Genomic DNA, 72,089 nt, shown 5'->3' on the forward strand with positions numbered 1-72,089 from the left:
CTGCATTCACGTATTAAATGTGAAACAGTTTCGACTTTGTTGGCAAAAAGAACACAATTGCTTTTAAGTTGATCACATAAATCGTTGATATAGAGCAAAAAAAGATGATGAAATTTCTTATGTTGCAGTGAAAACAACTTCTACTACATTCTGCCCTTTTGGTTGGCTGTTCATGAAGTCAACCAGAATCCTTGGCTCTTACCCAATATCACCCTGGGCTACAACATCTATCAGAACTTTTTCAGTGCAAGAATGACATATGAGGCCATGCTTGATGTGCTGTCTACAGGACAAGAGAACGTCCCAAACTACAGATGTGGAAGACAAAAGAACCTTCTGGCAGTTCTTGAAGAGATGGATTCCGAACTCTTTGATCATATATCTAATGTCATGAGCATCTATAAAATTCCACAGGTATAAGGGCAAATGAAATTAATTCCAAGTTGTAAATTGTTCAGATTTGCCTTGAAGGCATCACTTGTACATATTTCTCCAAAATAAATTTCTCCAAATAATTTGAAAGTCAGAGAGTAAATATTAGAAGAGCTGAAAGATTATAAATTCACAAAGTGTGTGAATTGTTTGTGTGTGTCTGTGTGTGTCTATGTGTGTGTGTACATACATATGTAGTTATGTAGTTCCTGTGATCAGTTGTCCACCCCACCTTCCCCCATCCTATTCTGTCTTAAATTTCTGCATTTTTCAGCTCAGCTGATTCACGCAACACATAGGATTTCTGTGTCTTGGCTGTTTTCGTTACTGGTGCTGCCCACACGGTAAGCTGTAGAGCTTGAAATTGGTGCATATTGTACTAGTACTACAGACTCAGCAGAGGGCTAGTACTAGTAACACCAGAAAGTGTGAAGCGGCTGGGTCAAAGGTAAAAGGATGCTCAGCTGTGGATGTATCTGGTGGTGAAAGGAAAGTCTGATGCTGTAAAGATCTATAGTCCATAGGAAGTTGGAATGTAAGATCCATGAATCAAGGCAAACTGGATGTGGTCAGAGATGAGATGACAAGCAAGAGATAACAAGACTAAACATTGACATCTTAAGAATCAGCCAACTAAAATGGATATGAACAGCTGAATTTAATTCAGATGACCATCAGGTATACTACTGTGGGCAAGAATCCCTCAGAAGAAATGGAGTAGCCTTCATAGTCAATAAAAGAGTAGGAAAAGCACAATCCCCAAAATGACAGAATGTTCTCAGTTCGAATCCAAGGCAAACCATTCAATATCACAGCTGTCCAAGTCAATGCCCCAACCACTGGTGCTGAAGAGGATGAGGTTGACCAGTTCTATGAAGCACTACAGTACCTTATAAAATTAACACCAAAATGATCTCCTTATCATCATGGGGAATTGAAATGCTAAAGTAGGAAGTCAAAAGATAACTGGAATAACAAGTAAGTTTGGCCTTGGAGTACAAAATGAAGCAGGGCACAGGCTACAAACACTCTTTTCCAACAACCCAAGAGATAACTCTACACTTGGACATCACCAGATGGTCAACACAGAAATCAGATTGATTATGTGCTCTGCAGCCAAAGATGGAGAGGCACTATACAGTCAGTAAACATAAGACCGGGAGCCAACTGTGGCTCAGATCATGAGTTTCTTGTTGCAAAATTTAGGCTTAAAATGAAGAAGATAGGGAAAAACACTAAGCCACTCAGGTGTAAACTAAATCATGTCCCTGATGAATACACAGTAGAAGTGACAGATTTAAGGTATTAGATCTGATTCCTTAGATCTATAGATGGAGGTTCACAACATTGTACAAGGGGTAGCAACTAAAACCATCCCAAAGAAAAAGAAATTCCAGAAAGGAAAATGGCTGTCTGAGGAAGCTTTACAAATAGCTGAGGAATGATGGGAAGCAAAAGGCAAGGGAGAAAGAGGAAGATACACCCAACTGAATGCAGAATTCCAGAGAATAGCTAGAAGAGATAAGAATGCCTTCTTAAATGAAGAGTGGAAAGAAATAGAAGAAAACAATACAACATTGAGGACCAGGGAACCTTTCGAGAAAATTGGAGACATGAAAGGGATGTTTCATTCAAAGATGGGCATGATAAAGAACCAAAATGGCAGGGACTTAACAGAGGCAGAAGAGGTTAAGAAGTGGTGGCAAAATTACACAGCAGAACTATAAAAGAATGAGCTTAACATCTCTGATAACCACAGTGGGGTGATCACTGACCTCAAGCCGGACATTCTGGATTGTGCAGTCAAATAGGTCTTAAGAAGTCTGAGAAACAACAAAGCTAGTGGAGGTGAGATATTTATTTATTTATTTATTTATTAGACTTCTATACTGCTTAATACGGCTTTCAGCCCTCTCTAAGCGGTTTACAATTTTTTTAGCAAATTGAGTCAGCAACTGGCCCCCACAGTCTGGGTCCTCATTTCACCCACCTCGGAAGGATGGAAGGATGAGTCAACCTTGAGCCGGTGAGATTTGAACCGCTGAACTGCAGATCACAGTCAGCTGAAGTGGCCTGCAGTACTGCACCCTAACCACTGCGCCACCTCGGCTCTTATTCAAAATCCTAAAAGATGATGCAATAAAAGTGCTACACTCAATTTGCCAGCAAATTTGGAAAACTCAACAGTGGCCAAAAAATTTGAAAAAGTCAGTTTACATTCCAATTCCAAAGAACGGCAATGGCACATAATGTTCAAACTACTGTACCATTGCACTTATTTCACATGCTAGCAAAGTTATGCTCAAAATCCTACAAGCTAGGCTCCATCATTATGTGGACCGAGAACTACCAGAAGTGTAGGCAGGATTTCGAAGAGGCAGAGGAACTAGAGATCAAATTGCTAATATACGCTGGATCATAGAGAAAGCTAGCGAGTTCCAGAAAAAAATCTTCTATTGCTTCATTGATTATGCTAAAGTCTTTGAGCATGTGGATCACACCAAATTGTGGCAAGTTCTTAAACAGATGGGAGTACCAGACCATATTATTGGCCTCTTGAGAAACCAATATGTGGGTCAAGAAGCAACAGTGAGAACTGGACTCAGAACCACTGATTGGTTCAAAATTAAGAAAGGAATTAGACAAGGCTGTATACTGTTGCTCTGCCAATTTAACTTGTATGCAGAACACAGCACAGGTGAATTTTTGCCAGTTTGCCCCAAATCAGGTGAATTGGTAGTGGCATAGCCAGGAAGCCCTGCCTACCTGCCCAAACACTTCTTCACATGCTCAGAAGCCTCTCTTGCGAGCAAATGTGCACATGTACAAGTGAACCTGTAGTAAAATAAATTGAATCCCAAAACTGGAACACATCATGAGAAAGGTGGGGCTAGATGAATCACAAATTGGAATTAAGATTGCCGGGAGAAATATCAACACCCTCAGATATGCAGATGATACCACTCTAATGGCAAAAACTGAGGTGGAACTAAAGAGCCTCTTGATGCGGGTGAAGGAGGAGAGAGCAAAAGTAGGTTTGAAACCTAACATTAAGAAAACTAAAATCATGGCATCTGGCCTTCTCAATTCTTGGCAAATAGATGGGAAAGAAATGGAGGTAGTGACAGATTTCATTTTCCTGGGCTCTATGTGTTCTCTGGGTCAGCAGCTGCTTCTCTCCATTGCTGCTCTTGGTGGGAGATCATCTTGTACAATTTAGCAGCTGTGAGCTGCATCTTATCTCTAAGTCCCATCCAGAAAGCACTGCGGCACAGAGAAGCAGCAGCCATGTTGAATGCTATTTCTCTCAGCCACAGCTCTTTCCGGATGGGACTTAGAGAAACGAGTCGGCTCACAGCTGTTAAACAGTGTGGAGAGAATCATCTGTTGCCCCAGAGAGCAGAGGTGGAGGGGAGCAGGCTCCCAAAGGCTGCTCGGCCAAGCTTTGTGCATGGTGGAAGCACACACACTAACATTTTTGGTGAACTGGTGGTGGAATTATTTGAAACTCACCACTGCTGATACTTCATGCTCATTTACAATCCATTGGGGTCCACATAGTTCCTCCTCCCCCCCCCAAATCCCGCCTTGAGTCTCCACAGGCACTGGGTCTGCTTTAAAGCAAGGTTATTAAACCAATTTGCATTTCAAATGTCTGAAAGAAATTCAGCAAATTAAAGGGTTTGTAGAGAAATATTTGAAATAAATTATATAAATGAAGACAATGAAATAATATACCAATATTAAACAATTACTGTGGGGGAGAATATAACAAACAATATTTCAAGCCCAACATATGAATGAATCAAATAAACAATATCTAGGAGAAATTAATGTGTTTGTCAGTTTAAAAAAATATTCCATGAGTGCATAGTAGTATTCTAGTTAGAGTGGCTGCCACAAAGAGGAGGATGTTAATTTATTTTCCAAAGCACCAGATAGTGGAACAAGAAACAATGGATGGAAAGTAATCAAGGAGGGAAGAAACCTGGAAATAAGGCTTTGAGGGCAATTAACCATTGGAACAGCTTCCCTCCCGAAGTTGTGGTTGCTTCATCACTGGGTTTTTTTTAAAGAAAACACTGGACAGTCACTTGTCTAAAATGGTATTGGGTCTCCTGCTTGAGCAGGGGGTTGGAACGGGCAGGGGTGTCACTCGATTTCATTGAGGGCTGCATCAGGGTTGTGTTTGACCTTGGGGGGAGGTGTGGTCAAGGTGGGTGTGGTCAGAATATCATCACCTGTGTCAGGGACACCCATGGTATCCCAAATGTTCTGCCAACAAAACCAGGCTCTGGAGGTCTGTTTTCAGCTGGGATGGCCTCCTGCAACCCTTTGTCAGCCAAAATGGAGCTTGAGGGGGCATGATCTAGCTCCCTTTTCGCTGGCAGAGGGACCATTGGCCGGTCTTTTTCTATTTCCAGGAGGGCCGTGCGGGCCAGATCTAAGCAAACTTTAGGCCGGATCCAGCCCCCGGGCCTTGAGGTTGATAACCTTAGATTAGGGTCTTCTGCTTGACTAGAAGACTTCCCAGCTCTATACTGATTGACTAATGGACTGAGTGGATGGGTGAATTATAATGTGACCAGGAGGGTGTGCTCTATGAGGACCACCCATGACCCTTACCCAAAGATAATTCAGAGCTCCCTGGTTTCAAAGGGAGCATAAAAAACCAACAGGACAGAACATCAAGGAAACTAACAAAATTCATGCAGTTATTGTTTGAAACTTCTCTCAGCCGTGGGGAAAGGCCCTTAGATTTACCATCTGACTTTTATCATTAAAACTGGCACAAACTACCAATACCTTCTCTTTTATCTTTAGATCAACTACAGTGTCATCAACCAGCTGGCTGAGCAAAATCATCGTTTTCCTTTTTCATATCGGTTGACCCCAAATCAAGAACCTCCTTACTCAGCCATTGTCCAGCTGCTCCTGCATTTCCAATGGACGTGGATTGGCCTCCTTTCTCAGGACAATGAAAAAGGAGAAAAATTCAAAAGACGCTTGGAAATTCTTGCTCTAAAAAATGTCATTTGCATTGTCCTCTCAGGAACCGTCCCAGAAGCAAATATGAAGACAAGTGCTGGAGAAACTGTCATTCAAGAAAAGAGAAAAATGTTCTATTCGCTTATCAAGAGTCAAATAAAAATTATAGTATGCCAACTGGATTCTCAGGCCTCAGGAATGTTAGCAGTAATAATACAAATAATTGATAAGACGAATACATCCGTTGTAGGAAGGGTGTGGATTGCAACAACTTTGACAGCTTTAAGTGTAAATATTTTTGACGTCTCGGTTGATCTCCAAAATAAATATGCTTTGTTTTCGTTCCACATCCAGACAAAGAGAAGGGCTCAGTATTATGACTTTAATTTTTATTCCTCTATGGGCACATTGTATGAAAAGAAAGCATTCCAATGTTTCTATTCAAGCCCTCTTTTATCTAAGAAAGTTTGGAAGAAATGCAGAGAAAAAGAGAACTGGGAATTTCCACCCCATGATGTGATTGCAAGAATCATGTCTCAGGATTCCTCTAGTATTTCCCAAATAATTCAAATTGTGGCCTGGGTCCTCAGTGCTGCCTCTTCCTCCCAATGGAGTAACAGGAGAATGTGGGATGGATACCATCAATCACCCCAGATTGTACAGCCATGGCAGGTAAGTCTCCTCCTTTGAGGTTCCATTGATTCTCCATTTCCAATTGCTGAATATTAAATTACATGTAGAAAGAGGTGAGATATTCCAAAGACCAGTTGCTCAATTTGTGGTATTTGAGAGGGAGTGTCAACCCTGAAGCTGGCCTGACTGAGGCCATTTTGAAGGTTCAGTGTTGCCACACTTGAGTTGAGGGATAAGCGGGGGTGGTGGTGGTGGTGGATATAGGTGGGGGTTTGTAGCCAAAACAAAATATTTTCTCCTTGTAACCAAGGGCATTCCCACCGATGGCTGGAGGGAGGATGGGTCTTGTTACCAGGCAACTAAAAGATACCTTGATTGGACCATGTGACTGATTGTTTGGAAAGGGGAGGAAAACTTTTAATTTTAATTAGATGAAAACTGCAGGAGCTTTTAGAGTTCAGTTTTCACCAGCCTGTATGTTGATATGATATGTCCAATAAAACTGATATTTCAGGAACCTGCTTGCCTCAGAGTCCTGTAATATGGGATATTGGAATATTACTTGGAACACTGACATTAAACTTACTCTAATTTTCCCCCCATGTTTTTTTATGTTTAAATTTATTACAAACATATCAATGTGTGAACAGTGTGGCACCTGAGTGTCTTACATTTTGGTACAAATAAAATAATATTCATCATAGTTGCTACAGTTGGCAATCTTATATAGCTCCTGTAATAATACACATATTTTGTTGAATTATAATCTTTCATTATTTAGTTATTCGATATTTCAATATGTTATTTTTATGCCAATAATCATGTTCTGGGTATTGTTCCTTTTACCACCAATAGAATAGTGATAATCATATTTGTTATAATTTCAAAAACTTATATAGTTCTAATAATAATACACATATTTATGTTAAGTTATAATCTTCCATTATTTAATTATTCAATATTTCAATATGTTATATTATTCTTTTTGGATCTTGAGCTTGTCTTCTGGGGTGTTGTCTATTCCTGCCAGCTTAGTGTTGTATGCAAATTTGATGAGTTCACCTTCAATTCCCTTGCCTAGATCTTTTTTGAAGATATTGAAGAGTGCTGGGCCTAAAATGGAAGCTTGGGGTATCCCATTCCTTACTTCCTCCAAGTGGATGAGGTTCCCCAGAGGACTACATGTTGAATGTAATTTGTCAGCCAGTTACAAAGTCACTTGATGGTGGTGTTATCTATTCCATGTTTTCAAGAGTGTTTAATTTATTATTCATTTTTTATTTATTCATTCATTCTTTTTTATTGTCAAACCTGTACAAGATAGCAGATTTGGATATGAACATGGATATGAATGAAAGAAATGAATACAAATAAATGGGGACAGTAGGACAGGGATGGTAGGCACACTGGTGTGCTTATGCACCCAAACTTTATGGACAATTTTTGGAATGCGGTGAGATCCACATTAGACAGTTTAAGGTGGAAGCTGTGAAGGTTTGAGGATATAACAACAAAGACCACTCTGTTGCTGAAGTCGTAGTTTCTGCAATTGAGTTTGGAGCTGTTTACCTTGAGTTTGTATCGATTGCTTCTCTGTTTATTATTGAGGTTCAAGCTGAGGAAGTCGTTGACAGATAAGATGTTGTAGCCAACAATTTTTTGTAATATGCTTAGCTCAGAGGTTGAATTATTCAGAGAACCTCCATTCCAGAATAATAGCAAGAAAAACATTATATAAAGTCTCAAATTGTCAAATTGTCATGTTGTTTTCTATGTTTCTGCAGCTTCATAGGTTCCTGAGAAACTTCCAACATCACAATATTTCCAGAGATGGGATTTCTTTGGAAGAAAATGGAGTTCCTGTTGATGACTTTGATATTATGCAGTGGACATCACTTTTGAACAAATCAAATGCAGGAATGAAAATTGGGAATGTAGAAAGACAAGCCTCCTTGGAAGTGAAGATTTCTGTCAATCAAAGCACCATCCAATGGCCAACATTATTTAACAATGTAGTTGAGGCTGCTTGGATTTTGCTCTTCTATTCATCTTGCACACTATCTATTTATCTAAAGCACACACAGACAACTCGATTCAGCTGGATTCATTAACTTCTTTATAGACATAAGAATAGATGAATAAATGTACAAGACCAACAGGTGGTTCTTCCAAGTAAACACAAGGCAGAAGAGTTACAGGCAAACACAAGCAGTTAGTTTCATATCAGCAGAGAAGCCCAGACAGACTGATAGTTCACTTCAAAGAGCACCAGACTGCTTAACACTGCTAAGCCATACCTAGACTTCTTACTTAAGTTTCTGTTTCCAATTGTTTGCACCGACTCAGATCTATTTAAGCTCCCATTGGCTGACTTAGTTCCTATGCCTAGGTTTTACAGTAATCTATCACACACTGGAACCTGCTGCATTGTATTGAAGGATTTGTAATGTACATTATTAAACTGGAATATATTTCTATTATTTATAGCACATTAACTCAACTTGTTTTCAGTAAAAGAAAATCCAGAATGGCTATTCAGATTCTCAGTCATCCAGGTCATGGTTGTGCCAAATGTGCTTTTTCAAAAGGCACATGGACTTTGCTTTCCCTTGAAGATGTTTCACTTCTCTTCCAAGAAGCTTCTTCAGTTCTGACTGAATGGTGGAGGATGGAACGATTTGGAACTGCTGAAAAGATAGGGTTGTAAACAGGATATAGATTCAGAAATTGCAGGAAGATTCCACACCCATTTCTACTATTCAGGTGACCCTGATGGTGGAGACAAATTCCAAGTGGCCTCAACAACTTTCAGAAAGACTGCTAATGACCAGATGACTGCAAGGAATATAAATCCTTCCATACTCCACCATTCAGTCAGAACTGAAGAAGCTTCTGAAACTGAGAAGTGAAATGTCTTCAAGGGAAAACGAAGATAAGTTGTCTAGGAGACAATCCAGAATATGAAAGGTTTAGTCCACTAAATTGCCCGAGAGAAAGATATAATTAAGAATGTGATGAGGGAAATAAGGGCAGCTAAAAAAGTCATTTACATCAGTGGTAGGTTTCACATTTTGTTACTACCAATTTGCCATACACATATCTTACTTCTTGGGCGCCCCTTCGACGCATGCGCCTGGCCTTGCGTGCTAGCACTTTGTGTGAACGCCAGTGGTGGGATGGGACCGTTATGCTCCAGTACGGGTGTACCGGTGCTTGCTGGGAGCACCAGGTACCGTTCCAGGTACCGGTCTCAACCAGCTGAATACCACCTCTCATTTACATATAATGATAAAATGCTCTGTTGTACGAGAAAAAGATAGGGACTATAGAGAATGTTAGATGTTGGAGGTTTTCTGAGAAAGCAAAGATGGAGAATGAATATATATATTTTGTTATTGGGATTTTCTCCTGCGTAAAATTGAAAGAGTCTTGGCGATGTTTCGACGAAGTCACATTTGTCTTCTTCAGGCTTGTTTGCTCGGCTTCGTGCTTCCAGGAGCAATGTCAGATCTCAGCTGTTTCTTCCTTTTAACTGCCAGTGGGGTTTAAGCTGATTGGGTGGGAGCTTGGCTGTGTTCTGATTGGGTGGAGATGTGTTCTGATTGGTTGATGGTTTGTGCTTCATGTAAGGATTGGAGGGGTTTAAAGTGGCTAATGGTGCAGTTGTGATCAGGCCTCTTGTGGCTCTTGTGAGTGTGGGTCTGGTGTCATTCCTCGTGTTAGGGACTCATTTGTCAAGAAGGGTGGGTTTCCAAATGGCTGGTAAGCGGGAGGTATTGTCTCGTTTGTTCATGCTGTGTGGGCGTTTTTCTATCTCGATGGCTTCTCTGATTATTCTGTTGTTAAAATGTTCAGCTTTGGCAATAGTTCTGATCTTTTTAAAGTCAATATTATGTCCTGTGGCTTTAAGGTGTTAAACCAGGGAAGAAGTTGGTTCCTCTTTTCTGATTGCATTCTTGTGTTCTTCAATGCGTGCATTTATTCTTCTGTTGGTTTGTCCGATGTATGTCGTGGGGCAGGTGGGGCATGGGATTTCATATACTCCTTGATTTTCTAACTCAATGAACAACACCTAAAAACCGAACTACACACTCTCACTAATGTACTGACATCCAATGGATTCCAAAGAAATAGGATTACCAACCTAATCCAAAAAGAAATCCCCACTAAAATCCAGGACAGAGAACAAGAAAACGGAAAAGCCCTCCTCCCATACATAAAAGGCACCACAGACAGACTCAGCAAAATCCTCCACAAACACATCATGACAGCATTCTGCACAAACCGAAAAATATCCACCATCCTAAGAAACCCCAAAGACAAAATTGACTTAGAAAATATATACATACATACATGCATACATACATACATGCATGCATACATACATACATACATACATACATGTATGTATGTTAGATTTTTACAACCCCCGGTATGCCCAAATATGGGAGGAAGATCACTACTTCCATTCTCTGTCCTTCGGCTCGTCACAAGAGACCATCCAGGCAGAAACCCAATATTTTTACTGTTGCCTTTTTGTTACATTTTGTTGTAGTTGTGCTGATACACGTACACATACACATACATATAAATATACATATACATATACATATACATAAATCATTGATGAATTCTCATACATGCCCTAAGAAGAAACATTTTTTTCAATGGAGGTACATTCTTTTGGAAGAAAGAATAAGGCAGAAAGTCTCTTTTGGGATCTACAATGGAGATTGATAGAAAAAGAGAATGGCCTTTCATTTGCCTCTTTCAAGTAGAGTAATTAAAGTTCATGCCACTACTTCTTGACTGATTTTGCTAAATGTGCTCCTGGGCTTCTGGAAGCAGTGGATTTCAGTAAACCCTTCTAATTCATACATTGCCCTGAAATATTCTTTCTATTTATGTTTAGATGGTGCCTTATTCAAGATGTACAGAAAGTTGCTCCCCAGGTTATTGCAAGCTTGTGAGGGAAGGTGCACCAGTTTGCTGCTACGATTGTTCTCTGTGTATGGAAGGAACATACTCTGTGCAAGAAGGTACAGTAGGTGGCTCCCAAAATAACAAAAGAAATTAGGATTTAATCAAAATTCTCTATTGCTTTTTGGGTGCATTTGATCAAGATGCAAGATAAACATTACATTACTTAAAGGAATCCACAACCTTTTCAAAGATTGGGCGCTATCAGCAAATTTGGATGATGATGTGAGCATTAAAATAAATAATGAAATATTGCTGATATCTATTGCTTTGCTTGGTTTTAGGAACAAAGTTTGGAGAGCTGATAATAACATTCATCTTCAGTCCTTCAAAAGTGTTGATTCTATTAGTTAATGTTGCGTAATATGAATATCCCTGGGCAGAAATATTATTTTATTCCCTGAAAATGAAGTAATTTATTTCTGATGTGGTTTTCATGCTGTTACCGTTGCAGAAACAGATACATGGTAACTATTTTTTTCCAGATGCAGCCCATTGTGAAAAGTGTCCAGATGACAAGTATTCCAATAAGAAGCGAGATCAGTGTGTCCCCAAAAATATAAGCTTCTTATCCTTTGAAGAATTGTTGGGACTCATTCTGGCTTTCTTTGCCATTGCTTTGACCCTAACCACTGCCTTTATTCTGGGAATCTTCATTAAATACCGAGAAACTCCCATAGTTAAAGCTAACAATCGGGACCTCACCTACATTCTTCTGATCTCCCTCTTGCTTGCTTTCTTGACCCCACTTCTGTTTATTGGTCATCCCAAGAAAGTGACTTGCCTTCTTCGGCAAGTCACCTTCAGTTTTGTTTTCTCAGTTGCCATCTCTTCCTTGCTGGCAAAGACGATTATGGTGGTAGTTGCATTTTTGGCCACGAAACCAGGCAGTGTCATGAGGAAATGGCTGGGGAAGAGTCTGGCCAACTCTATTGTTTTATCCTGCTCTGGTATTCAAGTATGCATCTGTATCATGTGGCTGGGATTCTTTGCCCCATTCCCAGATTCTGACTTTCATTCCCAACCAGGACAGATCCTGCTGCAATGCAATGAAGGCTCTGTCACCATGTTCTACTCTGCTCTTGGCTACATGGGTTTCCTGGCTGCCATTTGCTTCTTTGTGGCATTTCTGGCTCGAAAGCTGCCAGGGACATTCAATGAAGCCAAACTGATCACCTTCAGCATGTTGGTTTTTTGCAGTGTTTGGATCTCCTTCGTCCCCACCTACCTGAGCACCAAAGGGAAATATATGGTGGCCGTGCAGATCTTCTCCATCCTGGCCTCCAGCTTGGGTTTACTGGGCTGCATCTTTATCCCCAAATGCTACATTATTATCCTGAGACCTGCCCTGAACACCAAAGAACATCTGATGATGAAAACTCACTAAGGCTCCTTACATTGGGTTTTATTTTTGTTCAGTTTACATCCAGCATTAAATCACATAGTTTGAAGAAATGTTTTCTGTGTTGGTGCTTATCTTTCTTCATTCCATATGAATTTTGAATTATAATAATTCAGTAAAAAATTGCTTAAATAACTCAAACTATTTGAAATAACCATATCCTTCAATGTGAATTCTGAATTCATATTAAATTATAATAATCGTCAATGAAATTAATAAAATTTCTAAAGCCAGGCGAGATAAACTCTTCAAAGAGCCAAGGTGGCGCACAAAGAGCCAAGGTGGCGCAGTGGTTAAATGCAGCACTGCAGGCTACTGCTAGATCAGCAGTTCAGTGGTTCAAATCTCACCGGCTCAGGGTTGACTCAGCCTTCCATCCTTCCGAGGTGGGTAAAATGAGGACCCAGATTGTTGGGGGCAATATGCTGACTCTCTGTAAACCGCTTAGAGAGGGCTGAAAGCCCTATGAAGCGGTATATAAGTCTACTGCTAAGTCTACTACTGCTATTATCAGAGATGTTCTGATAAGGCTTTATATTAAATCAAAGACTATTGCTAATCATGGTGCGTGGTTTTTGTTACTATGTATTGGTGTGCTGGTGTTGTATATTATTTTCTGGGATGATGTTCTGACTTTGTTTCCAAAAATATTTAATTTTAAATACTGTATATATTTGATTGATCTCTTCTGGCTGGATAATGTTAGATCACTCATAGTTAGATTAATGAGATACATAGATACATGGGAGAGACCAGGAAAGAGAAAAACAGAGAAACAGATAACATTATATATATTAAGAATAGATAAAATATCAACATGAACTTCAGAGCAACTTTAACCCCAGAGGGGTTAGCAAAGGTAGAGGGGAAGCCCCAAAGACTATATGGAGAAAAGCAATCTCCTGATAGAACATAGAGAAACACCTTAGAGCCAACTGGAGAGAAGATGGTCATCATGGCCAACCCAAAGCTCTGACAGCTTGGTGAGAGACAGAAAGATAAAAATCAAAGAGCAACATGGCTGCCCTGGGTGAGAAATGTCTAAACTTCTGCAAATGAATTTACCCTGTTATAGCACTAGAAAACTGTGAAAGTGGGAAACAAAAAAAGGGGGTGGAGCAGGATTTTCGCTCCACAACAGTAGCAGCAATTAAGCTTTCAGAGCTATTCAAATATCTGGAAAAGATTAACAGAGCAACTATAAAAAGAAATGGAGACTGTGCTAGAAAAAACTTAGACTAAGTTTTTTGAAAAAACTTTTAAAAAATCAAAGACTGCTAGGAATATACTTTCTATTAGTGTTCTTGGACTGATGTTGGATTTGAAACACTTAAGGAGAAGCCTTTCCAGCTTTTAAAAAAGAACAAGATCACCATCTATACTGACCAGAAAAGTGCATACAAAAGGGAAGTGACTGATGCAATATTTATAAATACTCTTCCAATTTAAATGTGGAAAAGTGAAAAAAAGGGGAGAAACATTCTTGGTGAACTTAGAAACTATACATCTATCTATAATATTATTTGGGGGAAAAGCTTAGGGAGCTGATGGGTTTTGGGGCCGCAATGGATTATGAACTCTAATTTGCAAAAAGACTCCCAAAGGACTACAATAGTAACGGTGTGGATAAATTTAATGTGGATTATAAATTTGACTGCTGAATGAAGAAGAAATGGAGGAAGCGCTTACTCTTAAGATATATGAGTAATTCATTATTAATGAGTAATACTTAATTATTAATCATTAATGTTGTAATGTGTGTGTGTGTGTGTGTGTGTGTGTGTGTGTGTGTGTGTATCACAACCCCTGGTATGCCCAAATATGGGAGGAAGGTCACACTTCCACTCTCTGTCTTCGGCTCGTCACAAGAGACCATCCAGACAGAAACCCAATATTTTTTACTGTTGCCTTTTTGTTACATTTGTTATATTTATGCTGATAAATAAATAAAGGGAGACTAGTATAGATCTATTCCCAACATAGGGTATGGTTCGATTCCCAACATAGGGTATGGCTAGCTGATGAGAGCTAAATAGCTTGAAATAGATCTATACTAGTCTCCCTTTATTTATTTATCAGCATAAATATAACATATATATATATATATATATATATATATATATATATATATATATATATATATATATATATATATATATATATATATATATATATATATATATATATATATATATACTTAAAGTCACAACCCCTGGTATGCCCAAGTGTGGGAGGAAGGTCACACTTCCTCCCACACTTGGGCATACCAGGGGTTGTGACTTTAAGTATATACCTCCCACCCTGGCTGGCTGATAAAAGGAGTCGTTCTCTGCAGCTCAAATGGTTAACTCCCTGCCTGGGAGGCAATAGAGCACAGGTTCGAATCCCAGTAAGGATATGGCTAGCTGATGAGAGCTAAATAGCTTGAAATAGATCTATACTAGTCTTCCTTTATTTATTTATCAGCACAAATAAAAACATATATATATATATATATATATATATATATATATATATATATATATATATATATATATATATGTGTGTGTGTGTGTGTGTGTGTGTGTATGAGAGAGAGAGAGAGAGAGAGAGACTTTTGAGATTGTGGGCTTATCTTTACTGATATTTTTACTACTATAATATTAGAGAGTTGAAGGTGATACACTAGGGAGTCTGGGAAATAATTTTAAACTGTGTAAAAATAATTACTGTGTTTGCTATTTTGGAGAAGTACTTTTTGATTATCAGAGATGACAAGTACATTGAACCAGAGGTGGGTTCCTTCCCGTCCTGTCTGGTATGCCAGAAGAGGTAGTGAAAATCTGGCATACTGGACCAGTCCGGTAGTAATGGTGGTTTCCCCACACCCCCAAACCAAGAAGATGCTGAGAGATGAAATATAGAAAAGAACTAGAGATGAGCCTATGGAGTACAAAGGGAGAGAAATTCTGATCTTAAAACAAATACCTAGGAGAGTTAGAGAGAAGAGGAGAGTGGAGGAGACAATATCAATTCTTGACAGCACAACTGATTAAATATAATGTGATGTTCAATTGGCTGATACCAGAAGGAATTCTGGTTATCTGGCAAGATAAAAAAATTAGGGTAGATACCTTGGATTAATTGTAAGAATTGTAGAAGTAGAAGAAATTTTTTTAGGTCAAGAAGAAAGAGTGAGGGTGGGAAAAGGAGTGGGCAGAATGCGAAGGTGCAAAAGGACAGAAAGGACAGACAGAGATAAGAACAACTAGAAGCGTAAGACCTAAATATAAGTGAAAAGAATCCTGAAAAGAAAAAGCCTGAGAAAGACGGATCAACGGGCAACCATTCCCAAACATCCAATTTGCGCATTGGGCAGTTTTTTTCCCTCTGGAGGCATCAGAAAGCTTCCCTAAAGCCTCCAGAGGGTGAAAATCAAGACCAAAATCAGCTGGCCAGCACACAGGTGTGCTGCAGCTGCCAGGGCAATGCTTCGTGTGCCCTCATAAATGCCTCTGTGTGCCACCTATCGCACGCATGCCATAGATTTACCATCACGGAAATAGAGTGATAAGTGTATAGAGTGTTATGGTATAACGATGAGATTAATGGTTATAACTATAACATTGAATATTCTGTATATTTAAAAGAGACTACATTGTATGACTATGAGAATAATGGTTATAATTATAGTGCATAATACTATATATATATTTAAAAGAGACTTGATAACGACCATAGCCTGTCATTGCAGAAATGGAAACATGATATATAATAAAGAAAAATGCATAATACAAATTATATTTTAAAAAACAAAGAAAAGACCAGGCAGTATGACAATGAGACAACATTTAAAATAAATCTTTAAGGTTACATCTATACCACATTACAAAATTGTGGGGTTTGTGGGTTGCTTGTGTTTTTCAGATGCAGCCCATTATGGTTTTATGGTTTTATTATTTATAGGCCGCCCTTTTCCCTGAGGGGACTCAGGGCGGCTTACAATATATAGGGAGGGGAGTACAAGACAGTAAAACATAAAACAATACATAAGTAAAAATAGTACACAACATTCATCATTCGGGTGGGGACGGATTACGATCTTTATCCCCAGGCCTGATGGGATAGCCAGGTCTTGAGGGCTGTGCGGAAGGTCTGGACGGTGGTGAGGGTACGAATCTCCACGGGGAGATCGTTCCAAAGGGTCGGAGCTACTACTGAAAAGGCTCTCCTCCGTGTAGTTGCCAGTCGACACTGACTGGCGGATGGAACTCGGAGGAGGCCTAATCTGTGCGATCTAATAGGTCGTAAGGAGGTAATTGGCAGGAGGCGGTCTCTCAAGTACGCAGATCCACTACCATGAAGGGCTTTATGGGTGGTAAGTAGCACCTTGAAGGCACCCGGAGATCAACAGGTAGTCAGCGCAGCTCGCGGAGGATAGGTGTTATGTGGGCGAACCGAGGTGCACCCACGATCACTCGCGCAGCCGCATTCTGGACTAGATGAAGTCGCCGGGTGCTCTTCAAGGGCAGCCCCATGTAGAGCACGTTGCAGTATTCCAGCCTAGAGGTCACAAGGGCCCGAGTGACTGTTGTGAGAGCCTCCCGGTTCAGGTAGGGTCGCAACTGGCGCACCAGGCGAACCTGGGCAAATGCCCCCCTGGTCACAGCCGTCAGATGGTGGTCGAAGGTCAGCTGTGGGTCCAGGAGGACTCCCAAGTTGCGAACCGTGTCTGAGGGGTATAAAGTTTGGCCCCCCAGCCTGAGTGATGGAGCACTAGCCAAATTATTGGGAGGGAAACACAACAGCCACTCGGTCTTCTTCGGGTTGAGTACAAGCTTGTTAGCCCTCATCCAGTCCCTAACGGCTTCAAGACCCCGGTTCATCACGGTTCATTATGAAAAGTGTCCAGATGTTCCGTATTCCCAATAAGAAGCAAAATAAATGTGTCTCTAAAATTATAATTTTCTTATCTTATAAAGAAATTCTGGGGATCATCCTGACTCTCTTTGTCATAGCTTTATCCATAACCACAACTACTGCCTTTATTACAAATTTCTTAGCAAATTGAGTCAGTAACTTGCCCCCACAGTCCGGGTCACATTTCACCCATCTCGGAAGGATAGAAGGCTGAGTCGACCTTGAACCGGTGAGATTTGAACCACTGAACTGCAGATCACAGTCAGCTAAAGTGGCCTGCAGTACTGCACCCTAACCACTGCGCCACCTCGGCTCTTAGCAATGGCCCTGGGCTCAGCTCCTCAGATTTTATTTAGCCCTTCACCTTCAGCCATTGTATTTGTGTACTTCTATAGCATCATCTCCTGGTTCCCTATTAGATCTCCTATGTAAGAGACAGGAAATATCACCACTTCATAAAGAAGTCGGTAACAAGCTATTTGTAAGATTAATGCCCCTGGAAATTTTGACCAGATCTTCTTTGTAACCATGAAGACAGGTAATCTTCCACATTCTGAAAGATATAAGACATTTAACAAAGGCCTCCAATAGATTATTCAATATTTCTTATCTGGAGTATTGAACCCACAGGTGGGTTTCACATAAATTTACCACCAGTTCGCCCTGTGTGTGCATGCTCGCTTTGTGAGCATATGCGCCTTCCACACATGTGCACGACATTCCATGCATGTGCTTTCCTCACGCACATGCCTTAAAAATTATGGCTAAATAAGACAGCATAGAGCCGGCACTGTTCCCTCTAAGGTGCGCGCTTGCGCGGCCGCTCACATGGCTGCAATACCCCACGCAGTAGTTTCTAATTGCCGCGCAGAGGCACATGAGGCACATTAGGTATCTGGACATGAACTACAGAGTGATCGCAATCAAAACCTCCTCCAGCTAAACCTTTTCTACTGCAGTACATTTTCATGGGGAATTAGAACAGTCAGAGAGCCCTGCCTGGAGTTTTGCGCCCCCCCTTCAGACCTGCTGCGAGATCGACTAATTTGCTATTGCCTGGGCTGGCTCTCCCCGGTTACATTTAGCAAAAATGTAGCTCTTTTCAGCTCTTTTTCTCCATCCTCGCTTCTCGGGGCTCCACCAATGGGGGAGCAAAGCTCAGCACCAGGCTTTGGGCTAACACAGGGGTCTGCAAAGTTGGCTGTTTTAAGACTGGTGGACTTCAACTCTCAAAATTCTGGAAGTTGAAGTCCACCAGTCTTAAAAGAGCCAACTTTGCAGATCCCTTGGCTAACATGATTGATGCCCTTGGAGTTGGAAAGAGGCGAGAGAGCCCGGCCACATGAATCATGACACGACATCAGCTTTATGACCACATTGCTGAGTAATAAAAAGTCCAGTCCCATGTTGTAACGAAGGAGTACCTATATTTGATAACTCATTGGGATTTTCAAAGTCATTGAGAATATTTTTGCTTTTAATCTAATTAAACTTCCTATCTGTCAGTTTAAAATAGTGACTTCCATAGAGCAAACTAAAACCACTACTTTATAAACAAAAGGAAGGTGTTTTTTTCTCTTATTTGGTTATGGTAGAGCCATTTTAACAATCTATTTATATTTGCAAGTAGTATGCAGTTTAGAAATTAGTTTTGCAGTAGTAGTAGGTTACTGAAACCCTCTGTACAGAGAGGAGCAAATTCCCACAAATTTTTAAACAATCAACAAGCATTGTTGAACATGCAGGCAATAAATCCTTGAGTTTACAAATTAATGATGGAAGAAAACTCTTAGATGTGAATGAGACTTTAATTATGGTGATTTTAATAATTTTACTCATTTAAAATAGCAAATTGCATATAATACATTCACAGAAGCATACAGTGTATAGACAACTTTTGCAATTGAATGTTAACTCATTAAAATGAAGTATATCAAGTGAAATTCATTAAAATGAAGTATATCAAACATTTACTATTTTAATACTAGTGGTATTAAGTGCCATTTATATATTCATTTCAAAGCTCTTTTTTATTTAATCCAAAATGAATTTGAAAAGATAATTGTAATAATTGATAAACCCTAACCCTATAGGTACATCATCAGTCAGTGCTGATGTCAAAACGTAAAGCTGAAGTAAATGTTGTTACGAAGAAAAAGTGCAGCTGGAAGTTTAAACTAGAATGGTTGGGACTCAGGCATGAAAATGTGCCGCTCAAACACTATACTTTTCCGCCCACACTGAAAAAAAATTAGAGGGAACATTGAGAGCCGGGTGCTTGGGCAGGGCGGGGGCGTGGTGGGGGCGGGGCCACCCACAGGTCACCATTAACCATTTGCCTAAACCGGTCTGAACCAGCTGAATACCACCTCTGTTCTTAACCATTGATCTAACCTCATCCACGTGAGACAGAATAAGAAGGAAATATAGTGGCTCATTGCCTAGTTTAAGAATATTGAACTGTTTTTCCACATTTGAAGCTTTAGAATCTCAAGAATAAGTTTTCAGACTAAGAAAACAAGCAAACTTCCCTGAATTGATCCTTTCTTGATTCTCAAATTAGGATTATTCTCCTGAGTCAAACAAAACTCTTTTCTCCAACTGCACACTTTTGGGCAATGCTCATTCCCAATTCCCCTTCTAATTTTTACAAGCATGTATTATTTATTCTCCTTTGGAATTTCCACCACCACAATTAGTTGCCAATCAATGTGACAACAAATGGAATAGACAGCACCTGATACTCTGATTTGTAACAGCCTCCTTCTGTGATGAGAGCAGAGGTTGGTGTAAAGCTGGGCAAATGCTGTAGCAATCTGAAATTGCAACTAAAACTTCCAAATCTGGGGGCAAACTGGACTGTCTTCCCTGTAATTGTAGACTCTGAGATTTAACTCTGTGCTGAAGAAAGAACTATAGGAAGGATCTCTTGCAGTGTATGTCAAATGTTGTTGCTGATGCATATACAGCTTTTTCTGCTTCAGCTTCTGTCTCAAGTACCCTGTGCCAGTATGCTGGTGAAATGCCCATTTAAGGTGATAATAGAAGGAAAGGAATGGTTCCATTACTACAAACCAGGAGACTACTGGCTTACTGGAATAATGTCTGGAATCGTAGCTCGATTGTATGAATTTTCATTCTCAAAACCTCCAACCCACCAACTGAAAAGGTAATTGTCAGCAAGTCCAGGATTCTGGTGATTGAGTTTACCTGCTCCAATGTCTTTTCTAGGAATGATTTCCATTCCCTGATTCCTCACCTTGAGAAAGACAAATTCATTATTGCTCATTCCTGCTTTAGAGGAAAGGCTCCTGGGAACATGATGTTTTTGTAAAAGTTCCTTTATATACCAATACCTAGGCCTGACCGCAAGTGACACAGTTCTAAGTTATCAAAAGTGAGAATTTCAAGCTTAATAGTGTAAGGAATTCTATTGTGTACAGAAGTGTGCAAGACTTTTCTCGTGAAGTACTTCTGAACCCACTTGATTGTACTGTTGAACAAAACTCTATAATTAATCTAGAATAAGTTTTATAAGTTCTAATTAGCAATACAATATTTCCAGAAAAAAAGCTTTGCAAAATTTACCACTGTTCATGCTTTTTTTAGCAACGCTGATAAACTGAGCTTTGGAGCATAAATAGTCAGCGATAAGTACACCTAAGTCCTTCACAAAGTGAATGTCATCTACTAGATCAATGCCACTTAGCTTATACTTGACATTCTGATTATGTTTACCAATAAAGACAGAGCATTTATTAATCCAAATATGAAGTTGCCAAATAGATCACCATTCAGACACATAGTCGAAATCACTTTGCAAAACAATAGAATTATCTGTAGAATTGAATAATTTTATGTGATCGGTAAAAAGAACGTAATTGCTTTTAAGTTGGTCATATAAATCGTTGGTATAGAGCAAAAAAAGATGTTGAAATTAATCTAAATTAGAGAGTAGAAGAATCAAGGGGCAGGCTTAAATTTGGAATGGTTTTGGACAGTGGTTACCTTACTTTTTAAATGCTATTTTTATGGATGGAATTTATGCAAGCCTTTTGAAATGGATGGATTAAGTTTTCTTCTTCTTTTTTTTCCTTTATTGTTCTCTGTAACCTATGGACTAAAGTTTTCCTCTTTCATTGCTGTGGGTATTTGTCTAATTCATTTAAAGATTGGACTCTTTTTTCTAACTTGAAATACAAAAAAGTTCCAAAAGGAAATTAGATTTTCAACAGTATTAAAGCTGCTCAGAGGCTGGGAGGATTTGTTGATTGGAGTTTTGTGTATTGAAAATGGAACCCTTTTTTTTCTGTATGGATTGTTTTGACTTGGAAATACAAGGTTTTACTGCTTGGCTACAGAGAGTTATAAGAAGGGAAGCACACAGATGTCCCTTTGAAGTATATTTCTAATCAGAGAAAAGTGAAAACAATGTTCTTTGTGAATCTATGCTTTAAAAAAACTTTTGCAAAATTAAGTTTATAACTCTTAATGCTTTTTTAGCAACGCTGATACAGTGAGCTTTGAAGCATAAATCATCAGTGATAAGAACACCTAAGTCCTTGACAAAGTGAGCGTAATCTGCTAGATCAATGCCACCTAGCTTATACTTGACATTTTGATTACATTTACCAATAGGTAAGACAGAGCATTTATTAATCAAAATATGAAGTTGCCAAATAGATGACCATTCAGACACGTAGTCGAGATCACCTTGCAAAAAGCAACAGAATTATCTGTAAAATTGAATAATTTTATATCATCAGCAAAAAGAACACAATTGCTTTTAAGTTGATCACATAAATAGTTGATATAGAGCAAAGAAAGATGATGAAGTTTCTTATGTTGCAGTGACAACAACTTCTACTACATTCTGCCCTTCTTGTTGGCTGTTCATGAAGTCAACCGGAATCCTTGGCTCTTACCCAACATCACCCTGGGCTACAACATCTATCAGAACTTTTTCAGTGCAAGAATGACATATGAGGCCATGCTGGATGTGCTGTCTACAGGACAGGAGAACGTCCCAAACTACAGTTGTGGGAGACAAAAGAACCTGTTGGCTGTTCTTGAAGAGATGGATTCCGAACTCTTTGATCATATATCTAATGTCATGAGCATCTATAAAATTCCACAGGTATAAAGGCAAATGGAATTAATTTCAAGTTGTAAATTGTTCAGATTTGCCTAGAAGGCAGCACTTGTACATATTTCTCCAAATAAATTGAAAGTCAGAGAGTAAATATTAGAAGAGCTGAAAGAATTTTTAAATCACAAAGTATGTGAAGTGTGTGTGTCTGTATGTATGTGTGTATATTTGTGCATACATATGTAGTTATGCAGTTCCTGTGATCAGTTCGCCTCGCCCACCCGCACCTGCCCTATCCTGTCCTTAATTTCTGCATTTTTCAGCTCAGCTGATTCATGTAGCACAGAGGATTTCTGTGAGTCAGGTGTTTTACCTACTGGGGTTTCCCTAGAAGGTGAGCTGCAGAGCTTGAAATTGGTGTATTTTGAATGCTGCACATGCAAGCAAAATGCATGCTCACAGAACCGTTTGTGAAACGGGTTGCAGCTCACCACTGTATGTTCACACACACACACATGTATTATATGTAGGTATGTATGTATATACATATGTTCCCTTCATGGATTACTGCCTTGACATGACGAAGGGGCTTGAACAGCTCAATGAAGCTATGAGCTAGGCCATGCATGGCCACCCAAGACAGACAGCTCATAGCAGAGAGATCTAACAAGACGTAATCCACTGGAGAAGGAAATGGCAACCCACTCCACTATCTTTGCCATGAGAACCTCATGGACAAAAAGCAAAAAAATACGACTCTGGAAGATGAACCCTTCACGTCAGAAGGTGTCCAATATGCTACTGGGGAAGAGCAGAGGACTAATTCTAGTAGTGCCAGAAAGAGTGAAGTGGCTGGGTCAAAGCTGAAGGGATGTTCAGCTGTGGATGTATCTGGTGGTGAAAGGAAAGTCCAGTGCTGTAAAGATCAACACTCCATAGGAACCTGGAATGTAAGATCCATGGATCAAGGCAAGCTGGATGTGGTCAGAGATGAGATGACAAGCAAGAGATAACAAGACTAAACATCGACATCTTAGGAATCACTGAATTAAAATGGACATGAATGGGTAAATTTAATTCAGGTGATCAACAGGTATACTACTGTGGGCAAGAATCCCTCAGTAGAAATGGAGTAGCCACAGGGACGTGCAGTCACTAGAGGCAAGGGAGGCGGAGCCTCACCAGTCTCCTCAGGAAAAAGAAAGAAATTTAAATATATTTTTTTAAATAATTAAAGCCAAGATAGTTGCTACCAGATTCCAGCTCACAGTGGCTTGGTGTCTGCTTAGTGTTAACCAAAGCAGGATGCGAGAGAACTCGGGGCCTCTTTTCCATACGGAATTTTTCGCCTTCTAAAAGTTAAGAAAGAGTTAAAAGGCAAAGAAGTTCAGATGGAAAAGAGGCACTAATTCTCCCGCCTCCTGATTTGGAAGCAGCCAATCGTGTCTTCTTGAGCACGCTTACGTTGGGCGGGGCGTGCTTCAGAGGAGAGAGGAGTGGGCGAGAAGGAGGAGGCTGCCTCTTTGCTGCAGACCTGGGCGCTTGGCGGCTCCCGCGATGCAAAGTGCCCCACCATCCCCGATGCTGCCACCCGCTGCCCCGGCCTGCTTCTCCAGGCTCCGCCGCTGGAAGTCCCGGATCACCTCTGGAGGAAGGCTGGGTGAGAAGCGGAACGAAGCTTCTCTGTGGCTTCCCGGCACTGCCCAGAGGCTCTTGCAGGAGCATGTGTCAGCGGCCGGCGGCCTGGAGCGGCCCCAGCTGTGAGACAAGGGAGCACTTAAAGTAGCCGCTGCCGCTGCCGCCACCACCCCTCCTTCGCCCGTTGTACAAGAGGTAGCAATTAAAACCATCCAATAGAAAAAGAAATGCAGGAAAGCAAAATGACTGTCTGAGGAAGCTTTACAAATAGCTGAGGAAAGAAAGGAAGTGAAAGGCAAGAGAGAAAGGGGAAGATACACCCAAATGAAAGCAGAATTCCAGAGTATAGCTAGAAGTGATAAGAATGCCTTCTTAAATGAACAGAGGAAAGAAAAAGAAGAAAACAATAAAATATTGAGGACCAGAGAACTTTTTGAGAAAGTGCAAAGAAATAGAAAAAAAGACTAATAGAATAGGGAGGGCCAGAGATCTCTTCAAGAAAGTTGGAAATCTGAAAGGAACATTTCATGCAAAGATGTGCATGATAAAGGACCAAAATGGCAGGGACCTAACAGAGGCAGAAGAGGTTAAGAAGAGGTGGCAAAATTACACAGCAGAACTATACAAGAATGAGCTTAACATCCCGAATAACCATGATAGGATGATCACGGACCTCGAACCAGACATTCTGGAAAGTGAAGTCAAAAGGATCTTAGGAAGTCTGAGCAACAACAAAGCTAGTGGAGGTGATAGTATTGCAGCTGAGATATTCAAAATCTTTTTTTTATTCATTAATTTTAATCTTTTTCAGCCAATATCATATAATGCTAAATAGTGATTACAACAGTTCCTCTTTTCCTCAATGCCCCAAAAAGATTAACACCCATTATTCGCTCTTCTACTCTCCCTACACCTCTTTCTTCTACCTCTCTCTTATTTCCTATCTTCCCTCCCTCTTCCTTTCCTACTCTATTTCCCCTTCCTTTCTCCTTCTTCTCTCTCTACATTCCACTCTTCCTTATCCTCAACCTCCTCATCTTCCCCCCTTACCCTCTCTCCTATCCCTCCCTTCCCACTTTTCTTCTCCCTTCTGCTTCCCACTTTTCCTTTCGTTGGTGTATTTCCGCTTCCATACTACTCTATTTCCTCTTCCTTTCTCTTTCTACTCTCTCCCCTTACCACTCCTCCTTATACACCTCATCTTCCCCCTTCACCCTCTCTCCTATCCCTCTCTTCCTCTCTTCTACTCTTCTCTACTTCCAACTCTTCTATATCCTGACTTCCCTCCATCATTTTCTACTATACTCCCCATTCCTTTCTCCTTCTCTTCTCTCCCTTTACCACTCCTCCTTATACACATCATCTTCCCCCTTCACCCTCCCTCCTATCCCTCTATTCCTATCTTTCTTCTCTCCTCTACTTCCCACTCTTCTTCTGATTCACTTAATGTGTTTCGGCATCTGAACAAAATACCTTTTGTGTTGATGGTATTTATAATTCCATTTCAATATGCTTAAAAAGGAAAAAAAATAACAGTATACATGTACAATCATCCAACATCCCTCCTCCAGCTTCACTCCCTCCCACCCTCCCCCCAGGCCCCTAACCTTCCCCCACCCTGACTTCCCAGAACCAATACAAGGTATAGATCTTTAACTGTTTAATCTAAACAGTTTAAGATATACTTAAAAGAAAACGTAGAAAGTTAATAACATCTTTGAGTTCATATTAGCTCCTCCTTGCTAGGCTAACTATAAATAATTTGTATCATTTCTGATCTTAGTCCTAAACTATCTAAAATTTCCTAGACCAGTGATGGCGAACCTATGACACGCGTGTCAGTGCTGACACGCGTAGCCATTTGGGGTGACACGCACAGGATTTCATGCGATTCATCCTCGGCTCCTGCATGGCCGCCGAGGATGAAAGAATCTGTGCTGGAGGAACGGGGGGGGCGGGACGTGTGATCTCCCCTGCCCACACTCACTTACTGTATCGCCGCCGCCCCTTTCTGAGCGCAGGGGCTGCTGGTAAGGCGTGTGTGCCGTGCACACACACGTCATCAGCGCGGCGAGGGAGGACCCGCAGGAGAGGAGCGCGGGAACAGTGCGCGCCTCTCTCCAGTCAGGCCGGCACAGAGAGTCTACTCCTGGGACTGTCGGTTATGACCGCACCACAGCAGGGAACAGCGGAGTGCCAACGGGAACTGTGAGCGCCATTAGCAGCAACTATTGGGGTGCCATGGACTTGTAATTGCCCACAATAACTGAGATAAGTGAGGGGGAGGTTGTGTTAGCTTGTTAGGCTAGTTAACCCCTAATTGGCTATCTATAATTCTATCTGCTGTCACTGGCCCACTGATGGAGCACCCAAAAAATAAAAAACAAAGGTTAAGTAAAGGGAGTGGTAGTGGCAGTGGCCGACCCTTTCAAGAGACATGGAGCGAGATGTATGGCATTATAGAAAAAAATGGCAGATCATTTTGCGTTCTATGTACTGAAACGGTAGTAAGCAGAACGTGGAATATAAATAGACATTTTGAAACTAATCATTCCCAGCTCTTGGAAAAAAGTGAGGATGAAAGGAGGGAATACATTTCCAGGAAGCTACACCTTTATAAGAGCCAATCTAACTCCATCCTTAAATTTATGAAAGGCTCTACAAATTTAAACTCTGCAAGTTTGAGCATTGATCACTCCATGCATGCTCAGCATGCAAAAGCGCTTAACAAAGAAGTTACTAAGCAGGTATGTTAAATAATTTGTTTTTGGTTTATTAAATACAATTATATATTGCAATTATACATTTTTGTAGTTTAAACTATAAATTGCGCAAAATTATGTTTTTGTCGAAGTGACACACAACGCGAGTTATGCTCGATTTTTTGCCGATTTTTGACACACCACGCCAAAAAGGTTGCCCATTACTGTCCTAGACCCATATTTATCCTGAATATAGTCAGTCCATTTTTCCCAATCTGGTTTATACCTCTCATTTGAGTTATCCTTGAGATATGCAACTATTTTAGCCATCTCTGCTAAGTTTGTGATCTTCAATATCCATTCCTAACTAGTAAACAAATCTTATTTCTTCCAATATTGCACCACCAACAATCTAGCTGCAGTTATCAAATGCAAAGTCAAGTTAACGTTCTCATCCACCTCTTTATTATACAGCAAACAAGTAGCCATATACCAAATCAAACCCTTCAATACTGAGCACTCCATTTCCTGCTAAATTAATCCAATCGCTTAACATTCCATATTAGGGATTTAGTTACCATCCTTAGCCCCCTGAAACCTTTTAATAGCCATCTGAACATCTTGAAATTTAACCTTTGGCCTAGCTCCTCCCACTGTTTCTGATGTAACACCTGTATGCTCCTGAACGATGTCTTGTGTACGTTGCTTTCTTAATTCCTGTTCCATTCGCCTGGTAACCACACGGTTTTGTCTTTGTTCTTTAGCATCTTGTACCTCTGAAAGAACAAGTTGATCCTCCCTTGTTAAAACTTGAGTGGCTTGCTTTCCATCATATCCTTCTCTTTGTCTAGTTCTAGAGGAAGAGGGTTGTCCACCCATCAGTATGTTGGTGTAGAAATCTTGAGTTTTCCATACTGTATTAAGGTGATGTCTTTTTCCAAGACAGCTAAATGTGATGCCGGTTGATGCGTCCCATCTAAACTGTATCTGGCGATTTTTGAGCTCTTCCACTAGAAAGGCATAATTTTTCCTCGATCTCAGCATTTTAGGTGGTATCTCCTTCAAGACAGTCACCTCCCAACCCCGGATTTGAAGCTTATTTTTGTAGGATTCCTGTAATATCGTATTTCTCGCATTTCTAGTGGCGAAATAGACCACTATATCTCTCGCCAATTGTTTTTCTTTTGACAGCGAGGAATTAACTCAATAAACCTTTTCAATTTGCCAGTCAAGATTCCCTCCCACCATCAGGTCAAAGGCTTCAGAGAGAGTCTGTTTCAAGTTCTCTTGTGTACTTTCAGGGAGAGCCCTTATCCTTAAGGCCAATTCCATTTGCCTATACTGTAGCATTAGGATTTCATTGTCTGCATCACTAACCTTTTGCTGGACCGCCTCCAGTTTCATTGCCAATTTTGTATTAGCATCACTAAGTTCTTCTAACTTTTCTTCAAGGTCCTGTGCATAGCCAAATATTAAGTTCATAACCGTCACAAAGTCACTCCTAATCATTTGGTTATATGTCATAAGTTTTTCATACATCTGTTTTTTAGAAGCAGCTATCTCTTCCTTAAATTTTTTTCCCATCATAACAGCATGGGTTTGTAATGCATCGATTAATTCCTTCTGCAGAATTTGCCTTGTCAGGGGGTTCACTGCAGATGTAGAAGGGAGTGATGATTGTATTTTAGCAGAAGGTGCTGGTGAATTTCCGGCACTTTTCGATGCCGGGGGAGGAGGGGGGAGGAATCTTTGCTTAGAAGCCATCTCGAACTTAATCTTCTTTAGTCAGTTAAAAAGTCCAGGAAGTCCAATTATACAGCAATTGCTATTTGTTTTGATAATAAATCTATTCTTGACAGTAAATCACTTTTAGGCTTCGCAGAAGCTCTACCCGAGGCACGCCCCTCCTACACAGCTCAGCACCATTTTTATAGAGCTTTCAGCAAGTAATCAGCAGAAGGAATTCTTTACAATGGAGCTAAAAAGATTAATACATACAATTAAGAAGCTCACAAGTATTGGTTCAGCTCAGCTTGAAATCCATAATAAATCATTGTGCTGAGAATGGGCGAAAACCTTCGTTCTGCAACGATATTCAAAATCTTAAAAGATGATGCAGTAAAAGTGCTACACTCATTCTGCCAGCAAATTTGGAAAACTCAACAGTGGCCATAGGATTGGAAATGGCCAGTTTACATTCCAATCCCAAAGAAGGGCAATGCCAAAGAATGTTCAAACTACTGCACCATTGCACTCATTTCACATGCTAGCAAAGTAAAGGCAGGATTTCAAAGAGGCAGAGGAACTAGAGTTCAAATTGCCAACATAAGCTGGATCATGGAGAAAGCTTGGGAGTTTCAGAAAAAACATCTATTTCTGTTTCCTTCACTATGCTAAAGTCTTTGATTGTGTGGATCACAACAAACTGTGGCAAGTTCTTAATGAAATGGGAGTACCAGACCATCTTATTTGTCTCTGGAGAAACTATATGCAGGTCAAGAAGCAACAGGGAGAACCGAACATGGAACCACTGATTGGTTCAAAATTAAGAAAAGAGTTCAGCAAGGCTGCATACAGTCGTCCTGCCTATTTAACTTATTTGCAGGAAACAGCAGAGGTGGGTTTCTGCCGGTTCACCCCAGATTGGGTGAACCAGTAGTAGCGGTGGCTGGGGGCTCCGCCCATTTGACTATATGCTTCCCCCTCAAACACACATCCTGCCCTGGGTCTCCACAGGAACTCGGTCTGCTTAAAAGTGAGATTATTAGACTGACTTCTGCATTTCAAATGTCTGAACGAAATTCAGCCAATTAAAGAGTTTGTATAGAAATATTTGAAATCAATTATATGAATGAAAAAAATGAAACAATTTCATCACTGGGGTTTTAAAAAAAGAGACTAGAAAGTCATTTGTCTGAAATGGTATTGGGTCTCCTGCTTGAGGACTAGAGCAGGGGTGTCACTCGATTTCATTGAAGGCTGCATCTGGATTGTGTTTTACTTTTGGGGTGAGGTGAGGCCAAGGTGGATGTGGCCAGCATGATGTCACGTGTGTCAGGGGGGCCTATGGTAGCCCAAATGCTCTGCCAGCAAAAATGGGCTTTCAAGCTCCATTTTCAGCTGAGACAGCCTCCTGCAATCCTCTACCAGTGAAAACAGAGCTCGAGGGGGGGGGCATGCTCGAGCTCCCTTTTTGCTGGCAGAGGCACCGTGGGCTATTTTCAGGGCAGACCCACAGGCCATGTCTAAGCACCCTGCAGGCCGGATCTGGGCCTTGAGTTTGATACCCCTGGTCTAAGGTCTCCTGCTTGCCTAGAAGACTCCCCAGCTCTATTCTGATTGACTAATGGACTGAGTGAATGGGTGCGTTATAATGTGTCCAGGAGGGTGTGCTCTATGAGTAACACCCATGAACCTTACCCACAGATAATTCAGAGCTCCCTGGTTTCAAAAGGAGCACACACGGCAAAAATACAGGACATCAAGTGAACTAGCAAAGTTCATGAAGTTATTGTTTGAAACTTCTCTCAGCTGTGGGAAAAGGCCCTTAGATTTACCATCTGACTTTTATCATTAAAACTGGCACAAACTACCAATACCTTCTCTTTTATCTTTAGATCAACTACAGTGTCATCAACCAAATGGCTGAGCAAAATCATCATTTTCCTTTTTCATATCGGTTGACCCCAAACCAAGAACCTCCTTACTCAGCCATTGTCCAGATTCTCCTGCATTTCCAATGGACGTGGATCGGCCTCCTTTCTCAGGACAATGAAAAAGGAGAAAAATTCAAAAGATGTTTGGAAGTGTTATCTCTAAAAAATGGGATTTGCATTGTCCTGTCAGGAGCTGTCCCAGAACCAAATATGCAGACAAGTGCTGGGGATCCTGTCCTCCAAGAGAAAAGGAAAATGTTCATTTCTCTTATGAAGAGTCAAATAAAAATTATAGTATGCCAACTGGACATTCAAGCCTCAGGAATATTAGCAGCAATAATACAAACATTTGATATGACTAATACATCGACTGTGGGAAGGGTGTGGATTGCAACAACCTTGGCAGCTTTCAGTGTAGGTATTTTTGACCTCTGGGTTGATCTCCAAAATAAACATGCTTTGTTTTCCTTCCTCATCCAGAGAAAGAAAAGAACTCAGCATTATGACTATAAATCTTATGCATCTATGGTCACATTGTATGGAAAGGAAGCATTCCAATGTTCCTATTCAAGTCCTCTGTTAGCTAAGAAAGTTTGGAAAAAATGCAGAGAAAAAGACAACTGGGAATTCCCACCCCATGATGTGATTGCAAGAATCCTGTCTCAGGATTCCTCCAGTATTTCCCAAATAATTCAATTTGTTGCCTGGGTCCTCAATGCTGCCTCTTCCTCCCAACAGAGCAAGAGGAGAATGCGGGCTGGATACCATCAATCACCCCAGATTGTAAAGCCATGGCAGGTAACTCTTCTCTGTTGAGATTCCATTGATTCTCCATTTCTAATTCCGCAATATGGGCATTGTCAGCGTTCCAAGTATCATGTAGAATTAAATCAGAGTCCAAGGCAAAACGATCCTTAAAGTTCCAATTTAATAAAGCAGACATCTTAGCACATCTGTGTTAATCCCAATTCTGGAAATGACATCAGAATTCTACTCAGTTAAATGTTCATGATCTTGTCCCCACATCCACAATCCATCACATGGGCCAATCCTCTTCTTCCACACTCGCATCCACACCCAGCTGCTTCCAGTCAGGTGTAAAAGTGCGGAGACAAAAGATGACCTTGACTTCTAGAAAAGAATGAAAACAATACATTCCACCATCCTACTCCTGTCTATTCCCCCTCCCATCAACTATACTAATGAAACAGCATAATGAAATAAGAGAAAGTGTGGCAGGCCAAAATTCTAAAAGGAATATAATTGTAGACCTAACAGGCATATTACTTGGAACCCTGACATTAAACTGACTCTAATTTCCCCCCCCCCATGTTTTTATGTTTAAATTTATTACAAACATATCAATGTGTGAACAGTGTGGCACCTGAGTGTCTTACATTTTGGTACAAATAAAATAATATAAATCATAGTTACTACAGTTGGCAATCTTATATAGTTCCGGTAATAATACACATATTTTGTTGAATTATAATCTTTCATTATTTAGTTATTCAATATTTCAATACGTTATTTTTATGCCAATAATCATGTTCTGGGTATCATTCCTTTTACTACCAATAGAATATTGATAATCATATTTGTTACATTTCAGAAACGTATATTGTTCCCATAATAATGCACATATTTATGTTAGGTTATAATCTTCCATTATTTAATTATTCAATATTTCAATATGTTATTTTTATATTATTCTTTTTGGATGCTGAGCTTGTCTTCTGGGGTGTTGTCTATTCCTGTCAGTTTAGTGTTGTATGCAAATTTGATGAGTTCCCCTTCAATTCCCTCACCTAGATCTTTTTTGAAGATATTGAAGAGTGCTGGGCCTAAAATGGAAGCTTGGGATACCCCATAGCTTACTTCCCTCCAAGTGGATGAGGTTCCACAGAGGACTACATGTTGAATGTAATTTGTCAGCCAATTACAAAGCCACCAGATGGTGGTGTTACCTATTCCATGTTTTCAAGAATGTTTTATTTATTTATTTATTTATTTATTTATTTATTTATTTATTTATTTACTTGCTTGCTTGCTAACTTACTTCTTTATTTATTTATTTATTTACTTACTTACTTACTTACTTACTTACTTACGTATTAGTTTGTCAAACATGTACAAGATAGCAATATAAATATGAACCTGCACATGGACGAAGGAAATGGAAAGAATCAAGGTCATGTGAAGTGCTAATACCACTTAATAATGCCTTGGTAAGGCCACACTGAATACTGCATTCAGGTCTGGTCACCATGATGAAGAAAAGATGTGGAGACTCTGGAAAGAGATCAGAGAAGAGCAACAAAGTTGATTAGGGGACTGGAGACTAAAATATTTGAAGAACAGTTGCAGGAACTGGGTATGTCTAGTTTAATGAAAAGGAGGACTAGGGGAGACATGATAGCAGTCTTCCAATATCTCAGGGGTTGCCACAAAGAAGAGGGAGTCAAACTATTCACCAAGGCATCTGAGGGTAGAACAAGAAGCAATGAGTAGAAACTAATCAAGGAGAGAAGCAACTTAGAAATGAAGAGAAATTTCCTGATAGTTAGAACAATTAATCAGTGGAACAGCTTGCCTCCAGAAGTTGTGAATGCCCAAACACTGCAAGTCTTTAAGATGATGTTGGATAGCCATTTGTCTGAAATGGTGTAGGGTTTCCTGCCTAAGCAGGGGGTTGGACTAGAACAGTGTTTTTCAACCACTGTGCCGCGGCACACCAGTGTGCTGTGACAGAGTGTAAGGTGTGCCGTGGGAAAAACACCCGCCTATAGTCAATATAGGCACAGAGTTAAAATTTTTTAACATTTTCTAATGGTGGTGTGCCTCGTGATTTTTTTCATGAAAAAAGTGTGCCTTTGCACAAAAAAGGTTGAAAAACACTGGACTAGAAGACCTCCAAGATCCCTTCCAACTCTGCTATCATATCATATCATATCGTATCGTAATACAAATAAATGGGGACAGTAGGACAGGGATGGTAGGCATGCTTGTGTGCTTATGCATGCCCCGTTTATGGACCTCTTAGGAATGGGGTGAGTTCCATGGTAGACAGTTTAAGGTTGAAGCTGTGAAGGTATGAGGATATAACAACGGAGTCAGGTAGAGCATTGCAAGTGGTGACCACTCTGTTGCTGCAGTTGTATTTTCTGCAATTGAGTTTGGAGCGGTTTACCTTGAGTTTGTATCGATTGCTTGCCTGTGTATTGTTGAGGTTCAAGCTGAAGACGTTGTTGACAGGTAAGATGTTGTAGCCAACAATTTTGTCTACTATGCTTAGTTCTGGCTGCTGCTGGTGCAGTTCCAAATTATCCAAGCCCAAAATTTCAAGCCTATTCTAGGGATTCTATTTTGAGTAGAGGAGTGGAGTAGTCTTCTCGTGAAATACCTCTGGACCTGCTCAATCGTATTAATGTCTGATTTAGACTGTGGATTTCAGGCAGACGAGCTGTATTTGAGAATTACTCTGGCAAACCTTTTGTATTCCCTAGTTTGCAGTACAATGTTACCGGAGAAGAAGCTTTGCAAAATTAGATTAACAACTATTAATGCTTTTTGGCAATGTTGTTAAAGTGAGCTCTGGGGCTTAGATCATTTGAGATGAGTTGTCCTTGGTCCTCGATGGAGTGAGAGTCGTGTACGAGGTTCACCCAACATGTCACTTTATAGGGCGAGCTTGACCATGTGACATAGTTTTTTGAGAAAGATCTGTAAATTCCTGGGGAATAACTGAAAAAAACTTTCCATGAAATACTGAATCAATGTTTCAGATGGCAGTGGTGGTTTGAAGAGGTTGAATTATTCAGAGTATCACCAAACCAGAATAATAGCAAGAATCACAGTGAATAAAGGCTCAAATTGTCATGCTTTTTCTATGTTTCTGCAGCTTCATAGATTCCTGAGAAACTTCCAACATCACAATATTTCCAGAGATGGGATTTCTTTTGAAGAAAATGGAATTCCTGTCGGTGGCTTTGATATCATTCAGTGGACATCACTTTTGAACAAATCAGATGCAGGGGTGAAAATTGGGACTGTAGAAAGACAAGCCTCCTTGGAAGTGAAGATTTCTGTCAATCAAAGTGCCATCCAATGGCCAACATTATTTAACAAAGTATTTGAGGCTGCTGGGATTTTGCTCTTCTGTTTATCTCCATATGTGGAATTGTTTCTGCTCAATAGGAAATAATACTCATTGAGGACAATTGAGATAACTTCCAAATAAGAGAATTTAAAGCCTCAATAATTTACTAGATATTATCAGAGTTTGTTGCACAAATTCATATTGAGAAACCACACACAGATAACCAATTCAGCTGGATTCATTAATTTCTTTATATACGTAAGAATAGATGAATAAATGTACAATACCAACAGATGGTTCTTCCAAGTAAACACAAGGCAGGCGAGTTACAGCCAAACACAATTAGTTAGTTTCATATCAGCAGACAGACTGATAGTTTACTTCACAGAGCAGCAGACTGCTTAATACTGCTAAGCCATGCCCAGATTTCTTACTTAAGTTTACTTGCTTACTATAAGGATACAAATTCAGCAATTGTAGGAAGGTTCCACACCCATTTGCACTATTCAGGTGACCCTGATGGCGGAGATAACAACTTCTCAACAACTTTGAGAAACCACCAGATGACTGCAAGGAATATAAATCCTTCCATACGCCAGTCAGAACTGAAGAAGCTCCTGGAACTGAGAAGCTAAACGTCTTCAAGGGAAAACAAAGATCAGTTGTCTGGGAGACAATCCAGAATATGAAGGGTTTAGTTCACTGAATTGCATAAGAGAAAGATATCATTAACAATGTGGTGAGGGAAGTGAGGGCAGCTTAAAAAGCCATTTACATCAGTGGTGGGTTTCACATTTTGTTAACACCAATTTGCCCTACACGTGTCTGCTTGCTTCCTGGGCACCCCTTCCATGCATGCACCTGACCTTGCACGCTAGCACTTGCGTGCATGTGCCGGGCCACAAAAACGTGCCTAAATAGTATGGCATAGAGCCAAGGCAGATGGGCAGGGGTAGTATATATTATATATATTATATACATTACATATATTATATTTGTGCTAACAAAAAGGAAACAGTAAAAAATATTGGGTTTCTGTCTGGATGGTCTCTTGTGACGAGCTGAAGGACAGAGAATAGAAGTAGTGATCTTCCTCCCATATTTGGGCATACCAGGGGTTGTAACTTTATATATACATACATACATACATACATACATACATACATACATACATACATATATACATACATACATACATACATATATACATATATACATATATACTCATTTACATATATACTCATATACTCATATACTCATATACTCATATACATATATACATATATACATATGTACATATGTACATATGTACATATGTACATATATACATATGTACATATATACATATGTACATATATACATATATACATATATACATATATACAAACAGCCGAGATCTCACACTACTCCTGGAAACACCAAACCTGAAGTAGTCTGAAGCCGCCTGAAGATGACGAATGAGACTTCGTCAAAACGTCGCCAAGACATCTCCAATTCTACGCGGGAGAAAACCCGAACAACTAGAGACCTACATACATATATACATATATACATATATACATATATACATATATACATATATACATATATACATATATACATATATACATATATACATATATACATATATACATATATACATATATACATATATACATATACATATATACATATATACATATATACATATACATATATACATATATACATATATACATATATACATATATACATATATACATGTATGTATGTATGTATGCATGCATGCATGTATGCATGTATGCATGCATGTTGTATTTGTGTTATTATAGCACAAATCTAGATCTATTTCAGCTAGCCATACCCTTACTGGGATTAGAACCTGTGCTGTATTACATCTTAGGCAGATGTGTTAACCACTAAGCCACAAGGTCCTCCTTCTTTATCAGCTGAGACGGGGAAATAGGTATGTATTTATTGTTACAACGCCTGGTATGTCCAAATATGGGAAGAAGCTAACTGCTTCCATTCTCTGTCTATCGGCTCGTCACAAGAGACCATCCAGACAGAAACCCAATATTTTTACTGTTGCCTTTGTTACATTTGTGTTGTATTTGTGCTGATAAATAAATAAAGGGAGACTAGTATAAATCTATTTCAAGCTATTCAGCTCTCATCAGCTAGCCATACCCTTACTGGGATTAGAACCTGTGCTATATTACATCTTAGGCAGATGTGTTAACCACTAAGCCAAAAGGTCCTCCTCCTTTATCAGGAGCAATTGGAAGCAATTGATTTCAGTAAACCCTTCGAATTCATACATTTTCCTGAAATAATCTTTCTATTCATGTTTAGATGGTGCCTTATTCAAGATGTACAGCAAGTTGCTCCCTGGGTTACACCAAGCTTGTGAGAGAGGGAGCCCCAGTTTGCTGCTACGAATGTTCTCTGTGTATGGAAGGAACATACTCTGTGAAAGAAGGTACAGTAGATGGCTCCAAAAAGAATTTAAACAATCAGGATATAATAAATATTCTCTATTGTTTTGGGGGAACGTTGGATAAAGAAGCAAGAAAAGCAGAAACTTCCTTAAAGCATTCCCAAATCTTTCAAAGACACCAAATGTTGTATGATAATGTGAGCATTTGACTTGTTACTTTCTTGTTTGGTTTTAGGAAAGAGGATAAGATTTGAGAGCTGATAATCACATTCATCTTCAGCCTTTAAAAACATTGTAGATAATTTTAACTAATGTTGTATATTGTGGATATCCCTGGGCAGAAATATTATGTTATTTCTTGAAAATGAAGTAATTAATTTCTGATGTGGTTTTCATGCTCCTACAGTTGCAGAAACAGATACATGCTAACCATTTTTTTCCAGATGCAGCCCATTGTGAAAAGTGTCCAGATGACAAGTATTCCAATAAGAAGCGAGATCAGTGTGTCCCCAAAACTATAAGCTTCTTATCTTATGACGAATTGTTGGGATTCATCCTGGCTTTCTTTGTCATTGCTTTGACTTTAACCACTGCCTTTATTCTGGGGATCTTCATTAAATACCAAGAAACTCCCATAGTCAAAGCTAACAACCGGGACCTCACCTACATTCTTCTGATCTCCCTCTTGCTTGCTTTCTTGACCCCCCTTCTGTTTATTGGTCATCCCAAAAAAGTGACTTGCCTTCTTAGGCAAGTCACCTTCAGTTTCATTTTCTCAGTTGCCGTCTCTTCCTTGCTGGCAAAGACGATTATGGTGATAGTTGCATTTTTGGCCACGAAGCCAGGCAGTGTCATGAGGAAATGGCTGGGGAAGAGTCTGGCCAACTCTATTGTTTTATCCTGCTCTGGTATTCAAGTATGCATCTGTATCATATGGCTGGGAATCTTTCCCCCATTCCCAGATTCTGACTTTCATTCCCAACCAGGACAGATCCTGCTGCAATGCAATGAAGGCTCTGTCACCATGTTCTACTCTGCTCTTGGCTACATGGGTTTCCTGGCTGCCATTTGCTTTTTTGTGGCATTTCTGGCTCGGAAGCTGCCAGGGACCTTCAATGAAGCCAAACTGATCACCTTCAGCATGTTGGTTTTTTGCAGTGTTTGGATCTCCTTTGTCCCCACCTACCTAAGCACCAAGGGGAAATATATGGTGGCTGTGCAGATTTTCTCCATCCTGGCCTCCAGTTTGGGTTTACTGGGCTGTATCTTTATCCCCAAATGCTACATTATTATCCTGAGACCTGCCCTGAACACCAAAGAACATCTGATGATGAAAATTCACTAAGGCTCCTTATATTGGGTTTTATTTTTGTTCAGTTTACATGCAGTATAAAATCACATAGTTTGAAGTAATGATTTATGTGTTGTTGCTTATATTTCTTCATTCCATATGAATTTTTAATTATAATAACTGAGTAAAAATTTGTTAAAACAACTCAAACTATTTGAAATAACCATATCCGTGTTGTATATTATTTTCTTTGATGATGTTCTGACTTTGTTTCAAAAATAGTTTATTTCAAATACTGTATATATTTGAATGATCTCTTCTGGCTGGATAATATTAGATCACTCATAGTTAGATAAATGAGATAGATAGAAACATGGGAGAGATCAGGAAAGAGAAAAACAGAGAAACAGATAACATTATATATATTAAGAATAGATAAAATATCAACATGAACTTCAGAGCAACTTTAACCCCAGAGGGGTTAGCAAAGGTAGAGGGGAAGCCCCAAAGACTATATGGAGAAAGGCAATCTCTTGATAGTACATAGGGAAACCACTTGGAGCCAGCTGGAGAGAAGATGGTCATTATGGCCAACCCAGAGCTGGTGAGAGAAAGGAAGATAAAAATCAAAGAGGAGCTGCCCTGGTTGAATAATCTCTAATCTTCTGCAAATGAATTTACCCTGATATAGCACTAGAAAACTGTGAAAGTGGGATTCAAAAATGGAGTGGAGCAGGATTTTTCCTCCATGAGAATAGCGGCAACTAAGCTTTCAGAGCTATTGAAATATCTGGAAAAGATTAACAGAGCGACTCTAAAAAAAAAAGGGAGACCAAGCTAGAAAAAAGCCTAGACTAAGTTTTTTGAAAGAACTTTTAAAAAATCCAAGACTGCTAGGAATATGCTTCCTATTATTGTTATTGGACTAATGTCGGATTTAAAACAGTTAAGGAGAAACCTTCCAGCTTTTAAAAAAGAACAAGGTCACCATCTATACTGACCAGAAAAGTGCATACAAAAGGGAAGTGACTGATGCAATATTTATAAATACTCCATAAAGACTCTTGTGATATTCAGAGAGGACATTAACCAATTTGAATGTGGAAAAGTGAAAAAAGAAGAGAAATATTCTTGGTGAACTTAGAAACTATACATCTATCTAGATATTATTTTGAGGGAAAGCTTTGGGAGCTGATGAGTTTTGGGGCCTCGATGGATTATTTTTTCATTTTTAGTTCATTTATTAGGGTTTATAGGCCGCCCTTTTCCCTGAGGGGACTCAGGGCGGCTTACAATCACCAGGGAGGGGGTGCAAATCAAAATAAACAATATACAAACAAAATAAAGTAATAAAAACACAACTTGCATTCAACATTCAACACTCGGGTGGGGCAAATTAGAGACTTATCCCCAGGCCTGTTGGGAGAGCCAGGTCTTGAGGGCTGCACGGAAGGCCTGGACGGTGGTGAGGGTGCATATCTCGACGGGGAGATCGTTCCACAGGGTCGGAGCTGCAACAGAAAAGGCTCTCCTCCGTGTAGTTGCCAGTCGACATTGACTGGCGGATGGGATTCGGAGGAGGCCCAGTCTGTGCGATCTTATCGGTCGGAGGGAGGTAATCGGCAGAAGGCGGTCTCTCAAGTACTCAGATCCACTACCATGAAGGGCTTTAAAGGTGGTCAACAGCACCCTGAAGCGCACCCGGAGATCAACAGGTAGCCAGTGCAGCTCGCGGAGGATGGGTGTTATGTGGGCGAACCGCGGTGCGCCCACTATCACTCGCGCGGCCGCATTCTGAACTAACTGCAGCCGCCGGATGCACTTCAAGGGCAGCCCCATGTAGAGCACATTGCAGTATTCATTATGAACTTTATGAACTTTATGATTATGAACTTTAATTTTGTAAAAAGACTCCCAAAGGACTACAATAGTAACAGTGTGAATAAATTTAATGTGGACTATAAATTTGATTGCTGAAGGAAGAAGAAATGGAGAAAGCGCTTACTCTTAAGGTATATGAGTAATTGATTATTAATGATTAATACTTAATTTTTAATTATTAAATTTGCAATCTAACATATACATATACATATACATATACATATACATATACATATACATATACATATACATATACATATACATATACATATACATATACATATACATATACATATACATATACATATACATATACATATACATATACATATACATATACATATACATATACATATACATATACATATACATATACATATACATATACATATACATATACATATACATATATACCCTTGGGACTGGTGTCCCCTTGGGTATATCCAGCCGAAACAGCTTCCATGGATCGCCGTGGCGTCAAATTTCCATGGAAGTCGCCTATACCCACGATGGGTGAAGAGGCGTCAACCAACCAACCAACATATACATATACATATACATATACATATACGTACGTATGTACGTACGTACGTACATATATACATACTTTTGAGATTGTGGGCTTATCTTTCCTGAGATTTTTTTACTAATATAATATGAGAGAGTTGAAGGTGATACACCAGGGAGTCTGGAAAATATTTTTAAACTGTGTAAAAATAATTACTGTGGTTGCTATTTTTGAGAAGTACTTTTTGATTATCAGAGATGACAAATACATTGAACCAGAGGTGGGTTCCATCTGGTCCTTTCCAGTATGCCATAAGAGATAGTGAAAATCTGGCGTGCTGGACCAGTCCGGTAGTAATGGTGGTTTGGCCATGCCCACGAACCTCTGCCAGAAGTTTTTTAAAGCCCTGTTCAGGCAAGGGAAAAGAGGTTTTAAAACTAAAAGAGGGGGGGGGGAGAGGGAGGAAGGAAGGGAAGGGAGAAATAAAAAGACATAAAAAGAAAGAAGGAATCTCACTTTTTAACCGGTATTCAGCAAAGTAGAAAAAAATGCTATTGCTTTAAGTCGGAACCGAGCATGCCTGGCTGTGGAATTCTGGGAGTTGAAGTCCATAAGTCTTAAAATTGCCAAGGTTGCTTTGCTGGCTATGGAATTCTGGGAGTTGAAATCCAAAAGTTGTAATGCTGCAAACTTTAAATAGAAACATCCTTTAAATTGAAAAGCTCAAAAGGAAGTTTGCAAAGTGACATTCAGCAGTTGGTTTCTGGGTCAACTGAACAACAATGGATAAAAGGTAGGATTCTTCTAAGGTTCTATGTTTTTGAAGTTTAGGGGTTTGTGTAGAATGGGCTTTGCATTTCAAAAAGGGTTTGGATGATTCCCGGCTTGTGAATGGAACCAAACTTTCTATAGATGCATTATCTCATTATCAATCTGGCAGGCATGTGGAATGAGCCTTTCTGGAAGTAATATTTAATTGGGGGAGGGGTGTTGGTTGCTTCCCACAGAGTGAAGGAAAAAGAATGAAAAACAGCACAGCAATTTAGGGCTAGAAGGCTATTCAGAGGTCAGCTAGTCCAACCCCCTGCTGCAGCAGGAAACCTTACATTGTCTGGATTATTTAGGTGCCTCTAACAGGCAGGAAAATTGCCAGAAAGGAGAAGGAGTTGACTAGCACAAGGCTGCCATGCAGAGGAAGGCAGAGATAGTCTTTGACATATGACTACAATTGAGCCCAAAATTTTGGTTGCTAAACAAGAGCGTTGTTAAGTGAGCTTCACCACATTTTACCCAATCCGTGACATCTCCTGGTGAGTGACATCAAGTTGGCCATGCCAACCCAGTCACATGAACGCTAAGCCATGCCCACAAAATAGGCCATGCCCACAGAACAGATAGTAAAAAAAATTGAAACCCACCCCTGCATTGAACATATCAAAGATAGGAAAGAAAACCTCATCTACATCCTCATCAGCAACATCATCGGAGGCATCAATCCCATCTAATCAACAATTGAGGCCTGTTAGTTGGGCCTCAAGAAGTCAAGCTCCATGCAGAGTATGCAAGTGATGCTACTATTGATCCAAGAAGCCATGATCAAAAGTCAGGAAGTTACGTCAAAATACCCTGATGAGACCAAAAATGAATTGGAGGAGATGAAGAGGGATATACGTAATATGGATGAAAAGATAGGGAACTACCAGCAAATGATAGTGCAGAATAAATAGAGGATACAGAAAATAGAAATAAGGGCTGAGCAAACCGGGGAAAAATGGATGAAGTGGAGCAATAGAGCAATAGCAGTAGACTTATATACCGCTTCATAGGCCTTTCAGGCCTCTCTAAGCGGTTTACAGAGAGTCAGCATATTGCCCCCAACAATCTGGGTCCTCATTTTACCCACCTCGGAAGGATGGAAGGCTGAGTCAACCCTGAGCCGGTGAGATTTGAACCGCTGACCTGCTGATCTAGCAGTAGCCTGCAGTGCTGCATTTAACCACTGCGCCACCTTGGCTACCACAGGCTAATAGAAAATTAGAAGAGACAGTATCTTTGTTGCGATGGAAAAGGCAGCTTATTCTCTGATATTTCAGAATATTGTGGAAGAGAAAGAAGAAGCTCTGGTTGACGTGATGATAGAGCTGCTGGCTGGAGTATTAAAGAAAAAGAAGCATGATGTACAAGAACTAGACAAAATATTCAGAATCCATACAAACTATACAAGAAGGCAAACATTGCCAAAAGAGATGCATGTGAGGTTTACCAAGAAATGCTAAGAGAGGAAATATACAAAAGAACTAGACATGAGCCTATGAAGTACAAAGGGAGAGAAATTCTCATCTTAAAACAAATACCAAGGGAGTTAGAGAGGAGAGGAGAGCAGAGGAGACAGTATCAATTCTTGACAGCACAACCGATTAAATATAATGTGACGTACAATTGGCTGATACCAGAAAGAATTCTGGTTACATGGCAAGACAAAAAAATTAAGGTTGATACCTTGGATAAATTGCATGAATTTCAAGTAAAAGAAAAGCTTTACGTCAAAAAGAAAGAGTGAGGGTGGGAAAAGGAGTGGGCAGAATGAGAAGGCGCAAAAGGACAGAAAGGACAGAAAGGACAGACAGAGATAAGAACAACTAGAAGCGTAAGACCTATATGTAAGTGAAAAGAAGCCTGAAAAGAAAAAGCCTGAGAAAATCGGATCAACGGGCAACCCGGAGGTCCATTCCCAAACATCCAATTTGCGCATTGGGCAGTTTTTCTCCCTCTGGAGGCATCGGAAAGCTTCCCTAAAGCCTCCGGAGGGTGAAAATCAAGACCAAAATCAGCTCGCCAGCACATAGGTGTGCTGCAGCTGCCAGGGCAATGCTTCATGTGCCCTCATAAATGGCTCTGCGTGCCACCTATCACACGCATGCCACAGATTTACCATCACGGATATAGAGTGATAAGTGTATAGAGTGTTATGGTATAACTATGAGATTAATGGATATAACTATAACGTTGAATATTGTGTATATTGAAAACAGACTACATTGTATGACTATGAGAATAATGGTTATAATTATAGTGCATAATACTATATATATTTAAAAGAGAGTTGATAACGACCGTAGCTTGTCATTGCAGAAATGGAAACGTGATGTATAATAAAGAAAAATGCATAATACAAATTATATTTTAAAAAAGAAAGAAAAGACCAGGCAGTAGGACAATGAGACAACCTTTATAGTAAATCTTTAAGGTTATATCTATACCACATTACAAAATTGTGGGGATTGTGGGTTGCTTGTGTTTTTCAAATGCAGCCCATTGTGAAAAGTGTCCAGATGTTCAGTATTCCCAATTAGAAGCAAAATAAACATGTCCCTAAAATTATAATTTTCTTATCTTACAAAGAAATTCTGGGGATCATCCTGACTCTCTTTGTCATTGCTTTATCCATAACCATAACTACTGCCTTTATTCTGGGAATCTTCATTAAATATCAAGAAACTCCCATAGAAAAAGCCAACAATCAGAAACTCACCTACATCCTCCTGATTTCACTCCTGCTTTCTTTCTTGATCTCCCTTCTCTTTATTGGTCGCCTCATGAAAATACACCTTTGGAATCAGAGCTTCAGATTAATGTTCATCCTTGAAGCAACTGATTGTCCAGGCAATATATGTAACTAATTAACTTATACTCCATTAAATAGTTTTAGAGGGTGCAATGGAGAAAGGTCTCAGATGCAAACTTAGCAAAAGAACTCATACCTGCACGTCACATAGCAATGGCCCTGGGCTCAGCTCCTCAGATTTTGTTTAGCCCTTCACCTCCTCAGATTTTGTTTAACCCTCAGCTCCTCAGATTTTGTTTAGCCCTTCATTGTGGTATTGTACTTCTATAGCGTCATATCTTGGCTCCCCATTAGATCTCCTATGTAAGAGACAGGAAATATCACCACTTCATAAAGAAGTCAGTAACAAGCTAATTTACAGATTAGTGCCCCAGGGAATTTTGATCAGATCCTCTTTGTAACCATGAATACAGGTAATCTTCCACATTCTGAAAGATATAAGACATTTAACAAAGGCCTCCAATAGATTATTCAATATTTCTTTTCTGTAGTATCAAATCCACAGGTGGGTTTCACATAAATTTACCACCGATTTGCCCCGCATATGCATGCTCGCTTTTTGAGCATGTGTGCCTTCCACACATTGCACGACGTTCCATGCATGTGCTTTCCTCATGCACATGGCTTAAAAATTGTGGCTAAATAAGACAGCATAGAGCCGGGTTTGTGGGCAGGGCGGGGGCGTGGCAGGGGCATGGCAGGGGTGTGGCGGGCCCACCCACAGGTCACCATTAACGATTTGCCTAAACACGTCTGAACCAGCTGAATACCACCTCTGTTCTTAACCATTGAGAAACATGGCCTCATCCACACCAGACAGAATAAGAAGTATATATAGTGGCTCATTGCCTGGTTTAAGAATATTGAACTGTTTTTCCACATTTGAAGCTTTAGAATGTCAAGAATAAGTTTTCAGACAAAGAAAACAATCAAACTTCCGCGAATTGTTCCTTTCTTGAATCTCAAATTAGGATTATTCTCCTGAGTCAAACAAAACTCTTTTCTCCAACTGCACACTTTTGTGGCAATGCTCATTCCCAATTCCCCTTCTAATTTTTATAAGCATGTATTATTTATTCTCCTTTGGAATTTCCACCACCACAATTAGTTGCCAATCAATGTGACGGCAAATGGGAAAGTCAGCACCTGATACTCTGATTTGTAACAGCCTCCTTCTGTGATGAGAGCAGAGGTTGGGGTAAAGCTGGGCAAATGCTGTAGCAATCTGTAATTGTAGACTCTGAGATTTAACTCTGTGCTGAAGAAAGAACTATAGGAAGGATCTCTTGCAGTGTATATCAAATGTTGTTGCTGATGCATATACAGCTTTTTGTGCTTCAGCTTCTGTCTCAAATACCCTGTGCCAGTATGCTGGTGAAATGCCCATTTAAGGTGATAATAGAAGAAAAGGAATGGTTCCATTACTACAAACCAGGAGACTACTGGATTACTGGAATAATGTCTGGAATCGTAGCTCGATTGTATGAATTTTCGTTCTCAAAACCTCCAACCCATCAACTGCAAAGGTAATTGTCAGCACATCCAGGATTCTGGTGATTGAGTTTACCTGCTCCAATGTCTTTTCTAGGAATGATTTCCATTCCCTGATTCCTCACCTTGAGAAAGGCAAATTCATTATTGCTTCTCTCCTTTTCCTTTAGAGGAAAGGCTGCTTGGGAACATGATGATTCTGTAAAAGTTCCTTTTAAGTTCTTGCACAAGTGTCAGCCTCAACACTGGGCACTGTGAACACTCTCCCACGATGACTCTTACCTGGATGGGGTTCTGCCTTATTTCAAAATGATTACCTTGGACAGTCAGCAACCTGTTAATTCATATTTATTTTATTTATTTATGAACAATAGTTAAACATTAACTCCTAATAAAGTGATTGAATGAATACCTTAGAATAGAGGGAGATCTCGTGTATTTTCTCCCCACTGTTTCTTCCCCTCCTTACATTTACTCTATAATTCCTACCACCCTCTCCGCTCTTTCTTTCCACCCTTTAACACTTTTGCCACTTTTGTGGCTTTCCGGTTCCTTTTGGTTTAAATAAAAGGAATATCTTAAAATAGTAGAGTTGGACGGGACCTTGGAGGTCTTCTTCATTTTCCAGAGGTTCATTGAAGTTTCCATAAATTTTTGTATGTTGCTGCTGATGCCAAACATTTTCAGGCATTTCTTGATCCAGCTGTGGGGAACTGAATCAAATGCTTTCTTATATTCTATCCAAGCCATGAACATGTTGGCTCGTCTTTTCTTTGAATTCTTTAGGATTACCTTGTCAATCAGCAGTTGATCCTTTGTTCCTCTTGAATTTTGCAGCACCCTTTCTGTTCTATAGGAAACAAGTCATTTCTTTTCAAGTATCCCTAAATTTGATTTGTAGTGATGTGAATAAGGAGCTTGTGTGTTGTTAGCAAGCAGGTGATTGGCCTATGGTTTCCAGGGTCCTTTCCTCTTTCTTTATCTTTTTGGATCAAAAATCTCCTTCTAGTTGTCATCCACTCATCATTTTCATTTTTTTAAAAGATCTGGTTCATTTGGGCTGCCAATCTTTCATGCACACTTGTAAGTGCAATTAGCCAGAAGCTGGTCCATGTGCACTCCAATTCTTCACTTTTCTTGACTGCCTTTGCACCTTTTTTTTTTCACATATTCCATTTTATGCAATTTAATAGAATCCTCAACCTGTTTGATCCCTTTTGCATTTCTGTTCTGCTTCTTATTGTTTTCCCACAAGTTCTTCCAGAATTTAAGAGCTTTCTCCTTATCCGGTTTTTCATTTGTTGTTACTCCATCTCCACTTTCTAACCTCTTATAAAACTGGTCCTGATTTGCTCTAAACTGTGAGTTTTCCTTGAACTGAGTTACTCGATTTTCATATCTTTTAATATTTTCAGCATCTACAACAACCCTCCGCTTCAGCTCTTCAATTACTACCGCAATCTCCTTGTTCTCCAAATCATATCTTGCTTCCAGGCTGCTTTTGACCTGTTTGTTCTTTAGCTGACCTTGCCTTAGGTTTTTCAATTTCATTATTTTTTCTATTTCTTTTTCCCTCAACTCTGGCATCTCCTGGAACAGCAATATCAATAAACTGTATGCTTTGGCCCTCTGCAACCGGGATATCTGCCATGTTGTGCTCCAAATGACGATCCGTTTGTATTCGAAAGTCCCATAAGAACTTCACCTTCTCATTTTCGATAACTTTTTCCACTTTATGTTCTACATAATGACCAGTGGATTAATTTAGCAGCTTGGTCCTGTCTAGCTTTGTAATCAGTTTGTGCAATTTTTCTGCATTCACATATTAAATATTAAACAGTTTTGACTTTGAAACTTTCCTTCAATGTTTTTCAAGAGCTGTCCATGCAAAGCTTTGGTTTTCCATCTATTTAATCTGTCACCCAGCTGTTTTTCCTTATATTCTACCTTTGTTTCTGTTATTTTTATGCTGTTCTCCATTTTCACAGTCTGCAGCAATTTTTCTGCACTTTGGTTCACATGATCATTCAAACTTCATTTTTCTTCTTCTACAGTTTGATGGATTTGCAATAGCCCCCTGCCCTCTATTTTTCTTGGCAGGTACAACCTGTCGATGGCACTTTCTGGATGCAAAGCATGGTACACATTCAAAAATTTGTGTGTTTTCCAGTCCATGTTTTCCAGTTCAGCCAAAGTCCAGTTGATGATTCCAGCTGAGTAGCATACCACTGGAACTGCCCTTTTATTGATGCTTTTAATTATGTTTCCAGCATTCAGCTTTGATTTTCATATTTTGCGGACCCTCCTGATGTATTCCTTTTGCGTTGACTCTTTGACTTTTCCATTCAAGATGTTATCTGCTTCCAATATGCATAAGTACTTGTAACCATCATCCTTTGCTAATGCTTTCACTATATTTTCATTTTTATTTTATATTTCTATTTTCTGCTCCTCGGTAAATGACTCTCTCCAAACCGCAATACAATCCCCAGCTAGCTGTCAATAGCCATCAAAAACGCTTTTAATCCACAAAAAAATAGAATCAGATAAGAAGAAAAGAGACTTCCCCCTGGGCTCTTCCTTTTAGTTTTTAATTTTTCTTCACTTCCAAACTGCAGAAGACAAAATCCTCTGAGGCTTTGGTGTTTAACCTCCGCTGCTTCCTTTTCTCAATTTTTCAATAACATTCCCCGAATATCAGTTAGCCGCTAATTCCGCTCCAGGACTTTTTTAAAGAATAAGATCAGTTTTTCTCTTTCTCTGTGAGTTGGTCAATCACTCATCCAGTTTCAACACTCTGTTCCCAGCACCACTCCTGCACAATAACTTAGTCCAGTTGCCCCAGCTTTGTAGTGGTTATTCAATTATGACTGCTGCCCCCACTGCCAATTTAAAGGTTTTTTCTCTGACCTCCCAAGAAACTGACGGTTCCTCTAGGTCATCAGAGCCGTCCATTCTTCTCCCCAGTCTGAAGACTCCCCAACAGTGATTTGTCTGGCTGGGTTTCCGCAAGGCTCAGCAGAGCCTGCTTTTTTCCCAGCCGGTCTCGTGGCTTCTGGCTTTGCCTATTTATTTATTGGAATTGCTCAAACAAAAAGAAGAACAAGAATAAGAGAATAAAAGATGCAATTACAGGGACAATAGGCCTGTTGGTGCACTTATGCACACTCCTTCTACTGACTATTTAAGTATAAAGTAAGTGAAGTGAAGTATAAAGTGAAAATTTGTAGCTGAGACAACTGAGTCAGGTAGGGCATGCAAGACTTCGACAACTCTATTACAGAAATCGTATTTTTACATTCAAGTTTAGAAACAATTTTAATGGAGTTTAAAGCGGTTGTTTGCATGCATATTATTGCAATTAAAACAGAAAAAGATATTTACAGGTAAAACATTACTACGTATAATTTTGTATGGAATACCTAGATATGACTGCATGCAACGCAGTTCTAAGTTATCCAAGCTGAGAATTTTGAGCCTAGTAGCATAAGGAATTCTATTCTGTACAGAAGAGTGCAAGAAGAATGCAAGAAGCCTTTTCTCGCAAAGTACTTCTGAACCTGCTTGATTGTACTGATGTCAGATATATGGTGGGGTTTCCAAACAGTTGAACAATACTCTAAAATTAGTCTAACTTAAATTTTATAACGTCTAATAACAATACAATGTTTCCAGAAAAAAAACTTTGCAAAATTAAGTTGAGAACTCTTAATTCTTTTTTTTAGCAATGCTGTTATAGTGAGCTTTGGAGCATAAATCATCAGTGATAAATACACCTAGGTCCTTGATAAAGTGAGTGTAATCTGCTACATTAATGCCACCTAGCTTATACTTGACACTCTGATTACATTTACCAATAGGTAAGATAGAGCATTTATTAATCAAAATTTGAAGTTGCCAAATAGATGCCATTCAGACACATAGTTGAGATCACTTTGCAAAACAACAGAATTATCTGTAGAATTGAATAATTTTATGTCATTGGCAAAAAGAACACAATTGCTTTTAAGTTGATCACATAAATCATTGATATAGAGCAAAAAAGATGATGAAATTTCTTATGTTGCAGTGACAACAACAACTTCTACTACATTCTGCCCTTTTTGTTGGCTGTTCACGAAATCAACCAGAATCCTTGGCTCTTATCCAACATCACTCTGGGCTACAACATCTATCAGAACTTTTTCAGTGCAAGAATGACATATGAGGCCATGCTGGATGTACTGTCTACAGGACAGGAGAACGTCCCAAACTATAGTTGTGGAAGACAAAAGAACCTGCTAGCAGTTCTTGAAGAGATGGATTCTGAACTCTTTGATCATATATCTAATGTCATGAGCATCTATAAAATTCCACAGGTATAAAGGAAAATGGAATTAATTCCAAGTTTTAAATTGTTCAGATTTGCCTTGAAGGCTGCAGTTGTACATATTTCTCCAAATAATTTGAAAGTCAGAGAGTAAATATTAGAAGAGCTGAAATATTTTAAATTCACAAAGTATGTGAAGTGTGTGTGTGTGTGTGTGTATACATACATATGTAGTTATGTAGTTCCTGAGATCAGTTGCCCCCCACCTGCCCCCATCCTAGCCTGTCCTAAATTTCTGCATGTTCAGCTCAGCTGATTCACGCAGCACATAGGATTTCTGTGCTTCAGCTGTTTTCGTTACTGGTGCTGCTCAAATGGTAAGCTGTAGAGCTTGAAATTGGTCCATTTTGTACTAGTACTAAAGACTCAGCAGAGGGCTAGTACTAGTAACACCAGAAAGTATGAAGTGGCTAGGTCAAAGGCAAAAGGATGCTCAGCTATGGATGTATCTGGTGGTGAAAGGAAAATCTGATGCTGTAAAGATCTACAGTCCATAGCAAGTTGGAATGTAAGATCCATGAATCAAGGCAAGCTGGATGTGGTCAGAGATGAGATGACAAGCAAGAGATAATAAGACTAAACATTGACGTCTTAGGAATCAGCGAATAAAAATGGACATGAATGGTGAATTTAATTCAGATGATCAACAGGTATACTACTGTGGGCAAGAATCCCTCAGAAGAAATGGAGTAGCCTTCATAGTTAATAGTAGAGTAGAAAAAGCACAATCCCCAAAATGACAGAATGTTCTCAGTTCGAATCCAAGTTAAACCACTCAACATCACAGTTGTCCAAGTCCATGCCCCAACCACTGGTGCTGAAGAGGATGAAGTTGACCAGTTCTATGAAGCACTAAAGTACCTTATAAAATTAACCCCAAAATGATCTCCTTATCATCATGGGGAGATGGAATGGTAAAGTAGGAAGTCAAAAGATAACTGGAATAACAGGCAAGCTTGGCCTTGGAGTACAAAATGAAGCAGGTCACAGACTACAAACACTCTTTTCCAACAACCCAAGAGATGACTACACTTGGACATCACCAGATGGTCAACACAGAAAACAAATTGATTATGTGCTCTGCAGCCAAAGATGGAGAAGTGCTATACAGTCAGTAAACATAAGACCGGGAGCTGACTGTGGCTCAGATCATGAGCTTCTAGTTGCAAATTTTAGGCTTAAAATGAAGAAGATAGGGAAAAATTTAGGTATTTAGGTATTTATTATACATTTATAGGCCGCCCTTTTCCCTGAGGGGACTCAGGGCGGCTTACAATAAAAGGGGAAAGGGAGTGTAGGACAAATACAAAAAGAAGTGTGAACGAGAATAAATTAAACAGTAAAATACAACATTCACTCGACATTCGTGAGGGGCGAAAGTAAAAACTTATCCCCAGGCCTGACGGGCTAGCCAGATCTTGAGGGCTGTGCGGAAGGCCTGGACGGTGGTGAGGGTACGAATCTCCACGGGGAGATTATTCCATAGCATCGGAGCCGCAACAGAGAAGGCTCTCCTCCGAGTAGTCGCCAGTCGGCACTAACTGGCGGATGGAATACGGTGGAGGCCAGCTCTATGCGATCTGATGGGACGCAGGGAGGTAATTGGCAGAAGGCGGTCTCTCAAATAGCCAGATCCACTACCATGGAGCGCTTTATGGGTGGTGAGTAGGACCTTGAAGTGCACCCGGAGATCGACAGGTAGCCAGCGCAGCTCACGGAGGATCGGTGTTATGTGGGCGAACCGTGGTGCACCCACGATCACTCACGCGGCCGCATTCTGGACTAGCTGAAGTCTCCGGGTGCTCTTCAAGGGCAGCCCCATGTAGAGCACGTTGCAGTATTTCAGCCTAGAGATCACAAGGGCTCGAGTGACTGTTGTGAGGGCCTCCCGATTCAGGTAGGGCCGCAACTGGCGCACCAGGCGAACCTGGGCAAATGCCCCCCTGGTCACAGCTGAAAGATGGTGGTCGAAACTCAGCTGTGGGTCCAGGAGGACTCCCAAGTTGCGGGCCCTATCTGAGGGGTATAAATTTTGTCCCCCCAGCCTGAGTGATGGTATGTTGGTCAAATTTTTGGGAGGAAAACACAACAGCCACTCGGTCTTGTCTGGGTTGAGTATCAGCTTGTTTGCTCTCATCCACTAAAACACTAAACCACTCAGGTATGGACTAAATCATATCCCTTATGAATCCATACATCCAGTAAAAGTGACAAATAGATTCAAGGAATTAAATCTGATTCCTTAGATCTATGGATGGAGGTTCACAACATTGTACAAGAGGTAGCAACTAAAACCATCTCAAAGAAAAAGAAATTCAAGAAAGCAAAATGACTATCTGAGGAAGCTTTACAAATAGCTGAGGAAAGAAAGGAAGTGAAAGGCAAGGGAGAAAGGAGAAGATATACCCAACTGAATGCAGAATAGCTTGAAGAGATAAGAATGCCTTCTTAAATGAACAGTGGAAAGTAATAGAAGAAAACAATAGAATATTGAGCACCAGAGAACTTTTTGAGAAATTTGGAGATACGAAGAGAACATTTCATACAAAGATGTGCATGATAAAGGACCAAAATGGCAGGGACCTAACAGAGGCAGAAGAGGTTACTAAGGGTGGCAAAATTATACAGAAGAACCAAAGAAGAATGAGCTTAACATCCCCGATAACCATGATAGGATGATCATGGACCTCAAGCCAGACATTCTGGAATGTGAAGACAAAAGGATCTTAGGAAGTCTGAGCAACAACAAAGTTAGTGGAGCTGATAGTATTGCAGTTGAGCTATTCAAAATCTTAAAAGATGATGCGGGTGATCACTGACCATAAGCCAGACATTCCGGATTGTAAAGTCAAATGAGTGTGTGGACCACACCAAATTGTGGTAAATTCTTAAAGAGATGGGAGTGCGAGACCATCTTATTTGTCTCTTGAGAAACCTATATGTGGGTCAAGAAGCAACAGTGAGAACTGGACTCGGAACCACTGATTGGTTCAAAATTAAGAAAGGAATTAGGCAAGGCTGTATACTGTTGTCCTGCCAATTTAATTTATATGCAGAACACAGCAGAGGTGAATTTTTGCCAGTTTGCCCCAAATCGGGCGAATTGATAGTGGCAGGATCAGGAAGCGCTGCCTACCTGCCCAGACACTTCTTCGCATGCTCAGAAGCCTCACTTGCGAGCAAATGTGTGCATGTACAAGTGAACCAGTAGTTAAATAAATTGAAACCCACCACTGGAACACATCATGAGAAAGATGGGGCTAGATGAATCACAAGTTGGAATTAAGATTGCCGGGAGAAATATCAACACCCTCAGATATGCAGATGATACCACTCTAATGGCAAAAAGTGAGGAGGAACTAAAGAGCCTCTTGATGCGAGTGAAGGAGGAGAGTGCAAAAGTTGGCTTGAAACCTAACATTAAGAAAAGTAAGATCATGGCATCTGGCCCTCTCAATTCCTGGCATATAGATGGGGAAGAAATGGAGCTAGTGACAGATTTCATTTTCATGGGATCTATGTGTTCCCTGGGTCAGCAGCTGCTTCTCTCAATTGCTGCTCATGGTGGGAGAACATCTTGTACAATTTAGCAGCTGTGAGCTGCATCTTTTCTCTAAGTCCCATCCAGAAAGCACTGCAGCACAGAGAAGCAGCAATCATGTTGAATGCTGTTTCTCTCAGCCACAGCACTATTCAGATGGGACTTAGAGACAAGAGTTGGCTCACAGCTGTTAAATTGCACAAGACACTCTCCCAACAGTGCGGAGAGAAGCATCTGTTGCCCTGGAGAGCAGAGATGGACAGGAGTAGGCCCCGAAAGGCTGCTTGGCCAAGCTTTGCGCATGGTGGAAGCACACATATTAACATTTTTAGTGAACTGGTGGTGGAATTATTTGAAACTCACCACTGCTGATACTTCATGCTCATTTACAATCCATTGGGGTCCCCATAGTTCCTCCCCCACCCACTGTTCCCTGTAAGGTGCGCGGGTGCGCGGCCGCGCACATGGCAAGAAAACACAACGCAGGACTTTTCAACTCCCGCGCAGTGATTTCCACAGGCTCCGGAAGCTGGGGAGGAGGTCCTTTGCAGTCCGGACTAACTGCTGCTGCCTCCTCCTCCTCTAACCGCACCCCCGGATTTGCTGCCCAGCGCTGCGGCTTTGAGGAGCCTTTGAGGCTACAGGAGCCAGTAGGAAGGCGGCGGAGGGGCGGGAGCAGGAAAAAAAGCCCCGATAGCCTGTGGGAGATAGGGAAGTAGGCATTAACAGTAAGTTTCTAAAAGATAACTCAGCACGAAGGAAGCCGAGGGAAGGAAGCCGTTTTCTAGCTGATTGACAGGGAGGCTGTTCCCTCCTGGATCAAAGTTACTGAGGAGAGAAGCGGCGGCAGCAGCAACGGCAACAGCAACTGCAGCAACCAACTCTCAAACAAGTGGAAACCCACGCCTGATATGCATATGTTGTCTGAATCCAGCCTCTGTGCTCGAGGTTTTTTTCACAGGAAGGGGGAGTCGAGCTGGTGCTCTGCAGATTTTATTTGATTTTAGAAAAAGAAAATAAAGGCTTCTTGGTCCACCTGTACCGGAAAGTCAAAATCCAGAAAATTAACCTTGTTTAGGAAAGTTTTGCACTGATGGAAAAATAGTGTTTTCCAGTGAAAGTTTTTTCCCTACTTTTCCTTGTTTGCTTTTTTGGCCTCTATTCCTTCTCTTCTCTCCTCTTTTCTTTCTTCCTTTTTTCTTCCTTTTTTCTTTCCTTCCTTCCTTCTTTCTTCCTTTCCTCTTTCTCTTTCTTTTTTCTGCCTCTTTTTCTTATCCTCCCACCCTCCTCTCCCCTTTCTTTTTCTCTTTCTCCTCTTTCCTTTTTTGTCTCTCCCTCTGTCTCTCTCTCCCTCTCCCTTCTTTCCTTCCTCCCTTCCTTCCTCTCCCCTCTTTGTTTGCTTCTTTAAGTGCTCCAATTGCTAATCTACATCAGTTGGTAATTTATTCATAACTTGCTAATATCACTGCAGACTATTGGATAGTAAGGGGGAAAGTATAGTCCTCAACTTACAACAGTTCACTTAATGACTAAAGCTACATCAGCACTGAAAAAAGTGAATTACAGCTGTTCTTCACACATGATCATTGCAGCATCCCCATGGTTATATGATCAAAATTTGGATCTTTGGCAACTGCCTCATATTTATTATGGTTGCAGTGTCCTGGGGTCACCTTTTGCAACCTTCTGCCAAGGAAAGTCAGTAGGAAAGTCAGACTGACTTAACAACCAGGTTACTGATTTAACCACAGTGATTCACTTAACTGTAGCAAGAAAGGTTGTAAAATGGGGCAAAACTCACTTAACAAATGTCTCACTTAGCAATAGAAACTTTGGGCTCAATTATGGTCATAGATTGAGGACTACCTGTATAGGGAGATTTCTTTACTTAATGGATATTTACATGGTAGAATTGAGTTTCAAATAACACTAATTTTGTTGTCTTGGGTGACATCTATGAAAAAAATCCAGGTGCTCAGGTATGAAAATGTGCTGCTCAAACACTATACTTTTCCGCTCACACTGAAAAAAAATTAGAGGGAACATTGCCCCCACCCCAAATCTTCCCTTGAGTCTCCACAGGCACTGGGTCTGCTTTAAATAAGGTTATTAAACCAACTTCTGCATTTCAAATGTCTGAAAGAAATTCAGCCAATTAAAGAGTTTGTATAGAAATATTTGAAATCAATTATATGAATGAAGACAATGAAATAATATACCAATATTAAACAATTGCTGTGGGGGAGAATATAACAAACAATATTTCAAGCCCAACATATGAAAGAATCAAATAAGCAATATCTATGAGACCTTAATGTGTTTGTCAGTTTAAAAAGATATTCCATGAGTGTATAGTAGTATTCTAGTGTTTGAGTTGGTTCCCACAAAGAGGAAGATGTCAATTTATTTTCCAAAGCACCAGATTGTACAACAAGAAACTAAAGCAGCCATAAAGTGAGATTTGGACATTAAGTGTGAAACCTACTGGGTCAGGCTGGACAGCCTCTTAGAACCCCTTTACTTCTATATTAAAAGTCACATAGACCAGAGTTGGGACTTGCAATAGACAGGGACAGTTAGAAGTTACTTAAAGGAAGTGTCCCCATTCACTAACCACAGGATGTTCTTGCCAACGTCCCTACTTGTGTTAAAAGTCCAAACCACAAAGTTCAATTAAAGTTCGTTAATAACACGTAAGCCATACCTGAAACAAATGGAGAAGTAAGACCTTCATCTCCTTATAAGGTTTTCTCCTCAAGGTAACCACTAAGAAATGTGTTAAGTATTTCCATGTTGCAATGCTTTTGAGAATGTATAAGAATGCGTGCTTTGATAATTAAGGTTGTTCAGAACTTGCAATGCTAAGACATGGGCTAGCTTTTCTGAACGTGGCTGCCAAATAAACTTTTCCTGTATCCTGAGAACTCTAACGCCTGTCATTTTCTGCAACAAAACAATGGATGGAAACAAATCAAGGGCAATTAACCATTGGAACAGCTTCCCTCCAGAAATTGTGGTTGCTACATCACTGGAGTTTTTTAAAGAAGAGACTGGACAGTCACTAGTATGAAATGGTATTGGGCCTCCTGCTTGAGCAGGGCATTGGAAATGGCAGGGGTGTCACTTGATTATATTGAGGGCTGCATCAGGGTTGTGTTTGACATTGGGGGGAGGCGAGGCCAAGGTGGGTGTGGCCAGAATATCATCACTTGTGTCAGGGGGCACCCATGGTATCCCAAATGCTCTGCCAGCAAAACCAGGCTCTGGAGCTCCGTTTTCAACTGAGATGGCCTCCTGCAACCCTTTGCCAGCCAAAACGGAGGTTGAGGGGGCATGCTCTAGCTCTCTTTTCCCTGTCAGAGGCACAATGGGCCAGTCTTTTGCTGTTTCCAGGATGGCCCTGCGGGCCAGATCTAAGTACCCTGAAAGCCGTTGATACCCTTGGATTAGGGTCTTCTGCTTGACTAGAAGACTTCCCAGCTCTATTCTGATTGTCTAAGGGACTGGGCGAATAGGTGAGTTATAATGTGACCATGAGGTTGTGCTCTATGAGAAACATCCATGAACCTTACCCACAGATAATTCAGAGCTCCCTGGTTTCAAAGGGAGCATACAAGACAACAGGACAGAACGTCAAGGGAACTAGCAAAATTCATGCAGATATTGTTTGATTCTTCTCTCAGCGTGGGGAAAGGCCATTACATTTACCATCTGACTTTTATCATTAAAACTGGCACAAACTACCAATGCCTTCTCTTTTATCTTTAGATCAACTACAGTATCCTCAACCAGATGGCTCAGCAAAATCATCATTTGCCTTTTTCATATCGGTTGACCCCAAACCAAGAACCTCCTTACTCAGCCATTGTCCAACTTCTCCTGCATTTCCGATGGACGTGGATTGGCCTCCTTTCTCAGGACAATGCAAAAGGAGAAAAATTCAAAAGCCGCTTGGAAGTTCTCGCTCTAAAAAATGGGATTTGCATTGTCCTCTCAGGAGTCGTCCCAGAAGCAAATATGCCGACAAGTGCTGGAGAAACTGTCATGCAAGAAAAAAGGAAAATATTCATTTCTCTTATCAAGAGTCAAATAAAAATTATAGTATGCCCACTGGATTTTCAGGCCTTTGGAATATTAACCATAATAATACAAACATTTGATAAGACTAATACATCCATTGTGGGAAGGGTGTGGATTGCAACAACTTTGACAGCTTTAAGTGTAAATTTTTTTGAGCTCACAGTTGATCTCCAAAATAAACATGCTTTGTTTTCCTTCCTCATCCAGAAAAAGAGAAGGGCTCAGTATTATGACTTTAACTCTTATGCATCTATGGTCACATCGTATGGAAAGGAAGCATTCCAATGTTCCTATCCGAGTCCTCTGTTATCTAAGATAGTTTGGAAAAAATGCAGAGAAAAAGAGAACTGGGAATTTCCACCCCATGATGTGATTGCAAGAATCCTGTCTCAGGATTCCTCCAGTGTTTCCCAAATAATTCAAGTTGTGGCCTGGGTCCTCAGTGCTGCCTCTTCCTCTCAATGGAGCAAGAGGAGAATGCGAGCTGGATACCATCAATCACTCCAGATTGTGCAGCCATGGCAGGTAAGTCTTCTCCTTTGAGGTTCAATTGACTCTCCCCTTCCAATTCAACAATATTAAATTAGATGTAGAAAGGGGTGAGATATTCCATAGAGCAGTTGCTAAATTTATGGTATTTGAGAGTGAGGGTCAGCCCTGAAGCTGACCTGACTGAGGCCATTTTGAAGGTTCAGTGTTGCCACACTGGAGTCGAGAGATAAGCAGGGGTGGGGGTGGATATAGGTGGGGGTTTGTAGCCAAAACAAAATATCTTCTGCTGGGAACCAAGGACATTCCCACCGATGGCTGGAGGGAGGATGGGTCTAGTTACCAGGCAACCAGATGACACCTTGATTGGACCATGTGACTGATTGTTTGGAAAGGAGAGGAAAACTTTTACTTTTAATTAGGTGAAAACTGTGGAAACATTTAGAGTAAGTTTTCACCAGCCTATATGCTTATATGATATGTCCAATAAAACTGATATTTGAGGAACCTGCTTGCCTCAGAGTCCTGTTTCCTATGGTCATATTACTTCCTTATTTAATTATTCAATATTTCAGTACATTATTTTTATGCCAAGCATCATGTTCTGCGTATCGCTCCTTTTACGATCAATAGAACATTGATAATCATATTTGTTAAAATTTGAAAAACTTATATAGTTCTAATAATAATACACATATTTATGTTAAGTTATAATCTTCCATTATTTAATTATTCAATATTTCAATATGTTATTTTTATATTATTCTTTTTGAATCTTGAGATTGTCTTCTGGAGTGTTGTCTATTCCTGCCAGCTTAATGCCATCTGCAAATTTGATGACTTCCCCTTCAATTCTCTCGCCTAGATCTTTTTTTGAAGATATTGAAGAGTGCTGGGCCTAAAATTGAAGCTTGTTTTACCCCATAGCTTACTTCCCTCCATGTGGATGAGGTTCCCCAGAGGTCTATATAATTTGAATATGATAAGTTGAATAAGTTGAATATAATTTGTCAGCCAGTTACAAAGGCACCTAATGGTGGTGTTATCTATTCCATGTTTTCAAGAGTGTTTTATTTATTATTTATTTTTTATTTATTCATTCATTCATTCCTTTTTTATTGTCAAACCTGTACAAGGTAGCAGATATAGATCTGAACATGGATATGAATGAAAGAAATGAATACAAATAAATGGGGACAATAGGGGAGGGATGGTAGACACGCTGGTGCGCTTATCCATGCAAACCTTATGGACAATTTTTGGAATGGGGTGAGGTCCACATTAGACAGTTTAAGGTGGAAGCTGTGAAGGTTTGAGGATATAACAATGAAGACCACTCTGTTGCTGAAGTTGTAGTTTCTGCAATTGAGTTTGGAGCTGTTTACCTTGAGTTTGTATCGATTGCTTCTCTGTGTATTATTCAGATTCAAGCTGAGGAAGTCGTTGACAGGTAAGATGTTGTAGCTGACAATTTTCTGTACTATGCTTAGCTCAGACCACAGGTGGTGCGGTTCCAGATTTCCCAAGGCCAAAATTTCAAGCTACTCTAGGGATTCTATTATGAGTAGAGGAGTGGAGAACTCTTCTCATGAAATACCTCTGGACACACTTAACCATATTAATGTCTGATATACAGAGTGGATTCCAGGCAGATTAGCTGTATTTGAGAATTGGTCTAGCAAATGTTTTGTATGCTCTAGTTTGCAGTACCAAGTTACTGGAGAAGAAGCTTCACAAAATTAGGTTAACAACTCTTAATACCTTGGGCGACCTTGACCACATGAGAGAATTTTTTGAAAAAGAGCTTTAAATTCCTGGGAATGATGGAAAGAAACTTCTCATGAAATGCTGAATCAATCTTTTTCCCACGGTACTGGTGATTTGAAGAGGTTGAATTATTCAGAGAACCTCCATTCCTGAATAATAGCAAGAAAAACATTAAATAAAGTCTCAAATTGTCATGTTGTTTTCTATGTTTCTGCAGCTTCATAGGTTCCTGAGAAACTTTCAACATCACAACATTTCCAGAGATGGGATTTCTTTGGAAGAAAATGGAGTTCCTGTTGGTGACTTTGATATCATGCAGTGGACATCACTTTTGAACAAATCCGATGCAGGGATGAAAATTGGGAATGTAGAAAGACAAGCCTCCTTGGAAGTGAAGATTTCTGTCAATCAAAGCACCATCCAATGGCCAACATTATTTAACAATGTAGTTGCTTGGATTTTGCTCTTCTATTTATCTTGCACACTATCTATTAATCTAAAGCACACACAGATAACTGGATTCAGCTGGATTCATTAACTTCTTTGTATACATAAGAATAGATGAATAAATGTACAAGACCAACAGGTGGTTTTTCCAAGTAAACACAAGGCAGGATTGTTACAGGCAAACACAAGCAGATAGTTTTTATATCAGCAAACAGGCCCAGACAGACTTTACTTCACAGAGCACCAGACTGCTTAACACTGCTAAGCCATACCTAGACTTCTTACTTAAGTTTCTGTTTCCAATTCTTTGCACAGACTCAGATCTATTTAAGCTACCATTGGCTGACTTAGTTCCTATGCCTATTCATTGGCTGACTTTGTTCCCATGTCTCTCCCAGTCATGAATATTTTAACAGATATCATTTTACTTTAGACGTTTTACAATAATCTATCACACACCGGAACCTGCTGCATTGTATTGAAGGATTTGCAATGTACATTATTAAACTGGAATATGTTTCTATTATTTATAGTACATCAACTCATCTTGTTTTCAGTAAGAGAAAATCCAGAATGTCTATTCAGATTCTCAGTCATGCAGGTCATGATTGTGCCAAATGTGCTTTTTCAAAAGGCACATGGACTTTGCTTTCCCTTGAAGATGTTTCACTTCTCATCCAAGAAGCTTCTTCAGTTCTGACTGAATGGTGGAGGATGGAAAGATTTGGAACTGCTGAAAAGACTGTGTTGTAAACAGGATATAGATTCAGCAATTGCAGGAAGATTCCACACCCATTTGAAGTATTCAGGTGACCCTGATGGCGGAGACAAATTCCAAGTGGCCTCAACAACTTTCAAAAAGACTGCTAACAACCAGATGACTGCAAGGAACATAAATCCTTCCATACTCCACCATTCAGTCAGAACTGAAGAAGCTTCTGAAACTGAGAAGTGAAATGTCTTCAAGGGAAAACAAAGATCAGTTTTCTGGGAGACAATCCAGAATATGAAAGGTTTAGTCCACTAAATTGCATGACAGAAAGATATCATTAAGAATGTGATGAGGGAAATGAGGGCAGCTAAAAAAGTCATTTACATCAGCGGTGGGTTTCACATGTTGTTACTAACTATTTTCCCTACATGCATCCATTCGCTTTGTGGATGCCCCTTCCACGCATGGGCCTGGCCTTGCGTGCTAGCAGTTTGCATGCACGCCAGTGGTGCTCAAGTACAGGCATATCGGTGCTTCATACATGCACACACACACATACACACACAGAGACACAAATATTATATAAATTGTTGATGAATTCTCATACATGCCCTAAGAAGAAACTATTTTTGCAATGGAGCTACATTCCTTTGGAAGAAAGAATAAGGTAATAAGTATCTTTGGGGATCTACAATGGAGATTGATAGAGAAAGACAATGGCCTTTCATTTGCCTCTTGCAAGTAGAGTAATTAAAATTCATGCCACTACGTCTTGACTGATTTTGCTAAATGTGCTCCTGGGCTTCTGGAAGCAGTTGATTTCAGTAAACCCTCCAAATTCATACATTGCCCTGAAATAATCTTTCTATTTATGTTTAGATGGTGCCTTATTCAAGATGTACAGAAAGTTGTTCCCCAGGTTATGCCAAGCTTGTGAGAGAAGGTGCACCAGTTTGCTGCTATGACTGTTCTCTGTGTATGGAAGGAACATACTCTGGGCAAGAAGGTACAGTAGGTGGCTCCAAAAATAACAAAAAAAATCAGGATTTAATCAAAATTCTCTATTGCTTTTTGGGCATATTTGATCAAGATGCAAGACAAACATTACATCCACAAACTTTTCAAAGATTGGGCACTATCAGCAAATTTGGATGATGATGTGAGCATTAAAATAGATAATGAAATATTGCTGATATCTATTGACTTGCTTGCTTGGTTTTAGGAAAAAAGTTTGGAGAGCTAATAATCTCATTCGGGGAATAGGGTGAAATACAAGTTTAATAAAATCATAATCAAATCTTCAGTCTTTAAAAAGAGTGTTGATTCTTTCTAGCTAATATTGTATCATATGAATATCCCTAGGCAGAAATATTATATTTCTTGAAAATGAAGTAATTTATTTCTTATGTGGTTTTCATGCTCCTACAGTTGCAGAAACAGACATATGCTAACCATTTTTTCCAGATGCAGTCCATTGTAAAAAGTGTCCAGATGACCAGTATTCCAATAAGAAGCGAGATCAGTGTGTCCCCAAAAATATAAGCTTCTTATCCTTTGAAGAATTGTTGGGACTCATTCTGGCTTTCTTTTCCATTGCTTTGACCCTAACCACTGCCTTTATTCTGGGGATTTTCATTAAATACCGAGAAACTCCCATAGTCAAAGCTAACAACCGGGACCTCACCTATATTCTTCTGATCTCCCTCTTGCTTGCTTTCTTGACCCCCCTTCTGTTTATTGGTCATCCCAAGAAAGTCACTTGCCTTCTTCGGCAAGTCACCTTCAGTTTCGTTTTCTCAGTTGCCGTTTCTTCCTTGCTGGCAAAGACGATTATGGTGATAGTTGCATTTTTGGCCACGAAGCCAGGCAGTGTCATGAGGAAATGGCTGGGGAAGAGTCTGGCCAACTCTATTGTTTTATCCTGCTCTGGTATTCAAGTATGCATCTGTATCATGTGGCTGGCAATCTTTGCCCCATCCCCAGACTCTGACTTTCATTCCCAACCAGGACAGATCCTGCTGAAATGCAATGAAGGCTCTGTCACCATGTTCTACTCTGCTCTTGGCTACATGGGTTTTCTATCTGCCATTTGCTTCTTTGTAGCATTTCTGGCTCGAAAGCTGCCAGGGACCTTCAATGAAGCCAAACTGATCACCTTCAGCATGTTGGTTTTTTGCAGTGTTTGGATCTCCTTTGTCCCCACCTACCTGAGCACCAAAGGGAAATACATGGTGGCTGTGCAGATCTTCTCCATCTTGGCCTCCAGCTTGGGTTTACTGGGCTGTATCTTTATCCCCAAATGCTACATTATAATCCTGAGACCTGCCCTGAACACCAAAGAATATCTGATGATGAAAACTCACTAAGGCTCCTTATATTGGGTTTTATTTTTGTTCAGTTGACATTCAGCATTAAATCACATAGTTTGAAGTAATGTTTTATGTGTTGTTGCTTATCTGTCTTCATTCCATATGAATTTTTAATTATAATAACTGATTAAAAATTTGTTAAAACAACACAAACTATTTGAAATAACCATATCCCTCAATATGGTCATAATCTGAAAAACATAACAATCATCAATGACAATAAAAATTTCTGAAACCAGGCCAGATAAACAGTTACCAGAGATGTTCTGATAAGGTTTTATGTTATATCAAAGACTATGGCTAATGATGTTGTGTGTTTTTGTTACTATATAGATTTGTGTGCTGGTGTTATATATTATTTTCTGGGTGGTGTTCTGACTTTGTTTTTAAAAAGAGTTAATGTCAAATGCTGTATGTATTTAATTGGTCTCTTCTGGCTGGATAGTGTAAAATCACTCATAGTTAGATAAATGAGAGAGTTCAAGAAAAAGAAAAACAGAGAAATAGATAACATTCCATATACTAAGAATAGATAAAATATGAAACATGAACTTTAGAGCAGCTTTAATTCTGGAGGAGATAGCGAAGTTAGGGGGGATGCCCCAAAGACTGCATGGATTAAGATAATCTCCTGCTAGAACATAGGGAAGCCCCTTGGGGCCAACTGGAGAGAAGATGGTCATCATGGCTGATCAGAAGCTGTGACAACTTGGCGAGAGAAAGGAAGATAAAAATCAAAGAGCAAAATGGCTGCCCTGGGTGAGAAATCTCTAATCTTCTGCAAATGAATTTACCCTGATATAGCACTAGAAAACTGTGAAAGTGGGACTCAAAAAAGGGGTGGAGCAGGATTTTCACTCAACGAGAGTAGCGGCAACTAAGCTTTCAGAGCTATTGACATATCTAGAAAATTTAACAGAGTGACTGTAAAAAAAAAAAACAGAGACTGAACTATAAGAAAGCCTAGACTAGGTTTTTTGAAAGAATTTTTAAAAAAATCAAAGAGTCATAGGAATATGCTTACTATTAATATTTATTAATATTGCTTACTGATGCAATATTTATAAATACCCCATAAAGACTCTTGTGATATTCAGAGAGGACATTAACCAATTTGAATGTGGAAAAGTGAAAAAGAAGAGAAATGTTCTTGGTGATCTTGGAACCTATACATTTTTCTAGATATTATTTTGGGAGAAGCTTAGTGACTTGATGGGTTTTGAGGCCTTGGTGGATTATGAACTTTAATTTGCAAAAACACTTCCAAAGTACTACAATAATAACAGTGTGGACAAATTTAATGTAGACTATAAATTTGACTGCTGAAGGGAAAAGAAATGGATTAAGCAATTACTCTTAATATGTATGAATAATTAATTATTAATTATTAATACTTTTAATCTAATTATTAATCTAATTATTAAGTATTAATCATTAACTTTGTAAATATATATACATCCTCATCAGCAACATCATTGGCGGCATCAAGCCAGTCTAATCAACAAATGAGAGAAAGCATGTTAGGCCTGAAGAAGTCAAGCTCCATGCAGAGTATGCAAGTGATGCTACTATCGATCCAAGAAGCCATGACCAAAAGTGAGGAAATTATGTCAAAAAAACATGATGAAATCAAAATGAAAGGGGGAAGATGAAGGGGATATATGTAAGATGGATGAAAAGATAGGGAACTTCCAGCAAATGATAGTGAAGAATGAACAGAGGTACAGAAAATAGAAATAAGGGCTGAGCAAACAGAGAAAGAAATGGAGGAAATGGACCAAAAGCTACCACAGGCTAATAGAAAATTAGAAGAGACAGTTATCTTTCTTGAGATGGAAAAGGCAGCTTACTATTGTAGATGAGAAAGAGGAAGACCTGGTTGAGGTGATGATAGAACTGCTGGCTGCAGTACTGCAGAAAAAGAAGCATGAAGTACAATGAGAAATGGATAAAATATTCAGAATCCATACGAACTATGCAAGGAGGCAAACATTACCAAAAGAGGTGCACGTGGGGTTTACCAAGAAGATGCTGAGAGATGAAATTTAGAAAAGAACTAGAGATGAGCTTATGGAGTACAAAGGGAGAGGACTTCTGACTTTAAAACAAATACCTAGGAGAGTTAGAGAGGCGACGAGAGCTGTGGAGACAGTATCAATTCTTGACAACACAACTGATTAAATATAATGTGACGTTCAATTGGCTGATACAAGAAGGAATTCTGGTTACCTGACGAGACCAAAAAGGTATGGTAGGTACCTTGAAAAAAACACATGAACAAAGGGGGGTGGGGATGGACAAAATGGACCAAATGCTACAACAGGGTAATAGAAAATTAGAAGAGAGTGACCTTTCTCGGGATGAAAAAGTTGGTATTGTACTGCTGTAGCATTATATCTTGGTTCCCTGTTAGATCACCCATGAAAGAGACAGCAAATATCACCACATCATGAAGAACTCTGTAATAAGCTATTTTTTAGTTTAATTCCGCAGGGAATTTTGATTAGATTTTCTTTGTAGCCATGAAGACTGATAATCTTCTGCATTTTGAAAGATACAAGACATTTAACAGGGGTCTCCAATAGGTTGTTCAATATATCATGATCTGGAATTAACCATTCTGGACTATATAACCCAGAGATGGGTGTCACATAAGTTTCCCACCGGTTCTCCCAGCAGGCACATGCCTGCTTTGTGAGCATCTATGCCTTCCACGCATGTGTGTGAACTTCCACACTTGTGCTTTGCTCACGCACATGGCTTAAAAAACATGGCTTAATAGGATGGCATATAGCGGGGGTGGGGGACTGGTTACCATTAATGGTTTGCCTGAACCAGTCTGAACCCTCTGAAAACCACCTTTGATCTAACCATTGAGGACAATGAGTTCATCTACATCAGACAGAATAAGAAGGAAATATAACAGCTCATTGCCTAGTTCATGAATATTGAACTCTTTTTCCACATTTGAAGCTTTAGAATCTCAAGAATAAGTTTTCAGACTAATAAAAACAATCAAACTTCCCTGAATAGTTCCTTTCTCGATTCTCAAATTAGGATTATTCTCCTGAGTCAAACAAAATTGTTTTCTCCAACTTCACTCTTTTGTGACAATGCTCATTCCCAATTCCCCTTCTAATTTTTATAAGCATGTATTATTTATTCTCCTTTGGAATTTCCACCACCACAATTAGTTGCAAATCAATGTGACGACAACTGGGATAGACAGCACCTGATACTCTGATTTGTAACAGCCTCCTTCTGTGATGAGAGCAGAGGTTGGGGTAAAGCTGGGCAAATACTGTAGCAATCTGAAATTGTAGACTCTGAGATTTAACTCTATGCTGAAGAAAGAACTATAGGAAGGATCTCTTGCAGTGTATGTCAAATGTTGTTGCTGATGCATATACAGCTTTTTCTGCTTCAGTTTCTGTCTCAAATACCCTATGCCAGTATGCTGGTGAAATGCCCATTTAAGGTGATAATAGAAGAAAAGGAATGGTTCCATTACTACCATCCAGGAGACTACTGGATTACTGGAATAATGTCAGGAATCGTAGCTCGATTGTACCAATTTTCATTCTCCAAGCCTCCAACCCACCAACTGAAAAGGTAATTGTCAGCACATCCAGGATTCTAGTGATTGAGTTTACATGCTCCAATTTCTTCTCTAGGAAGGATTTCATTTGTCCTATTCCTCACTTTGAGAAAGGCAAATTCATTATTGCTCATTCCGATTTGATTTAGAGGAAAGGCTCCTGGGGATTATGATGATTTTGTAAAAGTTCCTTTATATACCAATACCTAGGCCTGACCACAACCGACACAGTTCTAAGTTATCAAAAGTGAAAGTTCCAAGCTTAGTAGCATAAGGAATTCTATTTTGTACAGAAGCGTGCAAGACGTTTCTCATGAAGTACTTCTGAACACACTTGATTGTACTGCTGTGAGACATATGGTGGGGATTCCAAACAGTTGAACAAAACTCTATAATTGATCTAGCATAAGTTTTATAAGCTCTAATTAGAAATACAATGTTTCCAGAAAAAAATCTTTGCAAAATTAAGTTTATAACTCTTAATGCTTTTTTAGCAACGCTGATACAGTGAGCTTTGAAGCATAAATCATCAGTGATAAGAACACCTAAGTCCTTGACAAAGTGAGCGTAATCTTCTAGATTAATGCCACCTAGTTTATACTTGACATTCTGATTATATTTACCAATAAACACACAGCATTTATTAATAAAAATTTGAAGTTGCCAAAAAGATAACCATTCAGACACATAGTCACCTTGTAAAAAGAAACATAATTATCTGTAGAATTGAATAATTTTATATCATCGGCAAAAAGAACACAATTGCTTTTAAGTTGATCACACAAATCGTTGATATAGTGCAAAAAAAAAAACAAAACAAAGATGTTGAAATTTCTTACGTTGCAGTGAGAACACTTTCTACCATATTCTGCTCTTCTTGTTGGCTGTTCATGAAGTCAACCGGAATCCTTGGCTCTTACCCAACATCACCCTGGGCTACAACATCTATCAGAACTTTTTCAGTGCAAGAATGACATATGAGGCCATGCTGGATGTGCTGTCTACAGGACAAGAGAGCATCCCAAACTACAGGTGTGGAAGTCAAAAATATATGCTGGCAGTTCTTGAAGAGATGGATTCTGAACTCTTTGATCATATATCTAATGTCATGAGCATCTATAAAATTCCACAGGTATAAAGGCAAATGTAATTAATTCCAAGTTGTAAATTGTTCAGGTTTGCCTAGAAGGCAGCACCTGTACATTTCTCTCAAAATAAATTGAAAGTCAGAGAGTAAATATTAGAAGAGCTGAAAGAATTTTTAAATCACAAAGTATGTGAAGTATGTGTCTGTGTCTGTGTGTTTGTGCATACATATGTAGTTATGTAGTTCCTGTGATCAGTTTGCCTCGCCCACCCGCATCTGCCCTATCCTGTCCTAAATTTCTGCATTTTTCAGCTCAGCTGATTCACGTGGCACAGACGATTTCTGTGAATCAGCTGTTTTATTTATTGGGGTTTCCCTAGAAGGTAGGCTGTAAAGTTGAAATATTTTGAACACTGCACATGCACGTAAAGCACACGCTCACCGAACCGGTTGATAAACTGGTTGCAGTTCACCACTGTATGTTCACACACACACATGTATTATATGTAGGTATGTGTGTATATACATATATTCCCTTCATGGCTTACTGCCTTGACATGATGAAGGGGCTTGAACAGCTCAATGAAGCTATGAGCTAGGTCATGCATGGCCACCCAAGACAGACAGCTCATAGCAGAGAGATCTAACAAGACGTGATCCACTAGAGAAGGAAATGACAACCCACTCCACTATCTTTGCCATGAAAACCCCATGACCATAACAAAAGGCAAAAAGATATGACTCTGGAAGATGAGCCCTTCACGTCAGAAGGTGTCCAGTATGCTACTGGGAAAGAGCAGAGGGCTAATTGTAGTAGCCAGAAAGAGTGAAGCAGTTGGGTCAAAGCTGAAGGGATGTTCGGCTGTGGATGTATCTGGTGGTGAAAGGAAAGTCCAATGCTGTAAAGATCAACACTCCATAGAAACTTGGAATGTAAGATCCATGGATCAAGGCAAGCAGGATGTGGTCAAACAAGAAATGACAAAACTAAACATCGCCATCTTAGAAATCAGCGAACTAAAATGGTCATGAATTGGTGAATTTAATTCAGATGATCAACAGATATACTACTGTGGGCAAGAATCCCTCAGAAGAAATGGACTAGCTGACATAGTCAATAAAAGGATAGAAAAAGCAATACTGGGATACAATCCATAAAATGACAGAATGATCTCAATTTGAATCCAAGGCAAACCATTAAAGGTCACAGCAGTCCAAGTCTATGTCCAAACCACTGGTGCTGAAGAGGATTCTATGAAGCACTACGACACCTTATAGCACCAAAAAATGACATCATGGGGGATTGGAATGCTAAAGTAGGAAGGCAAAACATAACTTGAATAACAGGCAAGTTTGGCTTTGGAGTAGAAAATGATGCAGGGCAAAGGGTGGTAGAATTTTATCAAGAATATATGATGGTTATAGCAAACACTCTTTTCCAACAATCCAAGAGATGACTCTACACTTGGACATCACCAGATTGTCAACACAGAAATCAGATTGATTATGTGCTTTGCAGCCAAAGATGGAGAAGCGCTATACAGACATTAAACATAACACCGGTAGCTGACTGTGGCTCAGATCATGAGCTTCTTGTTGCAAAATGTAGGCTTAAAATGAAGAAGATAGGGAAAAACACAAAGCCGCTCAGGTATGAACTAAATCATACCCCTTATGAATATACAGTAGAGGTGACGAATAGATTTAAAAAATTAGAACTGATTTCTTAGATCTATGGATGGAGGTTCACAACGTTGTACAAGAGGTAGCAATTAAAACCATCCAATAGAAAAAGAAATGCAGGAAAGCAAAATGACTGTCTGAGGAAGCTTTACAAATAGCTGAGGAAAGAAAGGAAGTGAAAGGCAAGGGAGAAATGGGAAGATACACCCAACTGAAAGCAGAATTCCAGAGAATAGCTAGAAGTAATAAGAACGCCTTCTTAAATGAACAGTGGAAAAAAATTGAAAACAATAGAAAAGGGAGGACCAGAGATCTCTTCAAGAAAGTTGGAAATATGAAAGGAACATTTCATGCAAAGATGGACATGATAAAGGACCAAAATGGCAGGGACCTAACAGAGGCAGAAGAGGTTAAGAAGAAGTGGCAAAATTAAACAGCAGAATTATACAAGAATGAGCTTAACATCCCTAATAACCACGATAGGATGATCACGGACTGCGAGCCAGACATTCTGGAATGTGAAGACAAAAGGATCTTAGGAAGTCTGAGCAACAACAAAGCTAGTGGAGGTGATAGTATTGCAGCTGAGATATTCAAAATCTTAATAGATGATGCAGTAAAAGTGCTACACTCATTCTGCCAGCAAATTTGGAAAACTCAACAGTGGCCATAGAATTGGAAATGGTCAGTTTACAATCCAATCCCAAAGAAGGGCAAATAATGTTCAAACTACTGCACCATTGCACTCATTTCACATGCTAGCAAAGTAAAGGCAGGATTTCAAAGAGGCAGAGGAACTAGAGTTCAAATTGCCAACATAGACTGGATCATGGAGAAAGCTTGGGAGTTTCAGAAAAAACATCTACTTCTGTTTCATTCACTATGCTAAAGTCTTTGATTGTGTGGATCACAACAAACTGTGGCAAGTTCTTAAAGAAATGGGAGTACCAGACCATCTTATTTGTCTCTTGAGAAACTATATGCAGGTCAAGAAGCAACAGTGAGAACCGAACATGGAACCACTGATTGGTTCAAAATTAAGAAAAGAGTTCAGCAAGGCTGCATACAGTCGCTCTGCCTATTTAACTTATATGCAGGAAACAGCAGAGGTGGGTTTCTGCCGGTTCACCCCAGATCAGGTGAACCGGTAGTGGTGGTGGCTGGGGGCTCCGCCCATCTGCCTATATGCTTCCCCCCAAACACATATCCTGTCCTGGGTCTCCACAGGAACTCGGTCTGCTTAAAAGTGAGGTTATTAGACTGACTTCTGCATTTCAAATGTCTGAACAAAATTCGGCCAATTAAAGCGTTTGTATAGAAATATTTGAAATCAATTATATGAATGAAAACAATGAAACAATTTCAAATGGGCTTCCAAGCTCCATTTTCAGCTGAGACAGCCTCCTGCAATCCTCTACCAGTAAAAACAGAGCTCAATGGGGGGGAGCATACTCTAGCTCCCTTTTTCCTGGCAGAGGGACCGTGGGCTATTTTAAGGGCAGCCCCACGGGCCATGTCTAAGCACCCTGCATGCCAGATCTGGGCCTTGAGTTTGATACCCCTGGTATAAGGTCTCCTGCTTGCCTAGAAGGCTCCCCAATCTATTCTGATTGACTAATGGACTGAGTGAATGGGTGAGTTATAATGTGACCAGGAGGGTGTGCTTTATGAGTAACACCCATGAACCTTACCCACAGATAATTCAGAGCTCCCTGGTTTCAAAGGGAGCATACAAGGCAAAAATACAGGACATCAAGTGAACTAGCAAAGTTCATGAAGTTATTGTTTGAAACTTCTCTCAGCCATGGGAAAAGGCCCTTAGATTTACCATCTGACTTTTATCATTAAAACTGGCACAAACTACCAATACCTTCTCTTTTATCTTTAGATCAACTTCAGTGTCATCAACCACATGGCTGAGCAAAATCATCATTTTCCTTTTTCATATCGGTTGACCCCAAACCAAGAACCTCCTTACTCAGCCATTGTCCAGCTTCTTCTGCATTTCCAATGGACGTGGATCGGCCTCCTTTCTCAGTACAATGAAAAAGGAGAAAAATTCAAAAGATGTTTGGAAGTTTTATCTCTAAAAAATGGGATTTGCATTGTCCTCTCAGGAACCGTCCCAGAAGTAAATATGCAGACAAGTGCTGGGGATCCTGTCCTCCAAGAGAAAAGGAAAATGTTCATTTCTCTTATGAAGAGTCATATAA

General features: G+C 39.8%; 3 pseudogenes; all 3 read left to right on the forward strand.

The window, feature by feature from the left end:
- Window positions 1-23,155: 23,155 nt before the first annotated feature.
- LOC116524073 lies at window positions 23,156-51,319 on the forward strand (annotated as a pseudogene).
- Window positions 51,320-68,930: 17,611 nt separating this feature from the next.
- On the forward strand, window positions 68,931-69,923 carry LOC116524074 (annotated as a pseudogene).
- Window positions 69,924-70,069: 146 nt separating this feature from the next.
- On the forward strand, window positions 70,070-70,790 carry LOC116524075 (annotated as a pseudogene).
- The last annotated feature ends 1,299 nt before the right edge of the window (window positions 70,791-72,089 follow it).

Source organism: Thamnophis elegans, chromosome 2 (assembly GCF_009769535.1).
Source record: "Thamnophis elegans isolate rThaEle1 chromosome 2, rThaEle1.pri, whole genome shotgun sequence".
NCBI lineage: Eukaryota > Metazoa > Chordata > Lepidosauria > Squamata > Colubridae > Thamnophis > Thamnophis elegans.